Source organism: Pinus tabuliformis, chromosome 5_2, assembly GCF_031772625.1.
Source record: "Pinus tabuliformis cultivar Carrire ecotype Pingquan chromosome 5_2, CPIR1, whole genome shotgun sequence".
Taxonomy (NCBI): Eukaryota; Viridiplantae; Streptophyta; class Pinopsida; order Pinales; family Pinaceae; genus Pinus; species Pinus tabuliformis.
The window spans coordinates 1,104,302,755-1,104,374,843 of record NC_142306.1 but is presented as its reverse complement, the minus strand read 5'-3'; the positions used below and the strand labels follow the sequence as shown (position 1 = coordinate 1,104,374,843).

Below are 72,089 nucleotides of genomic sequence, written 5' to 3'. Positions count from 1 at the left end.
AGTTCTAAGAAATCATGAGAACTACAAGGATCAAAAGAGGGAATTAAGGGGTCCCATGTCCCTATAGGAAGAATCTCTCGGTCAACTGCCGGGACCAAGTCCCAAGAAGGAGAATAATAAGTCAAAGGATCCTTCTTAGAAGCAATTGAACATTGAGGATTCAATGCCACATAATTGACCCGTGGTGGGGTAGAGTCTACTTGAACACTTGGAACAAACCAAGGGGCATTCTGCAGTAAAGTCGAATTAGGGTGGTGATTATCAGATGCAAGCTGATCAATAGTGACAATATTCCTGTTATGAGGAAAGCACATTACTCGAAAGAGTGAAGACACCACAGCATTCATAGCATAGACATAATCACACCCAAGTAGCATATTAAAGTCTAAAGGGCTATCAACCACCATCATATCGATTAAGACAGTCTTCCCACCTAAAGTGATAGGCAATTGAGGAAGAACACCCATAGATTCACCAGGTCTTCTATCATAGGATAACAACTGACTCTGAGTTGTCAACATCTTTGGGGAACCAAAAGCTTTCCAAGTCAAAGAGGATATAATACTTGCAGAGGATCCTTCATCCACCATACATCGATAGACATTTGTGGAATTCACTCTGACCTTTATTTGGAAAGGTGCAGCGGAAGGAAGACGAGGCTCAACAAGACTATCCCAATCAAAGGAAACACTCTTAGAACTTGGAGGGGGAACATTCGAAGAAGCCAGAATGCCCCCTATACTAGAAGACTCAGTACTAGAGATCAAACAAACTCTTTTGTTGGGCACTTCACCCCCCAAAAGAGGAGTGTAATCGGCCAGAGATTGCACTGGCTCTACCACATTTTCAACCAATGGTTGATGGGATTGATGAGAAACCCTATTAAATCTACGAGTAGAAGTACTTTCAGACTCGGACCATATCCTTTGAACCTCTGGAATACCAGGGCATAAATGAGTAAGATGGTATCCCTTGCATATCTTACAAGGGAACTTAGGTTTAAAAATTCTACGTCCAGGTTTCTTATTTATCTCCATTCCGCCAACATGACTAGCAGTGGTTTGCGGAGAGTCCTGAACATGACTTGCAGAGGTCGATGACTCTTTGCTAGTATGGCTCGCAGTGACTAGACTTATGCCCCCAGCATGACTCGCAGCGGATGAAGGCTCATCTTCAACATGACTAGCAGAGGTTGATGATGAAGTGCTAGTATGATCTACAGTGACTAGACTTGTGCCCCCATCATGACTTGCAGCGGATGAAGGCTCATCTTCAACATGACTAGCAGAGGTTGATGATGAAGTGCTAGTATGATCTACAGTGACTAGACTTGTGCCCCCAACATGACTTGCAGCGGCTGAAGACTCATCTCCAACATGACTGGCAGAGGTTGAGAATAAAGTGCTAGTGTGACTTGCAGTGACTAGACTTGTGCCTCCAGCATGACTTGCAGCAGAAGGAGACTCATCTCCAACATGACTTGCAAAGGTTGAAGATGATAGGATAGAATTATTCTTCTTCTTTGACTTCCTCTTTCTCCTCTTTTTAGATTTCTTGTTACAAGAAGGAGGAGAAGAAGGAATCCCAGATTTCTCTTTGAAAGAAGATGAACAGTTAGCACCCATGTGATGCCCCTGAAATAAAGCATTCATCTGAGAAGCTTCAAGAGCATTTGGAATATTCGAAGTGGACCACAACCAAATGGGTAGTCCAACATTCAACCAAGGAATATTCAAAGTGGCCATCAAGGGAGTACCAACGTTTCCAAAGAAAGGAAAAGCACAAGGATCCCCTTTTGGAAGGGTACCTTGGTTGGTTTCCACAGGAATATTAGCCATATCTAACTGATCCAAAGATCCTTCCCCTACGGGAATATAGAAATAACTTTTCAAGGAATATGGATAAGCAATCAAAACCTTTGCCCTTGAGGAGGCAACTCCACAACTTCTGAAAGAACGACCAAAAGCCTTTCAAGATTGGTAGAGTGGTAAGCCGGTCACTCAGAACACAAAGTCCAAATGTGACTAGACAAAAATACCTAAAGCCAACTATATACAAGGAACAAAGAGCACACACTATAAAGTCCCTAAAGATATCAGCCAGTCAAACAACTTCTAAGCATTTCCGCTCCTGGTGATGAGGACCGCACACCAAAATACAAGAAAGTGGAGTCAGGGACCTTCCGAAGATAGTCTGGGATACGGCCCAGTCCTATCAGTGAAGGTAACAGAGGAAGTTATGCTGACCTCCTAGCAATAGCTTGCGCCGGTGCAAGCCCCCAAGCTTCGCAAGGGTGCCCTCCAGTAGTACTGTCGAGAGTGATACAACGTCGACCTCAGGTGCCATGGGATTCCCCTCCGCAGCCACCTGTGTAGATCCCTAGGAGTAGCAACTATGGATACCAACTCGTCGCAGAAGCCAGGCGGAACAGTCGTGAGGTAAGTTCGGACAAGTAGGAGAGGGGGTATCTCTCTTCCCTGTCTTCACAGACCCTCGTGCTTAACTCCCAGATCCGGAGCTTTCCTGGTCTTCCTAACACTATTGGATTTTCTCTCGTTATTTAGACTCCTAGGTTTGACATTTATATGGCCTTGGAGAGTTAACTCTCCACTCGCCTAATCCAAGGCCCTAAAATCCTAAACTTGTTGGTGTAACTGACTAAAACAAAAAGTTCTAGTGAATTTTAGTTAGCGCTTGATTTTAAAATAGGCTGTTCTTTAAGTCACAAGGTAACAGAAGTGAAACTAGTGGTGTTTTTTGACGCAAAAGAAATTAATAAAAACTTAACTACATGCACATGCACTTTTTCGTTTTTCGATGAAGAGCAATTTCTATAGGGTTCAGAGGAACTTCTAATAAAACAAAATTTTCTTTTCTTTTCGTTAATTCATGCTTCACACTCACCAAAGCTAACAAAACTATGTATGCCTAAAAAGATATGCAAATCTATCCTAATGCAACAAATATATGCGGATGCAAGATTTTAAAACTACTCTAAAAACAAAAAATGAAAGTTGCTTGCTTATCAATCTTTATCTTGCCACTTAAAATGTCTAGATGGAATATGAGATGCTACAATTCATTTCGTCTAAACACTAAAAACAAGTTCTAAGACAAACATAAAGCACTTTCACTCACTAAAAGGAAACCAAATGAAAACCAAGTTCAAGAAAGCAAAACTAAGATTTTCACAAAGATTTTCTTCAAAAGCAACAACAAAAAGAGTATTTTCAAAAAATGCTCTCAACAACACTGAAACTTGTGATTGAAGAATAGGCAATCAAACACTTTTGCGAATCGACACCACTCAATGGATGAAAACTCAACAAAAATAAATGTGTTTAAAATCGCTCTTAACAATCAAAAGCAGCAATGAAAGCTTTGGCAATGAAAACCAAAAAAATCAAAAATACAGATTCCAAGAAAGTGTCAAACAACAACTTTCATGAAACAAAGAAGTGGATGGTCACAAAAAGCGATTTTTTTCAAGCAAACAAAAAGTCACCAAAAGCAAGGTTAACACAAAGATTGAGATCAATCTTCCTACCCTGATGAATCAAAGCAGCCAAGATTCCTAGTAAGAAATCTTGCGTGCTTTAGCAAAAAAAGATGACGCTTGCAATCAACAAAAAACAAGACCAATACTCCTTATAATCAGTGAGAATTCGGAACAAGATGCTCACTGTAAAACAAATAACTGATACTGGATAGTGACTGTTTCAGACCGAATCAAACCACCAGACAAACCTCCAGAGACAAACAGATTTATAAATCTTGAAAATTGCAATATATACGCGACTGTACTGATGTACAGATTGCATGTATACGCGACTGTATCTGAGGAAACCTATGTATACGTGGGTTTACTCAAAGAAACAAGTGTATATACGCTTTTGTAACTAAGAAAAACAACGTATATGAAAAGCTTCAAGAAAAATAAAAAAAACAAACTGAAGAAACTGGCAAAGCTTAAAGTTCAAGAACAGACCAGACAGTAACAGCAAGCAGACAAGGCAGCTAAGCCCTGATTGGCTTGAAAAACACCCAAACTAGGAACAACAAGAGTGTTGTCCCCAGCGGAGTCGCCAATTCTGGTTGAGGGAAAAGTTCCCCTAGTGTTCTTGGGTTGAAACCCTAGCAGACTGAAAGTTATCTATTCAAAGAAACATGCATTCATACAGCCATTATGCTATTATAAGCAAATTCTATGATAAGGGTACGTACGTTTGGTCCTACATTTGAGAAGGCCCTTAGGGTCCAAACCCTTCTTGGAGTTCCCTTCTTCTCTTTTGTCCTGCAAAACAACCAATTCAAAGAACACAGCAGTACATGGACAAAAACTTATAAAGAAACCATCTTCATGTTATAAAGAAAGGTAGTTAGTTATGAAATCCAAACAACCATTTACATATGAATTCTAAACATGAATATCATTAACATAAAGAAGATTCATTTCGGGAACCAAGACATGTGTTTCTTTTATTATAGACAAATAAAGTACATAAAAAGGAATATTTTCACCTGAGTCACCTTCAGCAGGCTCCAAGAAAAGCTTCCTTCCAGATCCGTTCCAGCCTCAAGCCTTTAACAAACTCCTTCCATGACTCTCTCCATGATGTCATAAATGGTGGATGAACATCAACACATAAGGAAACAAAGGTTTCCTGTACAAAATAGGGGAAGTGCAGAAGGCACAAGGGACTTCAGACCTGGTCAAGGGAAAAATCTCAGCATAATAACCTTTCTCTCTCTTCTCTCCTTCCTTAGGCCTTCCCTTTGAGGTCTTTTTATACCACTCCCAAAGTAGTTTTTTAGTTAGGAGTTGGTTGGGAACAGTTGGGCCACGGGCACTAACAGGTGATCAACAGGTAAAACCCGCGATCTCCGCCCGAAAATAAGGAGTTTTATATTTTTTTAAGTGTTTTAATACATACACGCGGGTTGGCTATACACATACCCGCGTATACACGCGTTTAACTCAAGGCAATGTCGCGTATAAGGGATAAAACACAGTTTTTTTTTAATTTTAGGACCAGGTCTGGAAGGAGGGGTTGCCCTAGGCCATGAGTACAGCATCACAAAACATAAGAGTGAGATTTGGAGCTATAACAATATCCCAAAGTGCCAAAACATTGACTACTGTGCAGCATATCCATCATGATATATAGACCAAAACCTCCCTGAAGAATCAAAGTAAAACTGCCCTGAATCCATCTAGAGAAGGTTGGCTAAAAACCTATTTTTTGGCATCAGCATGTTTTTCTCCACTGCCTTTCTGTGTTGATGGCAGGTTGCTCAGTTATACACTCATGCTTCCAGCATGGGTTTTCATAGAAAAACCCGTGCTGAACCCCTTCTGGCAGGGTTTCCCAAAATAGAGGAGAAGCTTTGCTCACTATAACCTTCAGGAAAAACGAGCTGGATATTGGTTATTGTTGATATGGTCGATCTCTCTCATTTGGGCCTCTTGACCTTATCATCATCGGCTTTCCCTTGAGATGTGGACCTTCCTCCCTCTTTTATGGATCCCTAAATCCTTCTCCCTTCCATCCCCAAATGGTTGGTCATTGATTGTTGCATCCCTATGTTGAGATTATGCTTACAAGCTACCCATTCTAGCTTGGAGAAGGAGTGATTGAAGAGTCTTTTCTTCGACTTGGACATCCACCAAAAGGAGGGCTCCAAAATCAAGGTGTAGGTTGTATGCTTACCTTTTTATTTTCTTAATATATACATCTAATGTTCACTTCCAATAATTTTGTAAATGTTTATGCTATTACCTTAATTTTCCTTGATATGTTAATAGTTTATGTTTGATGTATGTTATATGTGCTCTTGTATCTTGCACGGTACTTTGATCTTCCTTGCGGGTATCTAGACATGAATAACAACCAAGGAGCGAGGCCTGGAGCGAAAGATTCAAATCCATCTCTAAGGATCGAGCGATTAGCATCATAACAAGGTAGGTCTATCCTTCTTTATGCATTTTTCAAACATAAGCTAGGAAAGTGTGTGTTAGATTGTTTGGTTTGTTGCTAGACCCACCCATTAGGCTTGAGGGATAGCCTCTGTCTACAAAGGGGATTTTCCTTCACAGCACCTCTAGAACCTTCTTCTGTGAGCAAAGATAGCATCATGTCATATAGAAATGTAGTAATGCCACAAGGAATTTCTCTCAAAGTGAAAACAAATCCTTTGCAGCCTTCTTTAATACCTACTTTTTCAGGTGGAGCACCTTCAAATTTAAGGACCACAATGCCCGAAAAGATAGCTTTAGCTAACAGGTGTAGACTTGGAGCCCCTAACTTTACATGATGTACAACTGAAGCTTCTATTGTAAACAGTCCGAGAAGATGATCATGGAACCAAGCATAGAAAGAGAAAGAGTTTTGTATGAAAACCTTACTGGTGATAGGTCTAGTTTTCATAATACCAAACTACATGGCAATGTTGGCATTATAATGCATGTGTTGTACTTGATGGCAACTCTCTCATAGAAGAATATCTCACTTATGTATAACTGGATGAATCTTCAGAAGAGATATCAGATGTGACTGATGGAGGACAGCTCAAAGGAATCAGATGATAGTTCTAAGTGTGACAAGTTAGCTTTGCCATCAAGTCCAAAGGGGGAGATTGTTGGCATTATGAGATAAGTGTTGTCCTTGATGGCAAACCACACTGATGACAAATCATAGTACAGAAGGTCAGCAGCAAGGAATTGATGATCAGACTATAAGAAGAAGAGAAAGTTCATACACGCAGGTTCATTAAGCCCAAGTCGCGTATACAAGCAGGTTCACTATATACCAAGTCGCGTATACGCAGGTTAGCTATATACCAAGTCACGTGTACACGCTGGTTGGCTTCAGTAAAAGCGCGTGTATGTGGAAAACTTATCTTTGGTCCACGGCGGTTATTCCTTGGAAGTTGTGCCTATGGTTTTGGACCTTGGTGTCTCGACGGACGTGTTGATCCCTAGTTTTTGAAGTTGATGGTATTGGATTTCTATGGTTTTGGCTCTTGGTATTGAACAAGGCCTAAGGCTATATAAGGAGAAGGAAATCATTAGGCAAGTGTATCTGAAAAAGTCTTGAATATCTGATGAAGTATTAGATCCAGTATGCAGGTTATTGGTTGATGATGTACTGCTTGATCTGAGCTAAGGAGAGATCTCATCAGTTGATGGAGAACAAGATCTAAGGAGAGATCGAGATCAAATGGTTTGAAATGAACTATCTTTATATGGTTGATTATGCATATTTCTAGATCTGCATATTGACGCAATGTTATGTTCTGGGTATAACTAAAATCTGGTACAGCTGCAAGTTATGAAAAAATATTTTTAGATCTGTACGCAGGTTGTCTTCGGTAAAACCGCGTGTATACGCAGGTTGCCTTCATTGTAGTAGTGTATATCTTTTGGAGCTTGATTTTTTGGGTTGCAGCTGGGTCTGACTGTTATTGCAGAATTCTGTAGTCTGCTCTGTGTTCTGGTGACTGGGTTTGACAGGGTTTCAGTGGTTCAGTGATTCAAAGATTGATGATGCTAGTATTGGTTGTTTTATGCTTCAATGATTTGTGAATGAATCATGGTCTTCAGATTGTAATGTTGTGCTTCAGGAGTATCCAATCTGAAAATTGATGAAAAGTGGTACCTGAAGGAAAGAAGATTGTAGGCCAGCACCTACGTACTAGTATCTTAGCTAGTACAAGAGCAAAGGGGGTTGGAGCTCCCTTCCAAGGAAGTTTGGAGAACGAGAGAAGGTTGAAGCCTTCTGCAGGTTGTAGCCTGCGTACTGGTATAAGGCTGCACCAGTACAAAAGATTGTAAACTGAAGTTCTTATTGAAGAAAGATAGAGACGACTTGCAGCAGGTGGTTTTCACCCACATTGGGTTTCCACCTTATATCATGGTGTTCATGTGTGTGGCTTTTGTGTGATGATCTGTTCTGTTATACTGCATCTGTTTACTCTTAATATGATGAATAATGTCCTGATGCATTTAACTGAAGATAAACTAACTGGATTATAAGATTTATGGTTATACGCTGGTTTCTTTAGACACAGTAGCCTGTACATGCTGGTTCACTTAACTGAAGTAGCGTATATGTTTCTTAGCATTGAAAAATTTTTATTGATCTGATAATACTGATTCACCCCCCCCTCTCAGTATTATTTCCAACAATTGGTATCAGAGCAGGTCCTTCAGAGAAGCTTGATCGCTTGAAGGTAGATCGTTCATCATGAGCAACTACGAGAGAGAAGCATCAATCAGGCCACCGGTTTTTGATGGGACAAACTTTAATTATTGGAAGGTAAGAGTTACTGCCTATCTTCAATCTCTTGGTACAGAATTTTGGGACATCGTAGAGACAGGCTACACTTTTCCTTCAACTACTCCTACAGATGCAGCCGAGAAAAAGAAATATGAAACAAATGCGAAAGCAGTCAATACTCTATTGGGATGTATATCTCAATCAGAATTCATGAAGGTAATGCACTATAAATCTGCAAAAGAAATATGGGACAAAATTGTCACGAGCTATGAAGGAGACGAACAGGTAAAGTGTGCTAAACTTCAAACTCTCAGGATTAAGTATGAGACTCTCAGAATGTATAATGATGAAAGTGTGGCTAACTATTTCCTTAGGGTAGATGAGATTGTTAATTGCATGAAAAACTTGGGTGAAGAAATAAAAGAGGCTATTGTGGTTGAAAAGGTTCTAAGATCTTTGTCCCCCAAGTTTGAATCTAAAGTGTCTGCCATAGAAGAAAAGGAAAATCTGCAAATTCTTACTATGTCTCAGCTTCACGGGATTCTAACCGCTTATGAAATGAGAAAGGGAGGTCCATCAGACAGAAGAGAAGCTGTCTTCAAGGCTTCAGGCAAAGAAGAGTATTATGAAGCAAGTCACGTGCCAGAAGATGAAGAAGAGGAATCAAACTTTGTCAGAAATCTTCAAAGGGGTTCTGGAAGGTTCAGAGGTAAGTTACCTTTTAAATGCTTTACCTGTGGAAGAGTAGGTCATTATGCTGCCAGATGTCCTCACAAAAATAAGAATGACAAGGGAAAGGAACCTGTTAAATGGAACAAGAAACAAAATGAAAAGAAGAAAAGCTATTACACTCATGAAGATAGTGATGGTCTTTCAAATAGTGATGAAGATGAACAAGGTAATAGATATAAATTGTTAATGGCTTTTGAAGATGATGACTATATGGATGCTATAGATGTAGAAGGCTTTTGTGAAGAAATGAAAGATCTCAAAGTTTGCTTAGAAGAGAAGAGTGCTATTATTGATTCTCTACAATGTCAACTAGCTGAAAAGGAAAAACATCTTGAAAAATTGGAATGTGAGATTGTTTGTCTTAGAAAGGAGATTGAGAAAACAAAAGCGATTAATCTTAAATTTGTTAAAGGATCTGAAACCTTGGATGAGATTATCAATGTTCAGCGATCTCCTCTGATCAAGACAGGTCTTGGATATAATGGAGAAACATCTCAAGCCTCTACCTCTAAAAGCTATCTTGATGCAGCAAGGAGAAGCGAGCAAAGGCCAAATAAAAGTCATCAGGTGAATCAGGGACAGTTTACCTCAAGAACAAATAAAGACCATCAAGAAATTCGGGGACAAATTGCCTTAAGGACAAACAAAAGCTACAATCAGCCTCAGGTAAAATCTTCCCAATTTGCTCCAAGAATGAATGTGAATAGAAGCTACAATCGGTTGGATGATAGATCTGATTATCGCAGAAGTTTCTTTAATGGCCAATGCTTTTCTTGCCATAACTTGGTCACAAAGCTGCTGATTGCTACAGGAGGAATATGAAACATGTAAGATGTTATGCATGTAACAAGCTTGGACATATAGCAAAGGAATGCAGGAACAAAGGATGGACATCACACCAAAAGGAGAAAACCTCATCACACTTGAAGATATGGAGGAAGAAGGAAGTACAGTCAGCACAATGTACTGAGACACAGCACAGCACAGACATATCAGACTCAGGGGGAGCTGAAAGTGTAAAACTCCAGCGTTCTGAATCTCATACGCAAGTTCCTTAAAGGGAAGTCGCGTACATACGCGAGTTAGACACTGCAAAGTTGCGTATATGTCAGTCTGAGGAAAAGCAGTGGGGACAGGATCAGAAAAAGGATCTGATATGATTCAGTCTATTATTTGCTCTATTGGTTACAGTCTGCTGAGGATGTGTGTAAATGTTTTGTTACTTGTATGATGTCTAGAATTGTTTTGATCCTAACTTGAGGATGATGATGTTTTGATGCTTATTGCTGATATATGCATGATCAGATCTAACAGATGGCACTGGTTGAGGGGGAGCATATGCCTTTAGTAATTCATTGTTGGCATTATGGTTAATAATCCTTGGTGATGATTCTTATATGGCTAAATGATATATCTTGCTATGATGTGGTTGTGAGTTGTCTATGATAAACTCTCATATGATTCTTGAAGCTACATAGAAGAAGTTCAGATCAGATTTATGGTTGATTCTTTGATGATGCATATATGGTGCTTACATGGTGATCTTCCTAAGGACAAGGAGAAGTACAAAGCTTGAATACACATCTTCCTCACTTGATGATGAGTCACTTATACACTGCTGTTGTCATATGCATAAAGATCATACAGTTATGATGCAGGCACTCATGTGGATAAGGATTGTTGCTGATGATGATATCAAGAAGCTTTGTCAAAAGAGTTTGAGCTCAAGATACATAGTGCTGATACATGGATGACTCCTCAAAGTCACTTTGTTGGAGACATGATGATGAGTTCGTGTCTATATGATGATAGGTTTATACTTACATATGATTGATGTAGATGTTCCCAAGTAATGATACTTGGATCATGTAGATCTTGACGTTGATGAAATGGCTATGGTGGTTTCACATGTAATGTGAATGATTTCATGATGATGTTTAAAAGGAGGATTTGACACCTATGTTCAGACATACCTTGCTGCAGGACATTTACAGGTTGCTGATATGAAAATGGTTGTACGCGAGTTTCATAAGGCCTATCCGCGTATATACGCTTGTTTATATGGATGCAGACGCATTTATTGATTTTTGAAGGAAATCAGCAGGGACAGATGTTGGTTGCAGAAAGTCTGATATGGGTCTGACAGAGATCATCTGGCACAGGTTCAGGGGGAGCAGATAATCTTCCAATGATGCATTGTTGGCATTTGGTTCTGGTTCACATTTGTTGTTGGTTTCAGGTGGAACAAAGGCGAAAGGAGAACAGAAGGATCTCTTGGTTGCTGATCTGAATGGTGATTATCAGATGCTGCTGGTGACTTTCATAAGTCTTGGTCTAGTTCTTTCATCTCTATATCATATATCTCTTTTGTGGTATCTCTTTCATGGTGTCAAGGTCATGTAACGGCCTATTTTGGTTTCCCCACTATGCCTGGGATGATTGATGCAATATGATTGGTTGTCATATGTAAACTTTTAATGTATCCCCACTTGGTTGGGTGGATGAGTCAATATTTGTATATCCTCACTTAGTTGAGAGATGGATGTATGTATGAGTCTTTGGTGATAGGAAGGTCTTTTATGATGTATAGAGTCATGTTCTTCTTGAAGAACATCTTTTGCAGATCTTGCCTGCGGTCAGGAAGAGCATGAACATCACACTTCAGCAGTACAGAGTCTTGGCATGTACTCAGGGGGAGCATTGACAGATTGGTACACTTTGGCATATACAAAGGGGGAGATCATTCAAAGATTTTAACAGATACTCAGGGGGAGTATGGACAGCGAAATGTTCAGCAAAGGAAGAGAACATCTTGGTCCACCCTTTGCCCTTGATGTCAAAGGGGGAGAGTGATTTGGTGTTGTTGCCATCAAGTCCAAAGGGGGAGATTGTTGGCATTATAATGCATGTGTTGTACTTGATGGCAACCCTCTCATAGAAGAATATCTCACTTATGTATAACTGGATGAATCTTCAGAAGAGATATCAGATGTGACTGATGGAGGACAGCTCAAAGGAATCAGATGATAGTTCTAAGTGTGACAAGTTAGCTTTGCCATCAAGTCCAAAGGGGGAGATTGTTGGAATTATGAGATAAGTGTTGTCCTTGATGGCAAACCACACTGATGACAAATCATAGTACAGAAGGTCAACAGCAAGGAATTGATGATCAGACTATAAGAAGAAGAGAAAGTTCATACACGCAGGTTCATTAAGCCCAAGTCGCGTATACAAGCAGGTTCACTATATACCAAGTCGCGTATACGCAGGTTAGCTATATACCAAGTCGCGTGTACACACTGGTTGGCTTCAGTAAAAGCGCGTGTATGTGGAAAACTTATCTTTGGTCCACGGCGGTTATTCCTTGGAAGTTGTGCCTATGGTTTTGGACCTTGGTGTCTCGACGGACGTGTTGATCCCTAGTTTTTGAAGTTGATGGTATTGGATTTCTATGGTTTTGGCTCTTGGTATTGAACAAGGCCTAAGGCTATATAAGGAGAAGGAAATCATTAGGCAAGTGTATCTGAAAAAGTCTTGAATATCTGATGAAGTATTAGATCCAGTATGCAGGTTATTGGTTGATGATGTACTGCTTGATCTGAGCTAAGGAGAGATCTCATCAGTTGATGGAGAACAAGATCTAAGGAGAGATCGGGATCAAATGGTTTGAAATGAACTATCTTTATATGGTTGATTATGCGTATTTCTAGATCTGCATACTGACGCAATGTTATGTTCTGGGTATAACTGAAATCTCGTACAGCTGCAAGTTATGAAAAATTATTTTTAGATCTGTACGCAGGTTGTCTTCGGTAAAACCGCGTGTATACGCAGGTTGCCTTCATTGTAGTAGCGTATATCTTTTGGAGCTTAATTTTTTGGGTTGCAGCTGGGTCTGACTGTTATTGCAGAATTCTGTAGTCTGCTCTGTTTTCTGGTGACTGGGTTTGACAGGGTTTCAGTGGTTCAGTGATTCAAAGATTGATGATCCTAGTATTGGTTGTTTTATGCTTCAATGATTTGTGAATGAATCATGGTCTTCAGATTGTAATGTTGTGCTTCAGGAGTATCCAATCTGAAAATTGATGAAAAGTGGTACCTGAAGGAAAGAAGATTGTAGGCCAGCACCTACGTACTAGTATCTTAGCTAGTACAAGAGCAAAGGGGGTTGGAGCTCCCTTCCAAGGAAGTTTGGAGAACGAGAGAAGGTTGAAGCCTTCTGCAGGTTGTAGCCTGCGTACTAGTATAAGGCTGCACCAGTACAAAAGATTGTAAACTAAAGTTCTTATTGAAGAAAGATAGAGACGACTTGCAGCAGGTGGTTTTCACCCACATTGGGTTTCCACCTTATATCATGGTGTTCATGTGTGTGGCTTTTGTGTGATGATCTGTTCTGTTATACTGCATCTGTTTACTCTTAATATGATGAATAATGTCCTGATGCATTTAACTGAAGATAAACTAACTGGATTATAAGATTTATGGTTATACGCTGGTTTCTTTAGACCCAGTAGCGTGTACACGCTGGTTCACTTAACTGAAGTAGCGTATATGTTTCTGAGCATTGAAAAAGTTTTATTGATCTGATAATACTGATTCACCCCCCCCTCTCAGTATTATTTCCAACAGGCAATGACATTCACATCATGAAAATTTCCATTTCACTTGGTAGCAAGATGATATATAAATGTATAGATGAAATGAGATCTCCCTTTAAAAGTATAGTAAAGCAATCAACTAAGTTTGTCAATGCCACCTTGCAACCCTAAGAGATAGTGAATTCAATGTCATCTCAAGAGAGCACTAGCTTTAGGAGGACACTCTCAAAGCCATCGCTATGGCTCTAAAACACATGGTAAGTATTGAATCAACAACCTTGTCTATATAATTTGTCATGGCATGGACCTTAATTTCATATTCTTCTTTTGCCTAAAATGAATGCAATTTTCCTTGCAATTTGGCCTGCAACATTTGATAATTCATACTGATGGAACATGCTTGTGTTACAATTGTGAGAACATATGTTGTATGCAGAAGATTCAATAAAAATTGATAAAAAATGACATTTCTGCTCTGTTGTTTTCATGATTTAAGGAAAATTACACCAAGTAGCTTCCAGCCTCATATGACCATCATGTCGAACTCATCTCAGGATATTGTTCGAGCAAGAGCCACCAAAATCAAGCAATCTAGTATACATGATTCTCCAATTGCAATTATAAGCAAAGACAGTTCTGAGTATGGTGAAATCATTGCTCCAGATATACTAATTAGCCATTTTTTAATTAGATGGGTCATTGAATGTTATAAAGAAAATAATATTTTGGTGTACTTGTTCTTCTTCTGAAGTTGTCCTTGTTTCAATATATAGTTGGAACTATGGAATTTTAGGTGCTCTAATTGTTTTGTATCAGGAAGGATCTTAATATACCATATGAAATTAGATAATATTGAAGCCATTCTAAGATGTAAGAGTTAAATAAAGCTTGAACTTAAGTGAAAATATATGCTCCTTGCCAATGTTTTTGTTCTGCAAAATATTTTGTATGTCTGAACTTTGTGTTTGTATACTTAGCTTGATCAATGCATGAATGAACAATAGATTCTAGAATTCCAAAATTGAACCCATACATTGAATCCAATGTTGTGGGGTTAAATATTCAAAGCAATCCTTTAGAGGAGCAAGAAGTACCAATTCTCCATACTAGTAAGGGTGCATTTGAGACAGGGAAGTTAATAAATCTAATGACTGGGTCTTCTCAAAAAATCCAACCAAGGAATAGAGATCCTAGGTGAAAGTTTGTTGAAACCCTTTTCCTGTTGATTCTAATATTATCACAAGGAACATGTTGTAGGAAGATTTCTTGATAGGAAGTACAAGTTAGATGATGATCTTATGCAAGATTCCCATAATTCTAAACAACTTAGGAATCATACTAATCACCATATTTTTTCTAGAGGCTTTCAAGTTGTAACATTTGGATCTGGTGGTTGGCTTGAACAGAATACCATCATTCCAGCATGTACTAACTAGGATCAATGATCGGAAATGGAAATAGACAAAAATGGAGCCCTATCAAGGTCCACTAATTTGAGAAGTTATAATAATAGTATTTTTTCTACACACACAAAATGTCACTATTGAAACTAGAAACAAAAGACAAAAAACTAAATGATTCTATCAAAAAAGTACTTAAGTGATTCAATAGAGTTAATTGATTTGTATCTTGTGCATAATGACTATTTGAGAGATGTAATAGCTGAAAATATACTTTTATTTTATTTTGTTTTCATTTCATTCTGTATATGTGGGTTTAAGTAAGTCACCCAAGGCATGTGGCTTTGGTGTTTTGTATTGGATTAATTGGTGGTCTTTGAAAATATGACTTGGAAGTTGGATCTGATGAAAACTAATAAACAAATAATACACACTCACGCTCATAAAATAAATAGCAGACATATACAAAAAACAGACATGGCGGAAAAGGCGTCAACTTTACAGCATTCTTCACATTCTCATTATTAATGAATCCAATGTACAAAGAATGATAATGGTACAAATAAATACATGAGGAAGTTGGTCTCAAGATAGTACGTCTATCTTGGACACTATGGTTGAGAAATTTTCTCAACAAAACACTAATCTAGGAGAACTAGTTGGAGAGAATATCTCATCCTAACTAAACTCCCTAGTTGGAGGAACTAACTCCTAATTCTCAAGATTTGATCTATTTAATTATAATTTTGGATTTATAATTGTTTTATTATGAGAGTGAGGCTAACATTCCCCCCCTCAATGATAAATCCAAAATAAGAACAAGGAACCCTCTTCCAAGTTCTCAAGTTGATCCTCAAAAAATATTTGCCTGAAAAACCATCAAAGCTGGATGATGAAGATACTGCAATATGAAGAGACCATGAGTCAGCTGCATGTCTGATTCATCTCTGAATGTCACTTGACAACTCCATCATGTGCCAAGCTGAAAAAGGATCCAGCTGTCCTTTGCTTGCAATCAGCATCGTTTGTCCACTGATAAAATATTGAGAATTCCCACTCATTGATGACGTCGAAAATTGCTCACTGCAGCTTTTGTGGTTTGATGCCCACTGGCTGGTTTACTGATGTTGTTGAGATTTTCAGTCTGACAACCACTATCAATTTCATTGATATTTTTCCCCATTTTTCAGCTGAAAGGAGAGACAATTTTCTTCAAATTATTTCTGAACTCCCCCTCTTCAGGTGTAGGAGTGTACTCTCTCGTTCAACTACACGAGAGTACCATCTACATTTTTATTGTTGGCTGCAGTATGTGTCAGTGAATTCGATTGTAAAACTTATACAATCTTTTGACCATGAATGACCATTCCCATGGATCAATCCATGAATAATCGATCTTCAATCTGGTTGATTGTTGTTGTTTGCTGCATTATGTTGATGAATGATTTGACTTGACATAATGGTGACAAGGATGGAGATCAAAACATTGATCTTCCAGATGATCGGTTCTTTGACAATGAAGGCATTTTGGTTTGACTGCAACTTCAATTTGTGTGTATTTTTTGTTGGCTTCAACTTCTGTTTGTGTATATTTTTCTTCCTCCCTCATTGCGTGCTTGCTGTCCCCTGCAACCTTCTCTCACAATGTTGCTTTCTGGCTAAGGAAGCCTCCAAGGTTCATGTTGCCCATGGCTCACACTGCCTCCAAGTGCCGTCGTTTGTTGAAAATCCACGTTGTTGAGTATGTGCATTCATGGGGACCTCTCCTCAACGATGTTTCATGACTAGATGCTGCTGATGAGAACAACGCCACCAGAGTTGTTGTCCACCAAGAAGCACTCCGGAGGATCAAAATCACAACCGCTTGACTTTGCAGCATTCATGAATGGTGTGAACTGTAAAAAAAAAATTGAATATTATCCCAAAAAGTGTACAATGGGATGGTCATGGAGATATCATTTTTACAAATCTGCAAAATGACTTCATGAAGGATACAATATATCAAGTGAATGTGCTCTTATCTCAAGGTGTAAGTGTAACCATTTACAATGGCCAGGTGGATTTGATCTATGCAACTAAAGGAACAGAAGCCTGGGTTCAAAACTGGAAGTGAAGAGGATTGAGAAAATTCAACGCCAGAAAACACACTCCACTCTATTGCGGCAGCGGAGAAGGGATTTGTGAGATTGTATGTTGAGGTATCTAAGAAATGGCATGGCAATAGACCTTGGTTGAGCATGCGAGTATTTGTTTTTTGGGGATAAATAGATCAAATCAGTAATCTCGCAAGCCTGAACAGTGTAACATCTCAGGTGTTGAAAGAGATCTCAAGGCATGACGATATGTGAACTTTGCAAGAAGGAGATAACATGTCGACATAGGTCTCACAATGGAAACACTTGTACTTGCAGCACGCCAAATCCTTGCAACAACGAACAGCCAAATACCAAATATTATTGCTGCCAGATCTGTTACTCTAATCTTCAAAAGAGAGCATGGTGGTATCACAAGCAGACCACAAGGCTCATGGATGAAGAAATGCACCTCAACAGACTCATTGCTTCACAAGAAGTTAACCTCACTCAGGGCTTAAAAAACATGGCGCCCTGAAAAAAAAAATGAAACCCAACGAAGGATGTAGGGGGCAGGCATTGAATTGTCCAGATCGGTTTAATTTTCGATATTTATTGTGCTTAGTGAACACAAAGAAATTAACTGGAGTGATTATCGCAATTCACAACGCTATGAAATTTATTTTACCAGGGCATTCATGGTCACCCAGTTAAGGCAACGCGCAATGCTATCAGGAAATCAAAAAGAAGTGTTGGTTTGATATTGTTACAGATCCATTTGGGCACATCAACCCCAACTTATAGATCGATACTATTAGGGCCCATCAACCCCTAATGCAATTTTTACATCCCCTAAAGAAGTTAAACATTAGAATGCCTCACTTCCCAAGAAGTTCCATCACTAAAAACATTTAGAAACTGCCTCTAAGAAGATCAGCACAGGTAGGCCTTCATTAGGGTGTGCTGCAATGCAAACCATACACTGTCAGGGTGCTATGCAGCACACTTGGTCCCTCTTTAGCCTGCGTTGGGCTAATTTGAGTGAATTTTTGTGAGGGTTTGAAAGATTCCTTATCCATTGGATGCCTCTAGAAGTTTCTCAAGGCTATCCACTCCTTTGAGTTCACATTTGGATGAGGAAGGGAGTTAAGGAACATCAATCCCCTTATCTTTTCTTCCACGGAACTGAATTCTAAATTTAGGAGGGCATTCATTATCACCATTCATGGCATAACTTCCTTCATTCACCTATAAAAAGACCACTCATCTAAGTGATCAGGGGCTGGAAATTATTGAATGGTAGGGAGATGTTGTTGGTATGAGATTTTAGTTCATTGCAAGTATTGTAATGATGTCAAAGTGTCTTTCTTGTTGTGAGGAGAGGATGGGATTGAACTGGAGGAGTGATGTTGAATCAGGGAAATTGAGTTGTAACTCTTCCTTTCACTAATAAAGTGTTCAAAGCTTTTTCCATATGCTTGTATTGTCTTTTTATGCTTTCATATGCTTATCATGTACTTGATTCCATGCTATGTTTAATCAATAGATCATTATCATATGCTTTGATGGGTTCTTGTTTCTGTATGTGTGCAGGTACTTCTCAAGTGGCTTAAGTACAGGAAGGAGCAACAGAATTGGTCAAGGGAGATAAGGAAAAAGTGGAAGCTACAAGTAGGTTCTCTGTTCTCTTATTTTATCTATTGTTTATAGAAAAGGTAGAGAATGCTTTGTACTGTTGTTTCTAGATTAAGCTACTAGTCTAGAGGGTTAGGCGTTTATCCAAGAACACTAAAACTTCCCAAAAAAAATTGGTGACTCTGATGGGGAATGATCATCCATCTTAGTAGCTCATCAGCCTCTTAAGACATTTCGGCATACTGTACTTGTTGTCGTTGTTTGAATTCTAGTCTTCTTTCATTGAAAATTGAGTCGAAACTGTGTCAAAATTGCCTTCAAAATGGCTTACTGTCACCAGCACAGTCCAATGAAGGACACAGTGTGCTGCAATTCACTTCCTGCATAGATCTAATGCGATTCAATGCACTATCTCTAACTGTTGCCTGCGTTGATCCCTTGAGGGTCAGTTTCCCATCTAGGAACTGAAAGTTTTTGCCAATTTTCTCTTGTTTGAATGAGTTGTTGAATGTCAATGATGTTTTGTCTCTGAAAATAGTTTTTCATCTCCTTAATTTGGCCCTACTTAGACTAGGATTGATAAATGTTTCTTATGTATTTACTTTGTCATTTTCAATCTATAGTCGAAAGTTAGTTTTAATCAATTGATCTTTAGCGAAAGAAAGTGTCGTAAAATCGTCTTTTCCTTCGAAAGTTGAATTGTCGTCAAATCTTCATTCATGAAAGATCGATTAATTGATATGTGCATATGATTAGTCTTTTCATTGAAAGTGTCATAATTCCTCATTTCTTTGAAAATGAAAGTGTCGTAGAGTCTTCCTTTCCTTGAAAAGAAATTGTCACAAAATCGTCATTTTTATGAAAAGAGTTTGCTGATCGTTTGTGCATTAGTTTTCCTTTTTGAATCATTCACATTAAGGGAAATTGAAAAGAAATACATGCATCTTGCATTGAAAAGAGTTTGTGTGTGCTAAAAGGAATAGTGTAGGGAATTTGCATTTAGATTTTGCTCTTTCCTCTTTGATTAGAAGAAATCTGATTGCTCTATCCCTAAGTAGATAGGATTTTCATTGTTAAAACTAAATGGAAAGAATGCTTATCATGATAGTTTCATTCCTAGGAATTTCAAAATACATCACGCGGTGAACTTGAAAGACAAATTCCTAAGCAAGATCAACTTAAAATAAACATCAATTTACCTAATGGAGCATTGTCATTAACGAAAACATTTAGTGGTTCTAGGCTAGAGACGTGTTTCGGCGTCGTTAAACCAAGCAGTTGTCGCTAACTTGTCTACAATACATCCCGAGTGTGATACCTCATTCTAGTACGTGAGTATATCGTAGCTCATCCACGTACCTTTGGGTATATAGGGTGGTGTTACAGTACGTAAAGTATATGAGAATGCTCTAACTGTGCGGTTTTGCATTAGACAATGCTTATACAGACTGGGCCTCCACTTACCTTCGGGTATATATGGGAGGACAACTCTAGGCTACTATCCATCCTTAAGTAACCGAGTTGGCTGCCTTGTAAACTGTGATACACCGAACACAGCATTCGGGGAGATTGCCTGCCCGTACTTCTTGGTTCGCTAGGAGGTATTCTGCAGTTCACAGTTGCTTGGTAAACCTTTTTGCCTAGATTATCCCTCTTTTGTTTTGTTATGTTACTTTGATTAAAATAAAATTAATTGACCGTGGATAACATCCTCCTCGCTCGCTCCTTAGTTGATCTTAGGTTGAAACATATGGTGACAAATTCAGAGTCCACCGATCAAGGAATTCCTTTTTATGGGAATCCTAGTCCTTTTCCTTCTTTTGGAAATATTGGTGCTCCATATATGCCTACATTATCCCTTCCGGGATTTACCATTGGCTTGCCAATATGGTTGTTTTCAACCTCCTTGGTTCAAAATGTCACGATTTCTCAACAATCGAGTACACCTCCAACTAGACAAAATCAACCTCTAGTTGATCCCAAAGTTGACCCTTTGCCTTCTTCCTCGGTTGTTTCTTCCTCCCCTTCTTCCTCTTCGCCTGGTGAAAGTATTGGTACTAGTAACCAGGTGGTTAAGAAGAAGAAGAAAGGGAAGAAGAAGAAGAAGAAGGAAATTCAGCAAAGGGGCAACCAAGCAACCATCGTTGTGAATGCAACATATGATGAGAAATTGTCCATCAAACCTCACAAAGTTAGATATCCATGCAAACTTTTTGCGGGAGACCATCTTCTTCGAAATTGTCCTGATATTCCTCATATCTTAGAAGAATGGTCTTCCCGTTCACATCATCCTGTGTCATCAACTTCTGGAGATCATGTTGGTGACACACCATCAACTAGTGGTAGTAAAGTTCATGGAAATAAAGGTAGAGTTAAGTTTCCATGTAGGTTATGTGAAGGGAATCACCCCATTCACCTTTGTCTCTATCTGGATGAAGCCAAAAATGTGTTGGATAACAGTCCTGCTTCACCGCATCGACTTCCATCTGGTTACAGGAGACTATCCCTTAATCTTTCACTAGTTAATGAATTGACTGACTCAAATCAACCATCGGTCAAAACCACTCTCTCTGAAAGTGAATCCTTTGAGTCTATACTCAACCCAAATCAATAGATCGAGGTAACAGTTGACCCGATTTCACCTACAACAAATCGTACCTTTCCCAAAGAAAGTGAATATGATACCACTCAAGTTCTTTTTGTTTCTTCAGATTCTAATGATCTTGGGGGAAGTCCTCCTGTTACATCAAGACATGAGGAAAATCCTCCAGTTCTCATAACTCAAGAGGTTAATTCACCCATTTCTACAGTACCCCCTCCAAGTAGTCTAGTCACTTGCTTTGATTGGAACCAACTGGCAGGATTTTGTCTTCCCTCTTATGTGCCTTTCCATATCATAGTACAAATTTGTAATATGATTGTATTAGGCACTATAATAGCTGAAGGTGCATTTGTAAGTATCCTTTCCTCAACTTCTTGGAAAGCACTTGGTTTGTCGTCGCTTGTGCCTGTTACCCAGAATCTATTGGCTTTTAACAGAGGAACCAGTACACCATTAGGGGTCCTCCCTCAGTTACCTATTACTTTGAGAGGAAAAATCATTTATCTGAAAGTGATGGTAGTCCCAGGCCCATTATATTACAATTTACTTCTTGGGTGCGACTATGTTTATGGCATGGGAGCTATTGTTTCAACACTCCTTCGAGTGATTTGTTTCCTGCATGAAGGCAAAATTGTCACCGTTGACCAGCTTTCGTTTCCCGGTCCAAATATGGCTCCTAGTCAACCATCTTCCCTAATGCTCCTTTTGTACCAATGGTATCATCCCCACCACGGGTTAATTATGTCGCAACTTGTTCCCTACCTACATCAACTGACGATCAATTTAGTGATGTTGTACATCATGTACTGGGGAAATTGGAACCATATCACTCCTTCATGACCACTTATGAGTTGTGATCAAAGGAATTTAAGGATAGTTCCTTGTCTTGTGTCAACCTCATTAAAAAATGAAACCAAGGATATGAGGATAGTTATTTTACTATGTCAACCTCGTTAAAAAATGAAACAGGCCCATGAGTATAATTCCTTGTCTTTTGTCAACCTCGTTAAACAATGAAACAAGGAATATGAGGATAGTTCCTTGTCTTGTGTCAAGCTCATTAAAAAATGAAACAAGGACCCCTGGAGCAAAGTCCTACTTGAGTCTTTCACTTGATCTCGTATATGAACCTTCATTCCATCCACTTAATAGCCACGAGTAGTCTACTTAGGTGAATGTAATGAAGCTTGGGGGGCATGCACCTAGTGGTAAAGTTAAGTTTCCCTGCAGGTTATGTGAAAGGAATCATCCCATTCACCTTTGTCCCTATATGGATGAAGCCAAAAAGTGTTGGATAACCATCCTACTTCACCGCAGTGACTTCCATCTGGTTACAAGAGACTCTCCCTTTCATCATGCTGGGGGCATGTAAACCAATCTCAAGCATAGTTTTTCATTTCAATCTTGTGTAAAAATCAAACTAAATCCAAGCATATTTTGTTCGTTTCAAGCTTGTGTAAACATGAAACCGAATCCAAGCATAATTCCCTATTGTTCAAGCTTGTGTAAAAATGAACCCATTTCCATTTTAACCCTTGTGATTGCCATTCTATCAGCCTTTTCTATCAAATGAGCCTTAGTTGTTTCATTCCATCACCACCATCTCTTTGGCCAATCATACACTTTCACTTGGTTGTTTTACCATTTTTGAGGAATAGTTACAATGAGTGGTCGAATTAGCTAGCCTCTTCACATAAATCAACATGTTTTGAGAAGTTCCAACATCACTGGAACCAGTTGCTACCCTAGACACCACTCGTTCCTCAAAATGGAGTCCTCTTTAAACTCTTTTCAGACTCTATAAATATGAAAAGATTGTTGAGCGCTTGTCTATTCCAGCTCGTTAAAGGATTGGAAACAATATCTCTCTTGTATTATTTTACGCTTTTTTGAACTTGAGAGATTATTTTACGAAAAAGAACTTGTGGATTTTCCTTTTCGTCCCTTTTCAAACTCTCTAAACATGAAAAGGACTGAGTTGTCTTTGTCATTAAACTCGTTAAAAACATCAAATAGCGACAAACTTGTCCATCTAGACAAGGCCGAATTTCACCTTCGTAGACTCATTAAAGCATCAAATAGCGATGGATTTGCCCGAAGGGTGAAATTATAAAACAAGCATATGTTATCCTCCTCAAGCTTGATAAAAATAAAGAGGTATTGGTCAGCAATGACTGAGGAAAATGGAAAAAGCCGAGAAAACTTTATGGTAGAAAGTCTCTCCTGAACATGACACTTTCACCTCATCACCATGACTATGTGGGTTGGGTCATTCAGCTTGATAGTTATCACATCGTTGGTCTATCATACCAACCAGTACTTTGTTGTGGGTCAATGCTACCAATTCATCTTAGTGTCACCGACATGTTCAAGAGAAGTCATTCAGTTCAAAACTTCATCCATTGCAATACCATAAACCTTCATTTTCATGACTGCCATTCCTAAACCTTGTGTTGTTAGTCGATTCTCATCTCCAAAATCATTTACCTCATTTCGTGTCATTGAGGTGGGATACATCAAGGCCCTCCTGCGATGAGTCGCTTCTTGTCGACATCAGCACATAATCCAAGAAGTTGACTTAGAAACACCCGTTCAGTACCTTGAAGCTTGCATACATCAATGGCAGGGTTCACTTCCGGCGATAGGTTGACATCACTGACCTTCGACTAAAAGACTTTGTATGGTGTTCGACATCAAATCATTTATTCACACCATACGAAATGTACTGTAGTACCTTGAGGGTCATTATCATTATCGGTGATTCCTCTCGCATCTGTTAACGGCTTACATCATTGGCTAGTAATCAGGCGATGTCTTCCCATGTTCGACTTCAGAACATCTATTCACATGGTTAGACTTGTACTTGAGCGAAATATTGAATGAGATTGAAGACCCCAGATCCAGTTTCATCCATCCAGGCTGCGATATTTTTAGGAGTACCAAATCAAATGTACAATGGCCTTACATTAATGGTCATCCATTCATGGGTCTATATCTGTAGATGACTATATTTGTACATGTAATGAAAGTTTATAAGCTAAGCATCGGTATGCCTTCCCTCAGCTAGTTCATGAGAAAAATCAAATTATCATGATATATGTATTGTAATTGATGCAGGTCACCTTCCATTTCGAAACCTCCTCTCCTCGTGATAAAGCATTTCACTTGACATATATATTTACGACTTCATGCTTTAGGGGGCAACTGTTACAGATCCATTTGGGCACATCAACCCCAACTTACAGATCGATACTATTAGGGCCCATCAACCCCTAATGCAGTTGTTACATGCCCTAAAGAAGTTAAACATCAGAATGCCTCACTTCCCAAGAAGTTCCATCACTGAAAACATCTAGAAACTACCTCTAAGAAGATCAGTGTAGGTAGGCCTTCATTAGGGTGCACTGCAATGCAAACCATACACTGTCAGGGTGCTATGCAGCACACTTGGTCCCTCTTTGGCCTGCGCTGGGTGAATTTGAGTGAATTTCCATGAGGGTTTGAAAGATTCCTTATCCATTGGATGCCTCTAGAAGTTTCTCAAGGCTATCCACTCCTTTGAGTTCGCATTTGGATGAGGAAGGGAGTTAAGGAACATCAATCCCCTTATCCCTTCTTCCATGGAACTGAATTCTAAATTTAGGAGGGCATTCATTATCACCATTCATGGCATAACTTCCTTCATTCACCTATAAAAATACCACTCATCTAAGTGATCAGGGGCTGGAAATTATTGAATGGTAGGGAGATGTTGTTGGTATGAGATTTGAGTTGATTGCAAGTATTGTAATGATGTCAAAGTGTCTTTCTTGTTGTGAGGAGAGGATGGGATTGAACTGGAGGAGTGATGTTGAATCAGGTAAATTGGGTTGTAACTCTTCCTTTCACTAATAAAGTGTTCAAATATTTTTCCATATGCTTGTATTGTCTTTTTATGCTTTCATATGCTTATCATGTACTTGATTCCATGCTATGTTTAATAAATATATCATTATCATATGCTTTGATGGGTTCCTTTTTCTGTCTATGTGCAGGTACTTCTCAAGTGGCTTAAGTACAAGAAGGAGCAATAGAATCAGTCATGGGAGATAAGGAACAAGCGGAATCTACAAGTAGATTCTCTGTTCTCTTATTTTATCTATTGTTTATAGAAAAGGTAGAGAATGCTTTGTAATGTTGTTTCTAGATTAAGCTACTAGTCTAGAGGGTTAGGAGTTTATCCAAGAACACTAAAACTTCCCAAAACAGATATTCAGATGGGCTGTTAACTCGCACAAACCCTCACTTTTCAGTTTCTTGATGTGTCTTCCTCTCGAAGAAAGATCAGCTGCAATCCATTCTCCAATCTCCAAGATCAAAAACTGACAAGCTAACCAATTCTCTCAACGTTGCTCTAATACCAATTGATGAAAACTAATAAACAAACAATACACACTCACACTCATAAAATAAATAACAAACATGGCGGAAAAGGCCTCAGCCTTACAACATTCCTCACATTCTGATTACTAATCAATCCAATGTACAAAGAATGATAATAGTACAAGTAAATACATGAGGAAGTTGGTCTCAAGATAGTATGTCTATCTTGGACACTATGGTTGAGAAATTTTCTCAACAAAACACTACGCTAGGAGAACTAGTTAGAGAGAATCTCTCATCCTAACTAAACTCCCTAGTTTGAGGAACTAACTCCTAATTCTTAAGATTTGATTTATTTAATTATAATTTTGGATTTATAATTTTTTTATTATGAGAGTGAGGCTAACAGGATCATTGTTTCTTTGTGTTGGAAGAGAAACTTGTGACTTCAATTCTAAGCCATTTCAAATGTAACTTGTTTCATTGTTTAACTATATATTATATTTTTCTCCAATATTCCCTTGGATGAATTATTCATTCATGTTATTTGTTGGTAGGGCATGTTGGAGACTCTAGGAAGCTCTAGATGAAACCTCATGATCCCTATTATATTCTTCACATGAATTCAGGTAATGATAATGTGAAATTCAGTGGGACAGATAAAATTTTTATCCTAGTGAGTAGGGAGATACGTATAGCTTTAGGACCAATAACTACAAATTTGGGTCCAAATTTGTAACAGGTTCCTTATTTGCCTAATATTGAACAAAATTTCATGGAAAATCTTGCAAGAATTGCTGAAATGCTAAAAAAATCTAACATGAAAACATTATGAGTTCTACCATGACAAATTTTTGTTGCGAAATCAATTAGAGAAACTGACCCCATTGACATGGATCAAGAATTCATTTAATCTTCTAAATTTCCAAAGGAAGATATTACACAAGACATAACACTTTCAAAGGATTCTAGCATGGTTACACCCTCATATATTTTTTCAAATGAAAATACCACTTCACACAAAATCATTTGACCTTGGGTTGATGTGGATCATCTCTTCAAACGGCTAAGTGAAGAGAAATGAGTTGTAATCCAGCAAGAACAACACAAAGAATTGACGAAAAAAATAATATGTATAGTGCCAAGAAACTTTTCCTCGTTTTGGACCATGATCAGACACTTCTAAATTTATCTAAGGTTTCATTAAATATAAGCCATCTTGTTATAATTCTAGCAATTCCTAGGAAATGAGGGATGTGAAGTAAATGAACTGAATCATGGTAATATGAGTATATAAATGTTGTTAATTCATGAATTTTTTTCCAACAATTTATTTAAATAGACCATCTCCATGAGGAAATTCTAAGGAAGAAGGGGGAGCAAGGCCAAGAGAAACCTCAACATCAGATTTTTTGCTTTCCTTATATGGGAATGTGGACTAAATTTTGGCCTAACATTTGAAATATTTTGAACAAGGTACTATAATTTGGATCGAACTATTAATATCTTTTCAGACTATAGTTCTTACAGGAAACACTCAATTTACAATGTGGAATTGGAAACTTCTATGCATGCTAATAGATGAATCTATTCTTTCTTTCATCTAATTCATTCCTTGATAATTTATGTTCCAGGAAAGAAATTTGTATGAACAACATGTTTATACAATGGGAAATCAAGTTTATGCCATAGAGATGGCTAAAGTACTTATCCCACAAGAACTTTATTTACACGACGTTTTACTTTGAAGGGAGATGAGGCTAATCTGGATGGAGATGATAAGCTACCTAAAAGTAAAGATCTAGATGGTGTTTTTGGAATGGAATATGGAGTAGTAATTATCGATGATTCTGTAAGGGTTTGGCCTCATCATAGATATAATTTAATTGTGGTCGAAAGGTAAGTTCATTTCAATTCCTTTTTAGTGTCCAATCAAGACCTTATAATTGTTAATTTTTTTCTTTCAAAAGTGGTGGTTAAAGATATGTTACTATTCCTAAAACTGAGAGACTCCCATGTATAGATATATGCATTTTCTCTGTGGTAGGTGCCAATTTGGATTTATAGGGTTGTCATTGTTAGAAGTATACATTGATGAGAAGCCAGAGGATGGAACACTAACATCTTCTTTAGTGGTGAGATGCTAAAAATTAAAATATAACACACATTGTGTTCATGACACAAAATTTAGAAATATTTCCTGAGTTGACATTATATTGTCGCATTTCTAATGCATATACCCTTCAATTCAAACATAGGTGATTGAGAAAATTCACCATAATTTTTTCTCAAACAAACAGTTGCATGAAGTGGATGTCTTGTAATTTCTTGTAGTTGAACAACAAAAAGTTTTAAAAAATTGTAAAGTGGTTTTCGATAGGGTTTTTTCATTTAGAGAAGCATAGCCACATCTTCACCCTTTGTGGCATATTGCTTAACAATTTGGTGCAGTATGCACAACACAAATTGATGGAAAAGTGTATCATGTTGTAGCCCTTTCCCCCGAGGCTGACAAGGTATGAATTTTACCTTTTGTCAAAAGAATACTATCATTAGAAATGAAAAATCATTTACCAGGTAATGTTGGTCTCTAAATATGCATGTTTGTTTACCAACTAATAGAAGATCACTTTATGTGCATCTAGAATGCAAAGAAGAAAAAACATATATAAAGACTAGTGTGTTGATTGTAAGAGAGTATTAATTCCTATGGTTTGTGGAAAATATGGATGAGTGTTAGTGTTGGCATTATGATACAAGTGTTTTCCTTGATGGAAACTCTCTCATAGGTCAATTCAGTTTTGGTAAAACACAACTCACAGTACAACAGTTATATTCAGAGGTTACAGGGCAATGGTACAGAAGAACAGGAAGATGGAACTAAGGTCTACTGATAAAAATAAAGAAGTTGAAGGAAGAAGATGATGTAAGAGAAGTTTAAGAAATACACGTAGGTTCACTTAGTCCAGGAAGTGTATACACGCAGGTACTCAGAACAGAAAAGGTGTATAATGTACGCACGCACTCCCACATAAGGCAAAGTGTGTACATGTTGAAAACCATGGTTTTGGTCCGAAGTATTTGGTCCAAGGTATCTTTGGACCATGATATTGACCCTAGGTATTTAGTCAAAGGTATTTGTTCTGTGGTATTTGATCCAAGGTATTGGTCCTAAGTGGATTTGGTCCATGGTATTGAGAAAGGCCAAAAACTATATAAAGAAGAGAGGATCATAAGGCCAGCTGTTACAGGAAAATTTGGGCACATCAACCCCGACTTCCAGATCTGTATTATTAGGGTTCATCAACCCCTAATTCAGTTGTTTTCATTCCCTAATGAAGTTAACCTACATCATCCTTGCCTCTCAAGAGTGTCATGACACCATTCATCCAAAAAATGCCCCTAAAGAGATCAGCGCAGGTGGCCTTCTATCTGGCTACAATGCATTGCAGTAACTGCACTATCTGGGTGTTATGCATCGCACCTAGCCTTTGTTCTGCCTACACTGAGCGAGATTCATCGAATTTTTGAAATGAATCCATTGGATTCCTCATCCAATGGATGCTTCTGGAAGTTTCCAGATGGATTGGGCTCGCTTTTGGATGAGGAAGGAGATGAATGAACCTTAATCCATTATCCCTTCCTCCATGGAACCACTTCCCAATTTTGGCAAAGCATTCATGAGGGCCATTAATGGCTTAACCTCCTCCATTCAGCTATAAATGAACCAATCGTTCAAAGGCTTGGGGAGGTTGGATCTCTCGAGTTAAAGAAATGTTGTTTAAGTGAGACTTGCGAGTAATGTTATCATGTCAAATTGTTGCTTCATGAGGAGAGAAGGGTTTGAAACTAGAAGGAAGACACTGAATCGAACATGGCTTCAAGGGTTGTAATCTTTCACTTATCAATAAAGATTTCTATGCTTTTTCCCATTCATGTGTTTATATGATACATATTATACTTTCAATTCTATAATATGTTTAGTTAACATATCGATATGTATGCTTTGATGGTTTTCTGTCTCGGCTTCTGTGCAAGTACCTTCCAAGCAAGTTAAGTACAAAATGGAGCGACGAAAGCAGTCAAAGGGAAGAGGGATCGAGCAATAGATATAGGTTGGTTCTTTTTTTCCTATTTCTTTTATCCGTTAGCTATAGGAAAAGCAATGGTATTACTTTAGTTGTTGTTCTAGACTAGCTACTAGGTCTAGGGGTTAGTCGTTTGAAGAAACACTAAATTTGCCCATCAAAAAATGGTGACTCCACTGGGGAGCAATCCTATCCTTTATAGTAGCTTATCAATCTCTTAAAACACTTTGACATACCATACCTTTTGTGTTTCATCGAGTTCAAGTTCAATTTACTGAAAATTGAGTCAGTTTTGAGCATAAAATTGTCATTCTGTAATCAGCGCACCTTTGTAACTGACATAGTGCATTACATTGCACCTTCTGCATAGACTCAGTTAGATGCATCGCACTATCCCTAACTTTGGCCTGCGCTAATCCCTTTAGGATCAGTTTTCCCATCTAGGAGCTGAAGCCTTTAGTCAATTTTTAGTTGTTTGAATTTCCTGTTGGATATAGATAAGGTCTTGTCTCTTAAAATATTGTTTCCTTGTTTCAACTCGATTTAGACTAGATTGTTGAATGTTTTTTATGTATTTGTTTTATCACTTGCAGTCCATTGTCGAAAAGTAGTTTCGGTCGATTGTTTTGTCAAAAGATGAAGTGTCGTAAAGTCTTCCTTCATAAAATAATCGATTGATCTATTTGTGCATTTGATTCATATTTTCGTTTAAACTGTCAAAAATATTTGTTTCTTTAAAGTTGAACGTATTGTTTATTCTTCCTTTCCCTTTAAAATAAATTGTCATCAATTGACATTTTTTGTGGAAAGATTTTTTGAATCGTTTGTGCATTAGTTTCTTAGTGCATCATTCACATTAAGAAAAACGAAAGGAAAAGCAATACATGCAATTGCATTCTAGAGTTTGAGTTTAGGAGTTCAAAAGGAATGGTTTAGGGAATTGCATTAGTTTGTGCTCTTTGTTGTTTGATCTAAAAATTACATGTATGCTCTATCCCTCATAGCTAGGATTTTCATTGTTGAAAACAAATGGAAAGAGTGCTTCTCATTCTAGTTGCATTCTTAGGAATTTTGGAAAACATCTCGTGGTGAACCCTCAAAGGAAAATTTTAAGCAAGATCAACCTAAAATTTACATCAATTAACCTAATAACGCATTGGAACTTAACGCAAACATCTAGAGGTGTCTAGGCTAGAGACGTGTTCCAGCATCTTAAAACCTAGTGGCTGTCGTTTTCATTGAGGTTGGGTGATTCCTCCTCTCTGATTCAATAAGTACTAGTACGGACTTGTGCTCCCTGTACCATCGATTATATAGTGGGAGACTCCAATAGGTTGAAATCCTTTATCCCTAGGAAGCCGAGTCTACCGCCTTACCAATGACAATGCACCGAACACAGCATTCGGGAATATTGACTTCCATACGGTAAATCCTTGGCAATTTCTCTTTCATTTACCACCAAGGTGTATATTGTAGTTTTGTGATTATTTTGGTAAACCCTCTTGTCTAGTATCTCCAAAGTAGTCACTTTCGTTCCTTTTCGATGTTATGAAACCAGTTCACAAAAAGATAGAAAAGATAGATCAACGCCTTAGAATTCAGCCTCTTCAAGGGGGCAACCTCCTTTACATTACACAAATGAATGATTCCTTGATGCTTCAAATGACAAAACCTCCTTTCTATATATAGGAGTCTAAGGAGTCACAATATAACCCAGCCGACCTATCAATAATAATATAAAGCCACAAAAAATAACAATAGAGGGATTCTATGGGGCACAGTAATAACAATATGGGGGCAATAGGGGCACAACAATATTAATAAGGGATACAACTACAATAGTAATGGGGTAATCACTAGTATTATAGGGACCTAACATGCCCCTCTCCTTCAAAAATGTGTTGTCCTCAATGCTTGAGTAGTTCTGGATGCTTCTGTATAAAATTCTCATCCTCCCATGTGGAATCTTCAGTCGATAAGTTCTTCGACTTGATGAGATACTCCGAAATTGATCGATTTCGTAGTTGCTGAGTTCTTGTTTCTGTGACTGCTTCTGGTTCCAATATAATTTTTCCTTCCTCATCAAGTTCTGGCTATATTGTTTGTACTAGGAGCTTGTCGCCTATAACCTTCCTTAAACATGAAACATGGAAAACTGGGTGCACTCGAGAAGCTGTAGGAAGCTCCAATTTGTATGCCATCATACCAATCTTTTGCAACACCTTCTACAGACCATAATAATTTGGTGATAATTTATTATCCTTCTTAGCTTGGTTGAGGGACATTTGTTTATATGGTTGTAGCCGTAGGAATACCCAATCACCTACATCAAAACTTCTTTCGCTGTAATATTGATTTGCCTGTTGTTTCATTCTATTCTGCGCCACCACAAGGTTATCCTTTAAGAGTTGGAGGACTTGTTGTTGATGCTCGATGTGATTTTCCAGTACTTGAACCTTAGAATTTTCTCTTAAGTATGATGTGATGGATGGTGGCTGATATCCTTTAAGTGCCATAAATGGGGTCATTTTTGTTGTTGTATGGAAGGAAGTGTTATACCACCATTCAACCAGAGGCAACCATTTGACCCATTGTGTTTGTTTATCAGATACAAAGCAATGAAGATATCCTTCCAAACATTTGTTTACTATCTCAATTTGCCCATCAGATTGAGGATGATAAGATGAGCTATGAACTAACTGAGTACTGAGACAAGAAAATAATTCTGTCCAAAATTTTCCATTGAAAATGGGATCTCTGTCACTTATAATAATATTTGGGTTTCCGTGTAGCTTTGAATTGTTTCCATAAATGCAGTAGAAACTGTACTGGCCTTAAATGGATGTGATAATGCAAAAAAGTGTGCATACTTGGTAAGTCTGTCAACTACCACCATGATGACACTCCTTCCCTCAACCTTGGGTAAACCTGTAATAAAATCCATCAAAACCTCCTCCCAACGTTGGCTTGGAATGGATAAAGGTTGTAATAGACCCGGGGTCTTAATTGTTTCAACTTTATTTTGTTGGAAAACCAAACATTCCACCACAAAATTTTGAATATCTGATTTAAGGCCATCCCAAAAAAATTCCTTCTTAACCCTGTGGTAAGTTTTTAAAAATCCTGAGTGCCCTCCTAAGGGAGAAGTGTGAAATTCCATAAGAATATTTTGTTTGAGTTGGGAATTATTACAGAGGTATAAGCGATCTTGGTACCATAACGAATCATTTTTCCAACTAAATGTATCGGATGTACTGGAATCTTGTTGTATCTTTTGAATAAGTGCCCACACTTCTTCATCATTCTTCCATTCCTCCCTTCCTTTGTTTATCCAATCTGGTTGGATAATAGAAATGGCACACAAAAATTCTTCCACATCCTCGTCCTTTCTTGAGAGTGCATCTGCCACCACATTTTGCTTCCCTTTTTTGTAGATGATTTCAAAGTCATAACCCAACATCTTTGTGACCCACTTTTGTTGCTCTTTAGATGATAATCTTTGTTCTAAAAAGTATTTATGGCTATCATGATCCATTTTTACCTTGAAGTTTCTTCCCATTAGGTAGGGTCGCCATTTCTTAAGTGTATGTAGTATTGCCAACATTTCTTTCTCATAAATATCTTTGTGTAAAAACTTTCCCTTGATTGGATGACTTTCAAAAGCAATGGGTCTTTAATATTGCTTTAAAACAGCACCAATTCCATTTCTTGAATCATCACATTCCACAATAAAGGTTTTTTTGAAGTCCGATGTAGCTAAGACTGGTGCTTGGCACATTGCCTCTTTAAGATGTTCGAAGGCCTTTGTTGCTTTTGGAGTCCATGAAAATGCATCTTTCTTCAATAATGTTGTTAGAGGTGCTGCTATTCTCCCATAATTCTTAACAAACTTGTGATAATACCCTGTCAACCTGAGAAATCCTCGCAGATGCTTTATGGATGTGGGGATTTTCCATTCCTTAATGGATTTAACTTTTCTAGGGTCTACCTTAACTCCTTCATGAGATACAATATGACCCAGATATTCCACCTCTTGTACTCCAAAGAAACATTTGGATATTTTTGCATATAATTGTTTCTCCTCCAATAGTTGTAGTACCCTGTCAACATGTTCAACATGATCCTTCCACGACTTGTTGTAGATTAGTATATCATCAAAAAATACTAACACAAACTTACTAAGGAAGGGTTTGAAAACGGAATTCATCAAACCTTGAAATGTAGAAGGTGCATTGGTAAGGCCAAAAGGCATGACCAAAAAGTCATAATGACCCTCATGAGTTCTAAATGATGTTTTCGGAATGTCTTCAATCTTCATTCTGATTTGATGATATCATGAATGAAGATCCAACTTGGTGAAGTAAATTGATCCATGCAATTCATCCAGTAATTCATCAATGACAGGAATGGGAAACTTATCTTTAATAGTGATCTTGTTGAGCTCCCTATAATCCGAACACATGCGCCATGATCCATCCTTCTTATGCACCAATACTACTGGAGTAGAGAAAGAACTTTGACTAGGTTGAATTATACCAGCCTCTAGCATTTCTGCAACCATACGTTCAATTTCACTCTTTTGGGCATAGGGATATCTGTACGACCTGATGTTTGGAGGAACACTTCCTAGAATCAGATGAATAGCATGATCATGATCATGAATAGGTGGGAGACCTTTGGGAGTCTCAAATCCCTTGGAATGATTGTCCAAGACTTTTTGGAGATCTGGAGAAATATATGATTTCGATGTGGAAACATCTAGCGAACATAATTGTGCAATTACACCTCTTTGTTCCTTTTTTAGAAGCTTTGTCATACCGTTAGATCTGATTATCTTTCCCGGTTTCCCTGCAATACCCCTTAACTCAACTTCCTTTCCTTCCGCATAAAATTTCACGAAAATTTCTTGAAAATTAAAATCTATTGTACCCAAGGATTGTATCCATTAGACTCCTAGTACAACATCAGCACCTCCCATTGGAATGGAAAGCATTGGGCTAGTCAATACATATTATCCCATGGATAGCTTGATATTATGTCACTTTCCAGAGAAATTTATTGTTCCTCCATTTGCAACCATCACTTGACACTCTGGTGCTGGATATAGGAAGCAATTCAATTCTTTTGCTACTTTACAATGAATAAAATTGTGGGTACTTCTTGAATCAATCAACACTATTACTTTTTTCTTCTTTATTTGTCCTTCTATCTTGATGGTTTGAGGAGTGGTAATTCCAGCCAATGCATTACAAGATATGGTCGGATTCATTTATTCTTTCTCTACACTTTTTTCCTGGAGTATATCCTCTTCTTTTGACCTTTCTTGCTCCTTTTCCTCTTCCTCTTCACAATCTATGTAGAATAATTTCTTCTCAGCACACTTATGACCTTTAGTGTATTTGCTATCACAACTGTAACAAAGCCCTTTTGCTCTTTTTTCCTCCAATTGTTGTGGTATCAACCTTATAGGTTGTGGAAGACTAGGGGCAACAACACTTCCATCTTTATAGTTGTGAGTGGTATGCTTCCTGGTTGCCATAATTTTGCTTTCCATTTTTCTTGCTAACCTGAATGCCTTTTCTAATGAATCAGGTTCCCAAAGGTGAACATCATGTTGGATATTATCCTTTAAAGTCCCTATGAACATATCAATTCTATGCTTCTCTGGAATATTTTTTACCCTTATGTTAAATTTTTGGAACTCCTCAATGTGCTCCATTATTGAACCCTTTTGTTTGAGACTTATCAATTGGCTAGAAAAAGTGTTGCTTTTTGTATCCTCATAATGTGCTGTCAATTCTTCCGTAAAAATTGCCCAAGTGATAATTTGTTTATGAGAGCAAAGCCATTGATACCATACAAACTGATTTGGTTCCAAATATAAAGTTTCAAAACGTACCTTTTGTGTGTTTTGCACATTATTGAGATCGAAAAATTGCTCCATCTGTAATATCCATGTCGCGGGATCCTTGCCATCAAACTTCCTCATATCGATTTTTGGAATATGGTGGGTCTTCGATCCAACATTAGAGTCTATGAAATCATGATTAACATGTCTTTTTTTATGCTAGTGGAAAAACCTGTGAACCATTTTCCACTAGCATAACACTCTGCCAGCCCTGTATGGAATCTCTCTTTAACAACATTTCTTTTGTTCACATCATGAGTTTCCTTTACTACCCCTTCACCATTAGTAAGTATTTCTTGTAGAAAAATTTTCAAATCTGCCTTCAAATCTATCTTCAAATCGTCAATCTTAGCTTCCACGCCCTTTATCTTAGATTCCACGCCATTTATCTTAGCTTCTGTTGGCTTTTGTGAGAGTGAAATTTGTTTCACTTGGTCTTGTAATTTTGATATATCATGTAGCATTTCTTCCTCTTTTTCATGAGTCATGCTAGAGCTTTCAGGTTGCTTACTAGGTGTTTTCATTTTCTTTCCTCGAGGCATCAGTCACCAATAATAATGCTCTACTATGCCCTTTGAATTCATTCAAAATATTTTTTCAAACCAAGCTTAAGCAAAAATTTAAAAAAATCTACACACCTTTTTTCACTTTGTAGGAGCTCGATATTGCCTCTGATGTATCTCTATAATTTCAAATCATCCAGTTCTAAAATTTCAACTTGCAATATCCCTTTTTGTCCTCTTTCCAATGCCACTAGTCTGATCCCAATTGGATTCTCCAAAGAAGAGTTATGCCAAATCTCCCACAGTGACCTGATTGTAGACTAGTTCAGTAGAGCGAACTTGTACGACTTGCCATGTGTCCCTGTTTCGACCTTTGGCTCTGAAAAATATATACAAGAAACTACAGTCCATATTCTTTCTGTACCTTCTTATGAATTTTCAATCTGATGCCCAAAGAGAAAGTTATGACGATTTTCCCCAGGTCACCTGTTTGGAATGTAATTCAAGAGTCTGCAAAAAGACCAACTTCCTCAAATCATATCGCGTCTCAAATGGGTTTTTTTTAGCTTCTGAAACGTCACAGAATAAAAGTTATAGCGAAAATGCCACGATGACCTGTTTGGAGCAGCGAAACCCTAGAATCCAAAGCTCTGATACCAAATGTTATGAAACCAGCTCACAAAATGATAGAAAAGATAGATCAATGCCTTAGAATTCAGGCGCTTTGAGGGGGCAACCTCCTTTACATTACACAAATGAATGATTCCTTGATGATTCAAATGACAAAACCTGCTTTCTATATATAGGAGTCTAAGTAGTCAGAATATAACCTAGCCGCCCTATCAATAATAATATAAAGCCACAAAAAATAACAATAGAGGGATTCTATGGGGCACAGTAATAACAATATGGGGGTAATAGGGGCACAACAATATTAAAGGGATACAACTACAATAGTAATGGGGTAATCACTAGTATTATAGGGACCTAACATTCGACTCCTTAAAAGAAAAGGTTCATCTAAGTGCTTTTCCTTTCAATCTCATTAAACATCGAAAGCGACTAGAGTCATATTTTGTTTTTTCTCGAACCTTTAAAAATGAAAAAGCAAAGTTATTTTCTAGTGTCATAAAAGTTAATTGACTGCGAATAACATCCTTATTCCTTAGTTGAGTTTAGGTTGATAAGAACAATCAGCAATTCTGGAGGAAGATCAACCTCCACTCCGTCGTTCGAGGAGAGTTATGAGCAAACTGCCCTTGCCATCGGAAGCAACACCAATCCGGTCAAGGCAGACTTGTCAAATTGAGTTTGTTACTTCATCTAAATTACCAGAACCGCCTATCATGGCTAGTACAGAACCTCAAGTTACTCCAACTATTTCTGGTACATCTGTTACACAAGAAGAAGTTACTCAACTACCTGAGGCCAATATAATGGAAACAAGTGAAAAGGTACCTGAAGTTGATCCACAATTTGAAGTTAATCAACCAAAAATTACTTTATAACTTGAACCTATTAAATTGGAATTTGATCTAGAACCCATAGCAGTTGAAACCGAAGATATTTCTGAACCTGAAGTTGTTCACGAACCTTCCCTTGAAACTGAAGTTCTTTTACCAGAACATCTGAGCTTTGACCTTGAAAATTCCGAAGTTGTCACAGAATTACCTCAGTCATCTGTAGTTCCTGAAACTCCATCTTTAACACCAGAAGTCTTTTCAGACCTAACCGTGAAATCCTTCCACTTAGATTAATTGCTATGGAGGAAGAAGCTGAAGAAGATTCTACCCCCGGGACTCCACATCATTTTGGACCTGGTTTATATCTTTATTTTGAGTCTCTTCCTCATTCTGTTGTTGCCTCTAAGATCCCACTTGATTCATTAGGTCAACTTTTGGGTCAGTTAACCATGGCAGAACAACCGCAAACATCCCAGATTGTTTCATCTGATGCAGCTGCGGCAGAATCCTTTGCTGCTACTTCTTCGATGTTTACTACCACACCTGAGTCACATTTATATGGACAGCTGTTCATCCCGGCTAGTTACCAATCTATGTCTGGAATCCACTCAGGGGTTTCTTCTTTGCCATGGTCATCACCCATGTCATCATCAAGAATTTTACCTGGTTCTTCTTATCAAGGACAACAGTTTGATCATGCTTATCAGTATCAAACTGGGCAATTCGATGAACAAAGACCTATATATCCTCTTAACATTGGACTGCCTCCATATGGTCACCAGTATGCCTATTCACAGCATCCTCCCTATCAAGGAGGATAACGCTATGGTTATGTCCCATCGTATCCAGATCGTCTGAAATGAGAGTCTGTCAGTGGCAGCGAACTATGCCACCACAACCAAGGCTTGTGTATCCAACACAACCTATGCAAACTGAGCCAATTATTTCGACCCAACCTATCATAACTATGGAACCACAGATACAAGCTCAACCTGTTGTATCTCAACCTGTGTAAGTTAGTTCCGCTACCTCGTAACCACAAGTTTTGAGTCATCAAACCCAAACTTCTCAAGCTGTTATACAACAACCGCTTGTTTCTGGGGTACAAATACCTCAAGTTAGTGTGCCATTATCTGGAGTGACTCAAGTTGCTACAGATTTAGTTTATTCTTAGCCTGGTCAAACTAGCATTGGGGGACAATATCAAACTTCACAACCATTACCCCAACAACCTTGGTAGTCGTAGTATCCACAGCCTCCTTTTCAGAATTTCCAACCTCAGTATGGGCCTGCTTTCCAAGCTCAACCTGGGCAAGGACAATATCAAGCATATCAGGGTCCTGTGTATCAAGCCCAACCCGGTTACGAACAAATGCAAGGTCAACCTGGTTTTAATCCATATACCGGATATGTCCCACCACCCTATCAAGGATATCCGCCTTATGCGGGTATGCAAAGGCCTATGGCACAAGCAATTCCATCTTATCCCAGATATGCTCAACCTGATTTGAATCGGCAGTTGCCATTTGTGGCAACTCTAGAATTACCGGATTTAAACTGGCTTACCAATGATCCAATTTTTTATGCACCTTGGTGGCCGGTAATTCCTCATAAGTTGCCTTCCGATATTCCAAAGTTTAGTGGAAATCCTGGAGAAGACCCGTCAAATCACGTTATGACTTATCATTTATGGTGTTCTTCCAACTCCTTGAATGATGATTCAGTAAGACTCTGCCTTTTCCAAAGAACTCTCATCGGTTCAGCTGCTAAGTGGTATATTGAATTGCTGAGAGCTTCTTTTAATAATTTCACCCATTTAGCCACTACCTTTTTGACCCACTTTCAGTTACCCATCAGAAACTAGAACAGAACTTTTGACCAAATTTAAACAAACGACTTCTACTCACATATCAGATCATATTCATGAGTGGCGTCATCATCGTCGAATGGTTAAAACCTATGATCCTGATTAGCTTCTTGCTGAGTGGTTCATTAAGTCCTTATTGCCATCTAACACTGAGGATGTGGCTAAAGGTGGAGTTGTTACAGAAGAGCAAGTGATTGCTCGTGCCCAATACTTGGATTTGATTTATACACAATCCGGCATGCTCTATGACAAAATTCCACATGCACCATGCCTAAATCAATCCATTCCACCTCCATCATCGAATAGGGACTCTCATGCTGGAGAAAGTGTGATCAGTTCCTTGAGCACGCAAACGGCAAGTCAACCATTTGGTCAATCACTTGCCATGAATCAAATTGTAAATGCATTTGAGGTTCCTACTTCCAAGATTAATGTCGTGTCATCTGACAAAGGTAAGAATTCAAAGCAACCAGGAAGCAAGAAGAAAGGGAAAAATAAAAAGAAAAATGAAAACCCTCCTCAAGAGAAATCATTTGATTCCTCTAATCTAGGAAATAAACCTCATTATCCATGTCTAATATGTAATGACGAGCATTTTACAAGGGATTGTCGTCACCGCTCGGAAGTTTCTAAACTGTTAAAAGCTTCTACTGCGTCTGCAGTGTTGACGGATCCATTTCTGAACCCGGATACCAATATGGTTACAACTGAAAATTCTTCCACATCCCTGGTGTTATCACTCAGGTTTTCCCAGAAGTTGTAAGAAGGGGAAAGGAGGCTAAGGTAACCACAAACCAATCTTTTAGATACAAAATCTAGCCTATCTGTATCTAGAGAGGGCTCTATCTTTATGATTTAGCTTTGTTTTGAAAGGTATTAGGCTAGTTATGAAGTTTAGGAGTTTTGTTTGAGTTTGGGTGGTGAGATTCAATAGAGCAGAAAGGTAAGACAGAGTAGTTCAGGCCATTGGGCTAATGGAGTCAAGGAAGATAGCTTTCTGGATTTGGTTTCTTAACAGAGGATGGCTTCACAGAGTAAGGTAGTCAAACAGGGAACTAATAAAGACTTGAAACAAATGGAATGGGCTCAAATGGGGTGGAGGGCAGCTAAGAATCCTTCAACCTATTTAAAGAGGGAAATTGGATGATTACTGATAAGGAGCAGTTAAGTATTCTTTAGCAAATAATCAACATGAAAGAATTAGGAAACAGGAGCAATTAAGATTTCACTGCTTATCCTAATTCTGAAGAAAACATAGAGAATAATAATGACTAAAAACAGAGTGCAATCAAGCATATTCGGAAATTAAACCTTTTCTTTATCATTCAGATTGTGAAACACATATGATATAATAAACAAGAAAAAACTTTAAAACACAAGATATAGAGGACTTATTGATCTGGTGGTTGATTCAAGAAATCTGTGACAAATCCTCTGCTTCAATTCTTCACCCAATAAGCCATGCAACATTTGATTCCAACAACTCTTTATTCCAAAAAATAAATATTACATCAAAGTCTAGGAATCCCCTCTTCAATACTCCAATTGAGGGGTATTTATGCTCAAAATTGTATAACAAATATCTCCTAACAAAGTGAGATAATATCTAGGATGACTAAAAATAGTTTTACAAGAAAATAGAAACAGCTAGTCTCGAAAATAAAAGAAAAGATAAACTAATGTTGTGCTGGTCTTGTTTTTGTTGAATGTGCCGGAGGCAGGCCTTATGATTTGGCTTGCAGTTGTCTTTCTTCGGTCACTCAGTGCTGGCTGCCCTGTTTCAACTGATACTCTTTAACCTTGATCTGATACACTTTGACCATGTTTACCTCTGTTCATCTTTGTTTACCTTACTGTGGTTAATTGCCCAAAATTCTCCTTTTACCCAAGGTAACCGCGCAGTAGATCTTTATGTGGCTGTGTCAAAGAGGAAATTGTATAATGGTGGGTTGAATGGCCGGCTGCGAGCTCGTTCCGTAGTTCTTCTAGTCGGGTGCCGGTTTGAAACTGGACTGCTGGCGTCGATCGTTTTTTGTATGAAAGCTCGAGGCACAGTGTATAACAATGAGAAACATGTTTTGCCCATTTATTTTAACAAAATGAAGGTTGGCAGGGTTTATCAGGTGAATGGCATCAGCGGAGGGTGGATGACGTAAGCAGAAAGCAGTAAGCAGTTTACTCGCACCGCTTTTGGAGCTGAGTGGTTTTGGACGGGGGGTGGGCGAGTACATTAAACAGATGACGCGTGGCTTTTGTATAGGTGGAAAACCGCCTGGCGATCGCGAGTTTAAGCGTGGTCACAAGGTGGGTCGTGAAATCGCCGTTGACCATCGGATGGTGAGGCAGAGATCGGACGGCGGATGGGTAGAGGACATGGCGGGGGTTTAACTATTGCGGGCCCGGCGTATTTATAAATGATTTAATAGTTTCGGGGTTATTTTGATTGGGTCAGGGGTAGTTATTAATTAACCCAAATGGTTAATTAACCTCGTTATCATGGCGGGGAAAGGTTCTTAATAAGTCTCGAATAAACTTATTAATTCCATGTTAAAATGGCGGGATTATGTAATACTTGGGGTTATGGTTATTAATTAGCCTGGGGTTAATTAATCCCTTTGTCACGCGGCGGGGAACTTTGGTTATTAACGAATTTATAATAAATCTGTTAATTCCTGTTAAACAGTGCTATGGTTGTATTTCAACCGGGGCGGGAATATATAAAACTTGTGGGTTTTTATATAGTTATATAATACAGGAAAGGTTTAAAATGTTTCAGGATTTATATAATACATGTTAGCAATTAACATGAATTTGAAACGAAAGCGCTAAGTTAAATTTACATTTAAACTTAGGCTTTGAAAGGGAAAAAAGGGTTTATGGGTGAGATTGTGCATTTTCCTAAGTAAAGTAGGGATTTACTTAAGAGAAACTTCATGAAATGAAATGAATGATTTGATGGGTGATATTAAGCACAGATCTTAATACTTTTGGGGGAATTAGTGAATGATTAGGGAAAAGTATGAAGGGGAGTTAGTTATTCAACCTTGTCTTGCTTGAGCTGCATCAGGTATAATGTCCACCTTGCACTTGTGATAGAGATAAATATTAACACATTTAGAGACATAATCTATCACAAGTATCATTCTGCAACACCATCTACCTACCTTGCCTACTTTGGCCTAGCATTTTTTCTTCTTTATTTGGGTGCACTTAGACTGGCAAACCCTTATTAACTTTTCTTTTCTTTGCATAGTGAGCCTACCTAAGTCTGCACTTATTACTTCCAAGGGCTCAGATTAAATTGTTGAGCTCCTTTTTATTTACTCTACCTATCTACTTATCTGCCAAGATTACATAGTTTGGTCAGATTTTATTCTATATTTCTAAAACAAGAAATTCAAATATGAGCTAGCCAAGATTAAGTTGTTTGGCCATTCATCAATTGTGGCATAAGTTAACAAGCTACACACAATGCTTATTACAGAAAATAAAAAAGTAGTGGCATTTTGGACTTGCACACCTTCTTGGTCTATTTTTGTTTGGGGTTCATTTATTTCACTTTTTTGACCATTTTATTTATTTTCACCCTTTGATTTTTCTTTTAGGGTATACCCTTTTTACATTTTTTACATTTTTTGAATTTTTGATAATATGGAAAACCTTTGCAACAAGGAAAGGAATGAACATATTACAGAGCTCAACAAGTCAATCATGAAATATGACACCTATTGGTATAGGAGTATAACACCAGTATTAATGTTATCCATCGCAAAACCTAAGGATGACATTATGGTTCAGACACGTAGAAAAGATTATGGTAATCCGCCATCATTGTCAAATAATCAGGCCACTGAGCAAACTGGTTCTTTGACTTTGACCGCATCGGAAAATATTCCACTGCCCATTGCACCATAGTTAACAATAAAGCCAACTAAGGGAGTTGTGCACAAATCAACATTTAACCCTTGAGCTCGAGCTGCTCAAAATTATAACATAGTAGAAGATCTTGCTTAGTCTCCTTCTGCTATGTCAACGCTTGAGGTATTACAAAATTGCCCCTCCCAGAAGCAGGCTTTACTGTCAGCAATAGGTGGAGTAGATCCAGCAGATTCTAATCTTGTGGTTTTTAATCACTCAGGATATACACCACAGTTACCAACTCAATTAGCTTTTCTAATTCAGGTTAAAGCTCTCAACAAAAATATTCATCGAACAATCATAGATGAGGGAGCTTCTACCTGTATTATGTCAATGAGCTGTTGGAAAACACTGGGGTCACCTACATTGTCAAGGTCACCAACCACATTGAAGGCTTTTGATGGAAGACATTATACTTGATGTGGGATTTTGAATAGCCTGCAAGTAGAACTAGGGGGAAAAACAGTAACTATTGAGATTAATGTGGTTGACGAACTCCTTGATTACAACATTTTACTTGGATGACCATGGGTTTATGCTATGGCTGCTATTGTTTCCATGTACTTTCGTATGATTGCATTTCCTCATAAAGGTGGAATAATAGTTATCGACCAAACCTCATTTTTTGCCTCTAGTTCTCAAGTTATGGGAAGCATTCCATTTGTTAACGGACCCCTGCTTTCACTTCAATCTGTTGGTGTAGGTCTTTTCAAAGATCCCTCCTTAATGGGTACTTTCACACTTCCTCCACCATCTGGAACTTTGGAAGTTGCGAGAGTCGAGACATGTAATATGTTATCCTCTACTTCATCTGATTTAAAGAGGATCACCAATAGTGTTGAAGATGAGAGTTTTGTTGAGGTTATGCCGCTAAGTCCCATTGAAATCGCATAGCAATCAATTTTTATTTCTTGTGTAGCATTTCCATATCCACATTCGCCAATTGTATGGGTAAATTGTTCACTTGAATACGGTACTTCTTCCGATCCTTTTGGTTGTATATATTCTACAGATGAGGAAATCATCCAATCAATGATGATAGGGGAAGAACCTTGGGAAGATTAACATCATCGTTCCCTTCCTCCAAATTTCAGGGAGGATTATTCAAATGAACTAGTACACCCTTCAATTGAAGATTTCTTTTTGAATTCTGTTAGAATAGATTCAGTAGATTCTGAGCTTAATTTGTCTAACATAGAAGAAACCATTTCTATAGACATTTCGACCAAGCCTAACGTTGTAGAAAACTTTCATGTCGGAAAATCTTGTTCTCCTTTGGAACTTGATATTTACCGTGCTATGTTTCATGAATTTAGAGATGTATTTGAATGGCCTTATGAGGAGATTTCAGGCATTGATTCGAGTATTGTTGAACATCAAATCAAAGTGTACCCTGATGTCAAACTGGTACGACAACGGCTTCAACCTGTACATCCAAAGAAAGCTGCTACCATTAAGACAAAGGTTGAAAAAATTTTGCATGCTGGCTTCATTTACCCTGTACCTCTTACTGATTGGGTATCAAATATTGTTCCTGTGATGAAAAGACAAGGGACAATCCGAGTGTGTGTTGATTACCAGGATGTAAATAAAGCATGTCCAAAAGACAATTATCCTGAGTGAGAGGTATCGGGTCGGAAAGCTTGGGTGTGGAGATAGATTAGTATATATCCATACCATGAATCACTTGACGAAATGAGAAATAGAGACTCATCCACGATTGATGTTTCTGATGTTGAATCGTTGGAGGATGAGGGAAGATCGAAAAGTAGTGCGGCAAATACGAGAGATTTCTTTGATTTAGATTTAATGAATTCCAAATCAAATTCATACAATATAACTATCCACTTCGAATACTTCCCCCCAGCAATTGACGTGACAAAATGTATGTCATAGGGTTGCAATCAGAGATAATTGTAGTTTTACGCAACATAATATAGTGACGAAACCTCTGCACCGCTTGAGCGGCCACCAAAGCTAACTTGTCCACATGAGAATATTTTCTTTATGTATCATTGAGATTACGACTCAAATACTACACAAGATGTTCTATTCCATCTACTTCTTGGACTAAAACCATTCTAATGGTTGTATTTGCAGCGGCGAGATACAGGTAATAGTCTTGTTGATAGTTTGGGGCATACATTAATGATGCTCTAATCAGGGAATCTTTAAGAGCACTAAAGGAAGCTTGTGCAACCTGATCCCAATGGAAGGGTACCTCTTTCTTCAACAGACGTGTAAAACCTTTAGCCAACTCAGCATAGTTTGGAATGAACCTCCTCAGAAAGTTTGCTTTCCCTTGAAGTTTCTGTAACTCTAATAAATTTGAAGGTGGAGGCAAGTCAAGTATTGCTTGAACCTTAGTTGGATCGAGTCGAATTCCATATTTTGAGACTATGGATCCAAGCAATCAACCAAAGCCAACACAAAACACACACTTATGCAGATTGAGTCCTATTTTGTAGTGTCAGCATCGTAAGTATATTGCTCTAAGATGCTACGGGCGATCAGTCCGCTTTCGTGAATGAGTAGGTAAATCATCAAGAAATGGTTGTACAATGTTCTTAATGTCATGGAAGGCATAATTCATTGCCCTCTAAAATGTAGCCCCTGCATTCTTCAAACCAAAAGGTAGCTTTCTATACGCGAATGTGCCCCAGGGACAAATAAATGCAGTTTTTGACAGATCCTCTAGGCAGATATTGATTTGATTGTAGCTAGAAAATCCATCCATGAACGAAAAGATTTTAAATCCGGCAAATTCGTTAATAATCTAGTTAAACAGTGATGTATCAAATACCAAGCCAAAAATTATTTGATCATTGGTGACACACTTTATCCCGTGGTATTGATATGATTTTACATAGGTGCCTCACTCATGAGGAGGCCAAGAAAGCTTTGAATGATTGTCATTCAGGTGCTTGTGGTGGACATCTATCCAGATATGCAACAGCAAAAAGAATTCTCTGTGCTGGATACTTTTGGCCAACAATATTCAAAGATTGCATAATTGCTGTCAAAAGTTGTCATGCATGTCAAATATTTGATTGGAAAACTCGAATACCACCTGCAACTTTGCATCCAGTAGTTGTTGTTGTACCATTTGCAAAATGGGGCATAGATTTCATGACATGTAACCCCACCTCGACCGGGGGGCATGGGTATATTATAGTCATCGTTGACTATTTTACCAAATGGGCCGAGGCGATGCCTACATTAAACAACAGCGGCGAAACGGCTGCGTTATTTTTCTTCAACCATGTGGTTGCCATGTTTGATGTACCACAGGCCATAGTTAAGTAATCCACTTTGCATTTATTGCAGTTGTCGAACTTTTCGGAACCATGTGTTGGTTATGTCGATGGTGCTAGTCATAGCACGCAGAACCTATCTTCTGCAGCATGGGCCATTTTCGCTCCGAGTGGCGAGTTAATGAGTTTTAGAGGGATTTGTATTGGTCGATCAACAAATAATATCGTTGAGTATAGCGCGTTGATTGAACTTCTCTCTGATGCCATTTCACTTGGCATTCACCGAATTATCATTAGGCTGGACTCACAGCTCGTTGTGCTACAAGTTACTGGCGTTTATACTATCTGAAACCCAGCAATTCATCGTATGTTCCTTAGAGTTCGTATTTTGGAAAGGTATTTCGAGTTTATTCAATATCAACATATTTCCAGAAGTCTAAACACATTAACCGACTCTCTTGAAAATTATGTGTTAAATAGACATTTGCAACACATGTAAAGTAAATATTTTCAATTAACATCATCAATTGAATAGGATTGCATCACTCAACCATAATAAAACCTCGAAAGTAAATTGTAAAATGTTTTTACAAGCGGTTTGTGTCCAAGACAAAAATTGGTCATCTGACCCAAAAACTAAATGTATGCAGAAATGATCTTAGTAAGCTAGTGGTGCTCATGATAGCAGGTCACTGCCTATGCTATCATGCGCAAGAGTCTCATCCAATAACCTAGCACAATGGTGTGGCATTGCAATTGCATAGGTAGCTCCTCGATCCGGATATCTGGAATACCTAGGGTTAAACCCTCTATGTGATTTTGCAATTCAGCCAGAGTCTCGACCAAATCCAAGTCTCGGAGAATCGCTCTCCCTATAGATCTCTATGCTGGTCCGACTACATCTCGTGGGTCTCCCATAGGTCGAATAGGTCCGATATCTGTGTACATAAAAACATTGATTTTGTTTAGTCTTGAAGTTAATCAAAAACACAAAAAATGCAAAAACTTTAAAAATTAAAAACACTTGGTCAAACAGTTTACCAATAGCACCCCACACTGCTCCAGTTGGTAGTGGTAAATCTGGATCACCACGGAAATCCATTCCTGAATATGGATATTCTGTGAAGGTCATATTCTGTCGGTTGAACCATTCAAAGAATGTAGAGGTAAAAACAATCGTAGAATGGGCACCATGTCTAGCCATTAGATCTGTCCACCTCCATATCCGTGGGTCTCTTGGTCTAGATGCACCCAGTGAAATGAGTTGTGGCTGCAAGAGAGGTATTCTCTCCAAGGTGAAAGAGATCACAATGGATCCATAGCCGAAATTTTTGAGATTTCCTTTTTTCACCTTGGTCAATTGCTCTTTCACAGATGAAAAGATAGCCCCGCACCAGTTGAATACTTTTGGCTCTAAACATTCTAAGGCATACTGCATGTATGATTTGGTGGCCAAATGAAGCGTGGAACTGCCAGCCAATTTGGCAATGGTAAAAAGGATCGTCCTTAGCGGTAAATCACTAACATCCTTGATAAGTATCTTTCCGTCTATGCTAGGCTGGGCACCTTGCCTACAGAACTGTCGCACATAATATTTCACTGGTCTACCTCCATGGGCAAGACCTGTCAGTGAAATGGGGGCACCTCGCCTCGACAGTCCAGTTAGAAAGTATATATCATCGATGGTAAAAGGGATTTCTTTGTCCCAAATGTGAAAAGTTTGATCGGTCGGATCCCATGATTGAATAAGAAACCGTAGAAGATCCATCTGCTGCCGCAAGTTGGATAGCTTAAAATACTTGAGTAATCCACAATTTCTTAGGGCCTCGACTGTTCCCTGATTACTCAAGGCTATGACATCTTGTTCCTCATGCTCTCATTCTCTCCATATGAGTACCATTTTAGATTCCTGTATTAGAAAAAGAAACCCTAGGGACCTCAAAACCCTAAAATGTTCTTGACTAAAATAGGAGATAAATGAAATGAAAGAGAATCGAGTTAGTTTCTACCTAGTCCAAATAGCACATGGAATGATCCCTTCAATCCTCTGCAATCAACTGGTGAACTTCAGGAAAGACTGCTCCAGAGTTCAGAAGGTAAAAATGAGATGATGAAAATGAATGGTAAGAACCAGTTTTTATGTTTATTTTTTCCACATTAATCGAGTAAACGTTGGTTTTTTATTTATTTAATCCATGAACATGTATTTTTTAATATTTTGATGGTATCTTGAGTAGGATCAACAACTGGCAAGCAATTATGATGTGCTTACGTGTAAATTGAACATATTTGACCACAAAGCAAACTTTTATCGCTTTTTTGAGCTTTGTTAAAAATGCAAAAGGAACCCCCTTGGAGTCCTCTCTAAGCTCTTTTCAGACTCTCTAAACATGAAAAGATTGTCGAGCACTTGTCGTTTCTAGCTCGTTAATGGATTAGAATCAATATCTACTCCGTATAGTTTTACCCCTTCTTCGGTCTGAGATAGATTAACTACGAAAAAGGTACTCGTTGATCGAAAATGATCAATAGGTTCTCTCTTGTATTGTTTTATGCTTTTTCGAGCTTGAGAGACAAATGTACAAAAAAGAACTTGTGGAGTTTTCTTTTAGTCCCTTTTCAGAATCTTTAAATGTGAAAAGGACTGAGTTATCTTTGTCGTTAAACTCATTAAAAACATTAAATAGCGACAAACTTTTCCATCTAGACAAGACCAAGTTTCACCTTCGCTGGACGCGTTAAAGCATCAAATAGCAATGGATTCACCCGAAGGGTGGAATTATACAACAAGAATATGTTATCCTCCTCAAGATTGATAAAAAATAAAGAGGTACTGGTCAGAAATGACTAGGGAAAATGGGAAAAAACTAGGAACGCTTTATGGTAGCAGGTCGCTCTTGAACATGACACTTTCACTTCATCACTATGACTATGTGGGTTGGGTCATTCAGCTTGATGGTTATCACACCATTGGTCTATCATACCATCCATCATTTTGTTTTGGGTCAATGCTACCAATTCACTTCAGTGTCGCCGATATGTTCAAGAGAAGTCATTCAGTTCAAAACTTCATCCTTTGCAATACAATAAACCTTCATTTTCATGCCCGCCATTCCTGAACCTTGTGTCATCAGTCAATGTTTCATCTCAAAAATTATTTACCTCGTTTCATATCGTTGATGAGGGATACATCAAAGCCCTCCTGCGACGAGTCGCTTCTTGTCGACATCAGCACATCATCCAAGAATTTGACTTAGAAACACCCCTTCAATACCTTGAGGCTTGCATACATCAATGGCAGGTTTCTCGCTTCTGGCAATAGGTTAACATCACTGGCCTTCGACTGAAAGACTTTGTTTGGCATTCGAATTCAAATAATTTATTCGCACCATGCGAAATGTACTATAGTACCTTGAGGGTCATTATCATTATTGGTGATTCCTCTCACATCTGTTAATGGCTTACATCATTGGCTGGTAATCAAACGATGTCTTTCCATGTTTGACTTTAGATCATCTATTCACATGGTTAGACTTGTACTTGAGTGAATGATTGGACGAGATTAAAGACCCCGGATCTAGTTTCATCCATCCAAGCTGCGATATATTTTTCAGGAGCACTATATCAAATGTACAATGGCCTTACATTCATGGTCATCCATTCATGGGTCTATATCTGTAGACAACTATATTTGTACATGTAATGAAAGTTTATAAGGTGAGCATGGGTATGCCTTCCCTTAGCTAGTTCGTGAAAAAAATAAAAGTATCATGATATTTGTACTGTAACTGATGCATATCACCTTCCACTTCGAAACCTTCTCTCCAAGTGGTAAAGCATCTCACTCAACATGTTTATTTTCAACTTCATGCTTTAGGGGGAAACTGTTATAGGAAAATTTGGGCACATCAACACTGACTTCCATATCCGTATTATTAGGGTCCATCAACCCCTAATTCAGTTGTTTTCATTCCCTAATGAAGTTAACCTACATCATGCTTGCCTCTCAAGAGTTTCATGACACCATTCATCCAAAAAATTCCCCTAAAGAGATCAGTGTAGGTGGCCTTCTATCTGGCTGTAATGCATTGCAGTAACTACACTGTCTGGGTGCTATGCATCGCACCTAGCCTTTGTTCTGCCTACGCTGAGCGAGATTCATCGAATTTTTGAAATGAATCCATTAGATTCCTCATCCAATGGATGCTTCTGGAAGTTTTTAGATGGATTGGGCTCTCTTTTGGGTGAGGAAGGAGATGAATGAACCTTAATCCATTATCCCTTCCTCCATGGAACCACTTCCCAATTTTGGCAAAGCATTCATGAGGGCCATTAATGGCTTAACCTCCTCCATTCAGCTATAAATGGACCAAGCATTCAAAGGCTTGGGGAGGTTGGAACTTCTTGAGTTAAGGAAATGTTGTTTGAGTGAGACTTGCAAGAGAGTAATGTTATCATGTCAAATTGTTGCTTCATGAGGAGAGAAGGGTTTGAAACTGGAAGGAAGACACTGAATCAAACATGGCTTCAAGGGTTGTAATCTTTCCTTTATCAATAAAGAGTTATATGTTTTTTTCCCATTCATGTGTTTATATGATGTATATTGTACTTTTGATTCTATAATATGTTTAGTTAACAGATCGATATGTATGCTTTGATGGTTTTCTGTCTCAGCTTGTGTGCAGGTACCTTCCAAGCGAGTTAAGTACGGAAGGGAGCAACGAAAGAAGTCAAAGGGAAGAGGGATCGAGCAAGAGATATAGGTTGGTTCTTTTGTTCCTCTTTCTTTTATCTGTTAGCTATAGGAAAAGCAATTGGATTACTTTAGTTGTTGTTCTAGACTAGCTACTAGGTCTAGGGGTTAGTCGTCTGAAGAAACACTAAATTTTCCCATAACACCAGGTGTGCAAGTGAATAAGATTCTAAGGAATATTTCTATCTGAAGTATATTTTATGTTGCAGGGTTATGTTTGGGACTAGATCTGAAATATTTATGTGCACCTTGAGTTCAATATTGGATTAGGATCATGAGACCTGAAATGACTTATTCTTGAATGATTTGATATTGGTTGAGGCTAGATCTGATGTTTTGCGTCTATTTTATTCATTATCTATCATGATTTGGGTTTGTCTGAAGTCTGGAATTGCAACAAAGTTCTAAGTCAATATTTGCAGATATGTACGCAGGTTCGTCTCGACAAAAGAGCATATACATGCAGGTTCTGTTATTTCAAGTAGCGTATACAAAAGAAAGGCTTGATGTTCAGAGATCACTGATCTATCATATCAGTATTGATGATTTATTGCTACTGCTATTTTACTGTCAATGAAGTCTTCTTAGATCTGAATGTAAATCTGAATGCATAAGGAGGTTGATATTTGATTGATTATATAAGTGAGAAGAAGTGTTTTCTGTTGCCTACCTGTGTAAAGTTCTGTAAGTTGACAGTAGATGTTCAGTACACTGCTGGTTGGTACAGTTTGTGATTCAGAGATTTTATGATTCAGAATCTTTAGAGGTATACGCAGGTTGGGCTGAAGGAAGTAGCGTATACACACAGGTTTTCTTCATTGAAGTAGCATATATAGTCTGACACATGAATTTTTGAGGTTTTAGTTGGTTCTGAATGTTGATACAGGTTTCTGGGTTCAGCACAGTGTTCTGATGACAGTGATCTGATTGTTTCAGATTAACTGCATGTTGGTTGATGAAGTTTGAGTTTCTAAATTTCTAATGGGTTATTGATGAGTCAAGGTTTTCATATGTCTTGATATGTGCTAGGAGCATCCAGTCTTAAAATTGATGAAACGTGGTCTCTGGTGGAAGAGTGGAGTTTTCTCTAGGCTAGCACCTACATACTAGTAAACATATTGGCTAGTACAAGAGCTAGGGGGTTGCAGCTCCCTTCCAGTAGAAGCTGGAGAACGAGAGAAGGTTGTAACCTTATGCAGGTAGAAGCCTACATACTGGTATGAGTCTGCACCAGTACAAGATTGTAAACATATTTTCTTATTATTAAAAGAAGACGGAGACGATAGCAGCGGGTGGTTTTCACCAACATTGGGCTCCCCCTTAAATCTTGGTGTTCATGTGTGTTGCTTATGTGTAATGGTTTATTATGTTTATACTACACATGGTTATTGTTTAATGATTGATGAAGTATTGATGCATTGATTAAAGATCAACATATGATGAATTAACTGAATCATAAGTTTACTGCATAAAAATTAGTTGCCTTAAAGACAGTTGCGTGTACATGCTAGTTCCCCTCTCTCAAGTAGCATATATAAATCTGATTATGAAAAATAAAAATTCTTGATATGATAATACTGATTCACCCCCCTCTCAGTATTATTTCCAACAATTGGTATCAGAGCAGGTCCTTCAGAAGAAGCTTGATCGCATGAAGGAAGATCCATCAAGATGAATAATCACAAAAGCATGGGATCCATCAGACCGTGAATCTTTGATCGAAGCAACTTTATTTATTGGAAAATAAGAACCACAGCCTATCTACAATCTCTTGGAAAAGATGTCTGGGAAATTGTGGAAGGAGGACATAAATTTCCAACAACAATTCCAACAGACATGGCAGGTAAAAAGCAATATGAAATCAATGCCAAAGTTGTCAATACTTTATTGGGAAGTTTATCACAATCAGAGTTTGTCAAAGTCATGCAACTCAAATCAGCCAAAGAGATATGGGACAAAATCATTCAGAGCTATGAAGGAGACTCTCAGGTAAAACGTGCTAAGCTTCAAACTCTCAAAATTCAGTATGAAACTCTTAAGATGCATAGTGATGATAGTATAGCTAGTTACTTCTTACGTATAGATGAGGTTGTTAATTGTATGAAGAATTTGGGTGAAAAAATAAAGGAAGTTACCTTAGTTGAGAAAACTTGAGATCCTTGTCTACTAAATTTGAATCAAAAGTGTCTGCCATAGAAGAAAAATAGGATTTGCAGAATATCACTATGACACAGCTTCACGGAATCCTAACTACTTTTGAGATGAGAAAAGGAGGTCCATCAGATATGAGAGAAGCCGCATTTAAAGCTTAAGCAAAAGGAAAAGAAAAGGAAGAACACAATGAATCAAGACACATTTCAGAAGAAGAAGATGAGGTAAATTTTTTCAAGAAGCTTCAACGGGGTTCTGGAAGGTTCAGAGGTAAGCTACCTTTCAAATGCTTTGCTTGTGGTAGAGTTGATCATTATGCTGCCAGATGTCCTCATAAAGATAAATATGAAAAAGGAAAGGAATATGCAAAAGGGAATAGGAAACAAGTTGTGAATAGAAGGAGTTACTATACTCATGAAGATAGCGATGGTTTATCTAATAGTGATGAAGATGAAACTGGTCAAGATTACAGACTTCTCATGGCTTATGATAGCGATGATTTTTGGGATAGTTTAGAAGAGGATAGTGATGGTTTATCTAATAGTGATGATTATAGACTTCTCATGGCTTATGACAATGATGATTTTTGGGATGCTTTAGAAGAGGAAAACTTTCATGAAGAAATCTCTAAACTCAAAATCTATTTAGAAGAAAAGAATATGATCATAGATACCTTGACATACCAACTTGTTGAAAAAGAAAAACACAATGAAAAACTAGAATGTGAAATTGTGGGTCTAAGAAAAGATCTTGAGAAAACAAAATCTCTCAATCTTAGATTTGCTAAAGGATCAGAAACTTTAAATGAAATTATCAAAGTTTAGCATTCTCCTCTAATAAAGATAGGTCTTGGATATACTGAAGAAGCATCTCAATCACAAAAGTCATGAACCTCCACCAAAAGCTATCTTGATGCAGCAAAGACCAGTGAAAAATATGACAATCATCAGAAAAGGCATAAAGCTGATCACCAGGTAAATCATACTCAATTTTCTCCAAGGATGAATATCAATAGAAGCCACAACCAACCTCAGGCAAATCATACTCAATTTTCTCCAAAGATGAATATCAATAGAAACTACAATCAACAGGTAAATAGATTCGATAGTCGCAGAAACGTCTTTAATGGGAAATGTTTTTCATGTCATAGTTTTGGGCACAAAGCTACTCAATGCGTTGCTTACAAAATCATCATGACTAGAGAAGCATGAAATCAAAGGAATGTAACATGGATCAAGAGAAGTTCCTATAATAACTTTTCTCCTCTTGAAAATGAAATAGAATGCTCAATTTGTAACAACTTTGGTCATGAAAAATCTGAATGCAGGAGAAAATTTTGGCAAACACCTCAAAAGGAGAAAACGCCATTAAATCCCAAGATATGGAGAAGGAAAGAATCTCAAGCAGAAAGATGTGGTATAGCCTTGTATGCAGAAGGACAAGAAAATCAATGGTACATCGACTGTGGATGCTCCAAACATATGACATGTGACAAAGAGAAACTTCACTCATATAATGCCTTAGAAAAGAAAAAGAATGTCTCATTTGGAAATGACTCTCTAGCTGTCATAAAAGGTAAAGGTTTTGTTTTCTTGAAACAAAGGGTTAAAGCTGGAAATGTTATGTATGTAGATGGTTTAAAGCGTAACCTGTTGAGTGTCAGTGAAATGTGTGATCAAGGAAATGAAGTGGTGTTTCGATCAAATGGATGTGTTGTTCGTGAGCTTGATACAGGAGAGACCGTGACCAAAGGTACAAGAACTCCAAACAGCTTATACATACTCAAATGAGGACAACAATAATGCTATATATGAAAAAATGGTGAAAATTGGCTGTGGCATAGAAGATTTGGACATCTAAGCTTTTCTCAAATAAGAAAAGCATGCAGACTCAAGGTTGTTCGTGATCTTCCAGATATCAGCATCCCAGAAAATACAATATGCAAACCATGTCAAATCAGTAAGAAAACCAGAGTTCACTTCTTGGAAAAAGAAGGGTCAAATAGTAAGCCTCTTGAACTTGTCCATACTGATTTATGTGGGCCAACAAGGAAAAAGTCACCTCATGGAGAAGAATACTTTATTTTGTTCATTGATGATTTTTCCAGAATGTGTTGGATAGGTATTCTAAAGCATAAATATGAAGCATTTGAAAAGTTCCAAGCCTTCAAAGCTTTGGTTGAAAATGAATCATATCAAAAAATCAAATGCCTCATATTTGATCGAGGAGGGGAATTTATATCAGATGAATTCTTTGACTTTTGTGAACAACATGGAATAAAAAGGGAATTCTCCAATGCAAGAACACCTCAACAAAATGGTGTAGTAGAAAGGATGAACAGAACAATTCAATAAATGGCTCGAGCCATGCAAGATGAATCTGGAACTCTTGCAACCTTCTGGGGTAAAGTTGCATTCGCTGCTGTGACTATTCTCAACAAAGCAAATGTTTGGGTAAATAGCACTTAAACTCCACATGAACTTTGGTATCGTAAGACTCCTACTATAAAATACTTTAAAGTTTTTGGAAGCAAATGCTTTATCAAAAGGACTGATGAAAAACTTGGTAAGTTTGAACCTAGATCAGATGAAAGGATTCTTCTTGGTTATTCTTCCAGAAGTAAAATATATAAATTTTATAATAAAAGACTTGGGAAAATTGTTGAAAGCATTGATGTTGTAGTTGATGAAGCATGCAGAAATCCAAAATAGATAAAATCAACTGAAGATTATGACAATGGGGAAGATGGGGATTACTTTCCCACATGAAATCAAAATTATATTGAAGAAGAAACCAATGAAGCACCAGAAGAAGATATAATGGTAGAAGAAAAGACTTCGTCCAGGTATGTTTAGAAAAATCATACAAAAACTCAAATTTTAGGAGAAAGGGAAGCTGGTGTATAGACAAGAAGAACTATTATAGGGACCTCAAGCTATCTAGCATTGCTATCCTCTACCAAACCTCAAAATGTAAATGAAGCATGCAAAGATGAATTTTGGGTCAAGGCCATGGATGAAGAACTTGAGAAAATTGAAAAGAATGACACTTGGGAATTAGTTCCTAGACCTCATGATAAAAATAGTATAGGAACTAAATGGATATTCATGAACAAGCTAAATGAAAATGGAGAAGTCATTAGAAACAAGGCCAAACTTGTTTGTAAAGGGTATGATCAACAAGAAGGTATAGATTTTGAAGAAACTTTTGCACCTGTTGCCAGAATTGAAGCCATAAGAATGTTTCTTGCTCTTTCCAGTTTTCAGAAATTCAAAGTATACCAAATGGATATCATATCAGCCTTCCTTAATGGATATTTAGAAGAAGAAGTTTATATTGAACAACCAAAAGGATTCATTCTTGGAAATGATGCAAAACTTGTATGCAGACTCAAAAAGGCTCTCTATGGTCTGAAACAAGCTCCAATGGCTTGGTATTACCGCCTTGACAAATATCTACACCAACAAGGTTTTACAAAAGGTTTTGTAGATAGCAATTTATATACAAAGATTGAAAATGATAAATTGATAATTATTATTGTTTATGTTGATGATATCATTTTTGGTAGCAATGAAGAATCCATGAGTTAGAATTTTGCTTCAATAATGCAGCAAGAATTTGAAATGTCCTTGCTTGGTGAACTTACCTATTTTCTTGGTCTACAAGTTCAGCAAACTAAAGATGGTAGTTTTCTCTCACAAACCAAATATCTCAAGCAAATCTTGAAAAAGTACGAAATGGAAGATTCTAAACCTGTATGTACTCCAATGGTAACAGGATGCAGTCTCAGCTCAAATGATGAATCAACAATAGTACATCAACCAACTTATAGATCCATGATTGGCAGTCTGCTTTATCTAACAGGTACCTAACCTGACATCATGCATGTAGTAGGAATAGTTGGAAGATTCCAATCAAATCCAAAGGAATCACACCTTCAAGCAGTCAAAAGAATTTTCAAATATATTCAAGGAACTCAGGACTTTGGACTATGGTATCCTAGATATGCAGATCTTACTCTTCATGCATATACAGATTCAGATTGAGTAGGAAGTGTTGATGATAGAAAAAGAACTAGTGGTGGTGCATTCTATATGGGTTCCAAGTTAGTGTCTTGGTTTAGCAAGAAACAAAGTTCAATTGCTTTATCTACAACTGAAGCAGAATATGTGGCTTCTTTATCTTGCTGCACACAACTACTTTGGATGATGTAAACTTTGCAAGACATTCAGATCACATGTACTCCACCCATCTCCATTCTATGTGATAATACAAGTGCCATCAGTATTTCAAAGAATCCAGTCATGCACTCCAAGACCAAGCACATACCCATCAGGTACCATTTTCTACAAGAACAAGTGCTTGAACAAAAGTTCAAATTGGAGTATGTCCCCTCCAAAGAATAGGTTGTTGATATATTCACTAAACCACAACCCGGAGAAACATTTGAATATCTCATACAAAATCCGGGAGTAGTTGCTGCAACATCCTGCTGTTAAATCCAGTTTTTCAGAGGAAGGTTATTATATGCGGGTTTCATGAAGTATAGTCACGTATACACACGGGTTTCTGTGGCTAAAGAAGCATATATGTTTTTCTAATAGGAAAAATAGTGGATTAGACTCTGATATGGGTGCTCTATCTGATGTTGATGATTACAGTCTAACGATATGCTTTGTTCATTAATTTTTATCTGACTGACAAAGATGCCTTGATTAATGACTTGTTAACAATGCACAAGTAGCACAGGTTCAGGGGGAGCATTAGCCTTCACACGCATTTTGCATTGTTGGCATTATGGTTGCTGAGTCCAGCTATGGCTTCAAATATTTATACCATTTGTTGCTTAAGTCATGTAAAAGTCTAGGGTGTGATATGACTTCTCATACATTTGAATGAGTCCTATTGGACAAATGATGTAATTTGTATCCCCACTTTGCATGGGATGGATGATGTAATATTTATTGTATTTCTGTCATGTATAAACAATTGGTATATCCCCACTTGGTTGGGTGGATGAGTCAAATTTGGTATATCCCCACTTGATTGGGAGATTGATGTATGTATGAGTCATTGGTGATAGGAAGGTCAAACTCACATAGTTGAGTTATAGAGTCATGTTATTCTTTTGGAAAATATTTTTGCAGACTTTGCATGTGCTCAGGGGGAGCATGGATGGTTAGCACATCACAACATGTACAATGATATCAGAACATGCACAAAGAGGGAGTTTAATTAGAGAATTCAGCATGTGCCTAGCGGGAGCATGATCATATTCAGTTGTCCAGATATCAAGAGTATCCTAGTTTTCCCTTTTCCCTTGATGTCAAAGGAGGAGAGAATTTTGGTGTTGCTTGTTATCTCTAACAGTTTCTATAGCTTGCAGAAATCAACACCATCATGGTTGCCATCAAGTCCAAAGGGGGAGATTGTTGGCATTATGATACAAGTGTTTTCCTTGATGGCAACTCACTCACAGGTCAATTTAGTTTTGGTAAAAGGCAACTCACAATACAACAGGTATATTCAGAGGTTACAGGGAAATGGTACAGAAGAATAGGAAGATGGAACTAAGGTATATTGATTAGAATAAAGAAGTTGAAGGAAGAATATGACATAAGAGCAGTTTAAGAGATACATGCAGGTTCACTTAGTCCAAGTAGCATATACACGCAGGTACTCAGAACAAAAAAGGCGTATAACGTACACACGCACTCCCACAGAAGGCAAAGCACGTACATGTTGAAAACCATGGTTTTGGTCTGAAGTATTTGGTCCAAGGTATCTTTGGACCATGATATTGACCCTAGGTATTTAGTCTGAGGTATTTGATCCGTGGTATTTGATCCAAGGTATTGGTCCTAAGTGGATTCGGTCCATGGTATTGAGAAAGGCCAAAAACTATATAAAGAAGAGAGGATCATAAGGCCAGGTGTGCAAGTGAATAAGATTCTAAGGAATACTTCTATCTGAAGTATATTTTATGTTGCAGGGTTATGTTTGGGACTAGATCTGAAATATTTATGTGCACCTTGAGTTCAATATTGGATCAGGGTCATGAGACCTGAAATGACTTATTCTTGAATGATCTGATATTATTTGAGGCTAGATCTGATGTTTTGAGTATGTTTTATTCATTATCTATCATGATCTGGGTTTATCTGAAGTTTGTAATTGCAGCAAAGTTCTGAGTCAATATTTGCAGATCTATATGCAGGTTCATCTTGGCAAAAGAGCGTATACACGCAGGTTCTATTCTTTCAAGTAGCATATACAAAAGAAAGGCTTGATGTTCAGAGATGACTGATCTATCAAATTGGTATTGTTGATTTATTGTTGCTGCCATTTTACTGTTGTCTGTCAATGAAGTCTTCTTAGATCTAAATTTAAATCTGAATGCATAAGGATGTTGATATTTGATTGATTGTATAAGTGAGAAGAAGTGTTTTTTGTTGCCTACCTATGTAAATTTTTTTATGTTAACAGTAGATGTTCGGTACACTGCTGGTTGGTACAGTTTGTGATTCAGAGATTTTATGATTCAGAATATTTAGTGGTATATGCAGGTTGGGCTGAAGGAAGTAGTGTATACACACAGGTTTTCTTCATTGAAGTAGCTTATATAGTCTAACACATGAATTTTTGAGGTTTGAGTTGGTTCTGAATGTTGATACAAGTTTTTGGGTTCAACAAAGTGTTCTAATGATAGTGATCTGATTGTTTCAGATTAACTGCATGTTGGTTGATGAAGTTTGAGTTTTTAAATTTCTGATGGGTTATTGATGAGTCAATGTCTTCATATGTCTTGATATGTGCCAGGAGCATCCAGTCTGAAAATTCATGAAACCTGGTCCTTGGTGGAAGAGTGGATTTTTCTCCAGGCTGGAACCTACATACTAATAAACATATTGGCTAGTACAAGAGCTACAGGGTTGTAGCTCGCTTCTAGCAGAAGCTGGAGAAAAAGAGAAGTTGGTAACCTTCTGTAGGTAGAAGCCTGTGTACTCGTATGAGTCTGCACCAATACAAGATTGTAAACAGATTTTCTTATTATTAAAAGAAGATAGAGATGACAGCAGCAGGTGGTTTTCACCCACATTGGGTTTCCACCATAAATCTTGGTGTCCATGTGTGTTGCTTATGTGTAATGGTTTATTATGTTTATACTGCACATGGTTACTCTTTAATGATTGATGAAGTACTGATGCACTAATTAAAGATCAACATATGATGAATTAACTAAATCATAAGTTTACTGCATAAACATTGGTTGCCTTAAAGACAATTGCGTGTACACGCTACTTCCCCTCTCTAATGTACAGCGTATATAAATCTGATTATGAAAAAGAAAAATTCTTGATCTGATAATATTGATTCACCGCCCCTCTCATTATTATTTCCAACAGTTAGGATCTAGAGATATTGGGGTTGTCTTGGTTTTTGAAATTGATATTTTTCAGGATGTAAATGAATATGAAATAAGAAAATCAAGTGGGTACATTTGGTCATATACATTAGAAGGGGGTGTAAAATTAGAAAAAAAAAATTCAAAGAAAGCATGACATATCTCTAAATAGGTTACATCCCCATTTCCACCCTCATATAAAATTGGAATTAAGTATGTTCAAATAGAAGGTGAGACAGTAGTACTAATGAAGGAAACGAAAATGAATTGGATTCCATACATTCCATTCAAAGACATGTAGTTATAGGAGTGTATCTCTACTACCTTATAGTGTTTATTTTCTTTTTTAAATTTCATGTACAAATATTTTAGTGTTGAATATTATCACTTGGAACTACAGGCTTAGTTCAGTTGAGCACTTCAAAACTCAAATATTTACTTTGTAGTGTACACAATGAAGTTGAGTGTAAGAAAAATATTGAAATCATACAAATTGTTTTTTCCAACCATTCAATATTGAGTCATGCATTACTCTAACATCAGGACTAGCTCGGTTTGACACTGAACCATCTCTCCCACTTGTATAGTAACTAATTAGCGTGGGGATGATGTATCAAAACACTTATTGTGTGCATATGTGTAAAGGTATATTGAATCTAGAGGGTGCATTCATCACTTAGAATTATAGATCGATCAATGAATGGATCAATAATGGAAAATCAAATCAACATTGATTGAGGAAAGAAGAGGAGAAATTCATCTTCCCAAGTGGATGTACAATTTGCATTATTTACAGGTATGTTCTGTGTTATCTTACATTCACATTCGTCTTTTGTTATGCTATTATGAAACCAGCTCAAGAAAAGATAGAAAAGATAGATCAACGCCTTAGAATTCAGCCTCTTTGAGGGGGCAACCTCCTTTGCATTACATAAATGAACAATTCTTGGATGATACAAATGACAAAACCTCCTTTCTATATATAGGAGTCTAAGGAGTCACAATATAATCCAGCCGACCTAACAATAATAATATAAAGCCACAAAAATAACAATAGAGGGATTCTATGGGCACATTAATAACAATATGGGGGAAATGGGGGCACAACAATATAAATAAGGGGTATAACTACAATAGTAATGGGGTAATCACTAGTATTATAGGGACCCAACATGCCCCTCTCCTTCAAAAAAGTGTTGTCCTCAACGCTTGAGTAGTTCTGGATACTTCTGCATAAAATTCTCATCCTCCCATGTGGAATCTTCAGCGGATAAGTTCTTCCACTTGATAAGATACTCTGAAATTGATCGATTTCGTAGCTGTCGAGTTCTTGTTTCTGTGACTGCTTCCGGTTCCAATATAATTTTTCCTTCCTCGTCAAGTTCTGGCAATATTGTTTGAACTGGGAGCTTGTCGCCTATAACCTTCTTTAAACATGAAACATGGAAAACTGGGTGCAATCGAGAAGCTGCAGGAAGCTCCAATTTGTATGCCATAGTACCAATCTTTTGCAACACCTTGTACGGACCATAATACTTTGGTGATAATTTATTATCCTTCTTAGCTTGCTTGAGGGACATTTGCTTATATGGTTGTAGCCGTAGGAATACCCAATCACCTACATCAAAACTTCTTTCACTGCGATGTTGATCTGCCTGTTGTTTCATTCTATTTTGTGCCAACACGAGGTTATCCTTTAAGAGTTGGAGGACTTGTTGTTGATGTTCGATGTGATGTTCCACTGCCTGAACCTTAGAATTTTCTCTTAAATATGATGTGATGGATGGTGGTTGATACCCATAAAGTGCCATAAATGGGGTCATTTTTGTTGCTGTATGGAAGGAAGTGTTATACCACCATTCAGCCAGAGGCAACCATTTGACCCATTGTGTCTGTTTATCAGATACAAAGCAACGAAGATATCCTTCCAAACATTTGTTTACTATCTCAGTTTGCCCATCAGATTGAGGATGATAAGATGAGCTATGAGCTAACTGAGTACCAAGACAAGAAAATAATTCTGTCCAAAAATTTCCAGTGAAAATGGGATCTCTGTCACTTACAATAATCTTTGGGTTTCCATGTAGCTTTTGAATTGTTTCCATAAATGCAGTAGAAACTGTACTGGCTTTAAATGGATGTGATAATGCACAAAAGTGTGCATACTTGGTAAGTCTGTCAACTACCACCATGATGACACTCTTTCCCTCAGACTTGGGTAAACCTGTGATAAAATCCATTGAAACCTCCTCCCAACGTTGGCTTGGAATGGATAAAGGTTGTAATAGACCCGGTGTCTTAATTGTTTCAACTTTATTTTGTTGGCAAACCAAACATTCCGCCACAAACTTTTGAATATCTGATTTAAGGCCATCCCAAAAAAATTCCTTCTTAACCCTGTGGTAAGTTTTTAAAAATCCTGAGTGCCCTCCTAAGGGAGAAGTGTGCAATTCCATAAGAATCTTTTGTTTTAGCTGGGAATTCTTACAGAGGTATAAGCGATCTTTGTACCATAACGAATCATTTTTCCAGCTAAATGTATCAGACGTACTGGAATCTTGTTGTAGCTTTCGAATAAGTGCCCACACTTCTTCGTCATTCTTCCATTCCTCCCTTGCTTCGTTTATCCAATCTGGTTGGATAATAGAAATGGCGCACAACAATGCTTCCACATCCTCATCCTTTCTTGAGAGTGCATCTGCCACCACATTTTGCTTCCCTTTTTTGTAGATGATTTCAAAGTCATAACCCAACATCTTTGTGACCCACTTTTGTTGCTCTTCAGAGGATAATCTTTGTTCTAAAAAGTATTTAAGGCTATCATGATCCGTTTTTACCTTGAAGTGTCTTCCCATTAGGTAGGGTCGCCATTTCTTAAGTGCATGGAGTATTGCCAACATTTCCTTCTCATAAATAGCTTTGCTTAAAAACTTTCCCTTGATTGGACGACTTTCAAAAGCAATGGGTCTTTCATCTTGCATTAGAACAGCACCAATTCCATTTCCTGAAGCATCACATTCCACAATAAAGGTTTTTGTGAAGTCCGGTGTAGCTAAGACCGGTGCTTGGCACATTGCCTCTTTAAGATGTTCAAAGGCCTTTGTTGCTTCCGGAGTCCATGAAAATGCATCTTTCTTCAATAATGTTGTTAGAGGTGCTGCTATTCTCCCATAATTCTTAACAAACTTGCGATAATACCCTGTCAACCCAAGAAATCCTCGCAGATGCTTTATGGATGTGGGGATTTTCCATTCCTTAATGGCTTTAATTTTGCTAGGGTCTACCTTAACTCCTTCATGAGATACAATATGACCCAAATATTCCACCTCCTGGACTCCAAAGAAACATTTGGATCTTTTTGCATATAATTGTTTCTCCTCCAATAGTTGTAGCACCCTGTCAACATGTTCAACATGATCCTTCCAAGACTTGCTGTAGATTAGTATATCATCAAAAAATACTAACACAAATTTTCTAAGGAATGGTTTGAAAATTGAATTCATCAAACCTTGAAATGTTGAAGGTGCATTGGTAAGGCCAAAAGGCATGACCAAAAATTCATAATGACCCTCATGAGTTCTAAATGCCGTTTTTGGAATGTCTTCAATCTTCATTCTGATTTGATGATATCCTGAACGAAGATCCAACTTGGTGAAGTAAATTGATCCATGCAATTCATCCAGTAATTCATCAATGACAGGAATGGGGAACTTATCTTTAATAGTGAGCTTGTTGAGCTCCCTATAATCCGGACACATGCGCCATGATCCATCCTTCTTGTGCACCAATACTACTGGAGCAGAGAAAGAACTTTGACTCGGTTGAATTATACCAGCCTCTAGCATTTCTGCAACCATACGTTCAATTTCACTTTTTTGGACATAGGGATATCTGTACGGCCTGATGTTTGGAGGAACACTTCCTGGAATCAGATGAATAGCATGATCATGATCACGCATAGGTGGGAGACCTTTGGGAGTCTCAAATACCTTGGAATGATTGTCCAGGACTTTTTGGAGATCTGGAGAAATAGATGATTCCAATGTGGAAACATCTAGCGAACATAATTGTGCAATTACACCTCTTTGCTCCTTTTTTAGAAGCTTTGTCATACCATTAGAGCTGATTATCTTTCCTGGTTTCCCTGCAATACCCCTTAATTCAACTTCCTTTCCTTCCGTAGAAAATTTGATGAAAAGTTCTTGAAAATTAAAAGCTATTGTACCCAAGGATTGTAGCCATTGGACTCCTAGTACAACATCAGCACCTCCCATTGGAATGGAAAGCATTGGGCTAGTCAATACATATTCTCCCATGGATAGCTTGATATTATGGCACTTTCCAGAGCAATTTATTGTTCCTCCATTTGCAATCATCACTTGACACTCTGGTGCTGGATATAGGAAGCAATTCAATTCTTTTGCTACCCTACAATGAATAAAATTGTGGGTGCTTCCTGAATCAATCAACACTATTACCTTTTTCTTCTTGATTTGTCCTTCTATCTTGATGGTTTGAGGAGTGGTAATTCCGCCAATGCATTACAAGATATGGTCGGATTTATTTGTTCTTCATCTAGGCTTTGTTCCTGGAGTATATCCTCTTCTTTTGACCTTTCTTGCTCCTTTTCTTCTTCCTCTTCACAATCTATGTAGAATAATTTCTTCTCAGCACACTTATGACCTTTAGTGTATTTGCTATCACAACTGTAACAAAGCCCTTTTGCTCTTTTTTCTTCCAATTGTTGTGGTGTCAACCTTATAGGTTGTGGAAGACTAGGGGCAACAACACTTCCGTCTTTATAGTTGTGAGTGGTATGCTTCCTGGTTGCCATAATTTTGCTTTCCATTTTTCTTGCTAACCTGAATGCCTTCTCTAATGAATCAGGTTCCCAAAGGCGAACATCATGTTGGATATTATCCTTTAAAGACCCTATGAACACATCAATCCTATGCTCCTCTGGAATATCTTTTACCCTTATGTTCAATTTTTGGAACTCCTCAATGTGCTCCATTATTGAACCCTTTTGTTTGAGACTTATCAATTGGCTAAAAAAAGTGTTGCTTTTTGTATCCTCATAATGTGCTATCAATTCTTCCGTAAAAATTGCCCAAGTGATAAATTGTTTACGAGAGCAAAGCCATTGATACCATACAAACTGATTTGGTTCCAAATATAAAGTTGCCATACGTACCTTTTGTGTGTTTTGCACATTATTGAGATCGAAGAATTGCTCCATCTGTAATATCCATGTGGCGGGATCCTTGCCATCAAACTTCCTCATATCGATTTTTGGAATATGGTGGGTCTTCGATCCAACATTAGAGTCTATGGAATCATGATTAACATTTCTTTTGTTCTCATCATGAGTTTCCTTTACTACCTTTTCACCATTAGTAAGTATTTCTTGTAGAAAATTTGTCAAATCTGTCTTCAAATCTGCCATGTCTATCTTCAAATCTGTCTTCAGATCATCCATCTTAGCTTCCATGCCCTTTATCTTAGATTCCACGCCATTTATCTTAGCATCTGTTAGCTTTTGTGAGCGTGACATTTGTTGCACTTGTTCTTGTAATTTTGATATATCATGTAGCATTTCTTCCTCTTCTTCATGAGTCATGCTAGAGCTTTCAGGTTCCTTACTAGGTGTTTGCATTTTCTTTCCTCGGGGCATCAGTTACCGATAATAATGCTTTACTATGCCCTTTGAATTCCTTCAAACCAAGCTTATGAAAAAAATAAAAAAAAAAAACTACACACCTTTTTTTACTTTGTAGAAGCCTGATATTGAATCTGATGTATCTCTGTAATTTCGAATCATCCAGTTCTAAAATTGTGACCTGTAGTAGCCTTCTATGTCCTCTTTCCAATGCCACTAGTCTGATCCAAATTGGATTCTCCAAGAAAGAGTTATGCACAATCTCCCACAGTGACCTGATTATAGACTAGTTCAGTAGAGCGAACTTGTATGAAGTGCCACGTGTCACTGTTTCAACCTTTGACTCTGAAAAATATATAAAAGAAAACTAAAGTCCGTCCTCTTTCTGTACCTTCTTACGAAATTTCAATCCGATGCTCAGAAAGAAAGTTATGACGATTTTCCCCAGGTCACCTGTTTTGAGTGTAATTCAGGAGTCTGCAAAAAGACCAACTTCCTCAGATCATATCTCCGAAAATATCGCGCGAAAAGCTCTGAAATTTGGACCCAAGGTTCAGCGCAATTTCTTCTCAAATGGGTTTTTTTTGCAACTTTTGAAACGTCACAGAAAAAAAGTTATAGCGAAAATGCCACGATGACCTGTTTGGAGCAGCGAAACCCTAGAATCCAAAGCTCTGATACCAAATGTTATGAAACCAGCTCAAGAAAAGATAGAAAAGATAGATCAACGCCTTAGAATTCAGCCTCTTCGAGGGGACAACCTCCTTTACATTACATAAATGAACAATTCTTGGATGATACAAATGACAAAACCTCCTTTCTATATATAGGAGTCTAAGGAGTCACAATATAATCCAGCCGACCTAACAATAATAATATAAAGCCACAAAAATAACAATAGAGGGATTCTATGGGCACATTAATAACAATATGGGGGAAAGGGGGCACAACAATATAAATAAGGGGTATAACTACAATAGTAATGGGGTAATCACTAGTATTATAGGGACCCAACATATGCACACTAAAATTCTGGATGAAGATTCAAAGTTTGTTGATTCTCTTAGTTTTGCTTAAATTTGTTTACTTAAGGTATCTGCAGTTTCCACATGTGATGCCCATATCTTCTAATTTTTTAAATATTTTCTGGAAATATCTTTAGTGTCTGTGAACATTTATCGGATTTAGATAATGAAAGGCTTGGAAATTATTAGTGTCTTCAATATATTTATTATTTCATAGGCATACAAAGCATGTACACTCGGTTTTCTGAGATACAAATGGAGAATATTTTGCAATTGTAAGTGAGAATTATGTTAGGGTGTGGTATTTTCGTTAGGGAAAAGGTGGTAAATATGTACATGAACTAAGCTCTAGTGGAAATAAATTCCATTCATGTGGCTTTCATCCAAGCTATCCAAAAAATTTGGTAATTGGATGCTATCTAGTAGTCACATTCGGTATTTGACTTCAAAACTATTACTTATTTAATATGTGCTTTTTCCCTTGTAAGAGTTGGTAGCTTTCGGTAATTGGATGCTATTAGGTTAGTCACATTCAGTATTTGACTTTAAAACTATTACTTATTTAATATGGGTTTTTTCCTTGTAAGAGTTGGTAATGATAGACATTGTGATTGAGATATGTGATTTGTTGATCCTTATTATGTTTGATTGCAGTCATTGGAGCTATAAAATATGAAAGATAATAGGAGTATGACCCTTCTTGCACACGATATCAAAGCAAGAATTGAAGAAAGAGGATAATAATAACACTGGAGCGACAAATAGAAAAAGAGAGAAAGAAAAGAACTAGTCCAGTGATACCCTTAAAGCCAATATCCTGCATGAGACACACACATACAGACTAATGGTCAAGCCTTTAGAGTTGGTGAATTCATATACAATGCCTTGGAAACACAATGATAATGTTTTTAAGTGACTAAACACTATTTCATTTGTAAATTCTAGTCCAACCAATATTAAGTTGGAAACTCATAATGTAATACTTGAAATTTCATATAATATAATTTATGTGGTTGAATTTATTTATAGTTGTACTTGATATTATTTAGTGTTGTAATTAACATATGTAATTTTGTGTTTTCATATTAGATGAACATGCACATTGTATGACATTTTTTCTAAAATTTAGTCACAAAATAATACTAATTAATTTATGTTGATTAATAATGAACATATAAAATCAATCTAAAGCTACTAAATTAGTATTTTATATTCACTAATGATGAACACAAATAAAATGAATATACAACGACTAAATTAGTCATTTATAATTATTATTAAAGAAAGTAAATGAAATGAATATAAACTACTAAATTAGTCGTTTGTATGATGAACATGAAACTACTAAAAATAAATAAATGACTGCAGTAAATGATAAATTTGTGATTACAAATAATGACTCAATTTTGCATATATACGACTATTAGTAGCTAATTTATAGTATCTTATAACACGACCAAAATTTAGTCATATTTATTTGGTCATTAATTGGTTTCAAACGATGACTAAAATTTGCATAGATATATATATATATATCTATATATATATATATATATATATATATATATATATATATGACTATTAGTAGCTAATTTACAGTGTATTATAATGCAACCAACATTTTAGTCATATTTCTTTGGTCATTAATTGGTTTTCTCAGGTGATCATGTAGTAGTACATTTTGTTGTGTATTTTGTCATTAATTGTGGCAAGTAATGACTAAATTAATTACAAAATTTATGACTAAATATATTACTAAATGATAAAATTTAGACAACCAATTAATAACCAAGCTAAATATGACTAAAAGTTAGTCGCATTATAAGATATTGTAAATTAGCTACTATTGGTCACTCACTGTTAAATGATCGTTTATATGCAAATTTTAGTCATTTCTTTAGTAACTAATTAGCTATTTTGTACTGGTGGTAACTAATAACTGAAAGATAGGCATGATTAGAGTTTTTTTTTTTAAACGAATTTGCTTTCCTAATCTTCAGTTTCAATTATTGAATTTCTAAACTCTCTCATTTATTCCCAAGACACATAAATGTTTTTCTTGTAATAAGGTTCCATCTATTTCCATTTAATAATTTTTAGTCTCTTTCTCCCTTACTTTTTGCTATTGTATAAGATTAGGATCTCCTATCTTTTCCCCTTAGAATAGGCTAAGTGTACCATGCATTTGATTAAGAATTTGATTGTTTAAATCACCTCCACTACTTGGTTCTTATAATTTTAATTGTTTCCACAATACTTATATACATTTCAATCATGATAGTGCATATGAATTCACCTATAGACCCTTTGGATGCACACCTTAACCACTACATAAATTTGTATTCACAACTCACTTGCTTAGGCATGACATATGGAGCACATATATGTTTTAATACACTAACTCTCGTTCTAGATGACGTATTATTTTACATAAATTTTGTTTGCAACAAGTGCTCATGAAGGTTTAACTAGGGATATGTTAACATTATAATGTTTTCTAGGCTTTTGGATCCTTCAATTCAGTTGTTGATGATCCAGTCCCATCAATCGATGGTCCTACCATCCATGTAGGGTTTGGACAGGTTGGCACCTTCTACGCCCTACATCTCATCTGAGGATGGATGATGTAGATTGATCGGCAAGGGGTTAGGTTAACTACCCTGCCAAACCCCACCGACACTACCCCATTTACATTTGTTCGATAACAGCATGGATCTATAATCCCAAGCTTTAAACCTTAACATCACTTTTCTCTTTTTCCACGGTTGCATGTCAACCATTCCACCAATGAACATCTTCATATTTTCTGCAAGAGAGAGGCCATGGCCTTCTCGATGATGATTCATGACTTCTTATTTCAATTTTTCTAGCTTGTTTTTGAGTTTTGTATATATTTCGAGTCATATTCTCTTAATGTTATTATATTTTAACCTCTTGGAAATGTAATTCCCAGGGTTACCAAATCTTCCTCCAAGGAGTGCGTTATGGTTCTGGAGGTAATCTTTAATATCCCTTTATGTCCATCACTGCAAATGCTTGATGGGTTTGTCGGCTGAGCCTTGAGGTAAACTCCCAGGTTTATTTTGCCACAATTTGGCTTGTTTTTACATTTAACTTTCCACTGTCTAATTTAATTTTCTTCTTGCAGATCATACACAGGGTATCACACTAGGCCGTTCACCATTGCAGGTAAAGCCTTGATTACTGTGTTTTAATATTTCTTTTTCAATATAATTTACAAGGTTTTTTTTGTTTTTTGTAAGTAAGTAGGAATTGCATTATATTATCAAAATTGATGAGTACAATCATTTGTAAGTGTGAATGGTCGATCAAATTCCAGCCCCAACCATAAAAAGAAATGGATTTTTTTTGGCTTTCCACCCTTACAAGACATATAATTCATCCTGGTTTGTATGATTTTAGAAATCATATGATCATATAGGCTTTTGATAAAATGGGTGATAAATTTGGTAGGGCCATGGACTGTAACAAAATTGACAACAGTGGTTGTTTAAGCCTAGTGCTCCTTACCTTTATCAACTACATGTTTTTTGACAAATTGTAGCCAAAACCAAAAAAGACTAGCCTAAAGGGAACAAAGCCGAGACCAAAAGGAGTTAGCATTCATCATACCATTAGCTCAAGGGGTCTTCTTCCAGCAAGATCAGCTTCTCAAGAGTACCACCAGTAGGGGCATCCGTGGATGTAGGGTGACTGGTTGAAGCGCCCTCAATATCTCACTTAAGGGTCGGCATTCTGTCTCCTCCTGCCTACATTATTGTCATTCTCCTCTTGAGCAAACCATAATGTGGAGAGTCTTTGGTGATGAAGCATCTGTGGTAGACTGAATCCATGCAAACTATGAAATTATCATTGAGCATGTCCAACTTGGCTTCCAGGGTTTTAGTGGACTCACTATTCTCCCACAAAACCAAAACCATAATAGTTTTTAACTTCCATGAGAGCTCTATTATTCAATTGTAGAGATTTTCCCTAGCCTTGGTGAAGCCAGGGTCATGAATCCATGAGAATTGAGCATTAATATCCTTATTGTTGATTTGATGGTGAATTTCCCTAGCTTGGTCTTCTACCTCTTGGATGCGCTCTTGGGCCTCTTGGGTTACAGAGCTACTGTAGTTGAGGGAGGGTTTCCTTGCAACTACTTCAACACACATTTGCAGCTATATGTTGGCCTGATTCCAGCGATCCTTGTTCATGCCTCTATGTCCTCTGGGGGAGGGAGCAAAGATTTTCTAAGGGGGCACACTTTTGGGTGAGGTGATGGGGGTATTTCTGGCAAGGCGAAGAGAAAAGGCTTGGAAGGAATTAACTAAGGGGGCTCGTATGCAGTGAGAGTGATGATCAGGAGCGTCGGGTCAGGGGTATTCATAGGTGAGCCGAGAGATGAGGATGTC

At 37.6% G+C, this 72,089-nt stretch overlaps 1 pseudogene; it reads left to right on the top strand.

Annotated features, from left to right (window-relative positions):
• Positions 1-13,848: 13,848 nt before the first annotated feature.
• Positions 13,849-41,897, top strand: LOC149163091 (RNA polymerase II C-terminal domain phosphatase-like 3; annotated as a pseudogene).
• Positions 41,898-72,089: the final 30,192 nt, after the last annotated feature.